Source organism: Mus caroli, chromosome 6 (assembly GCF_900094665.2).
Source record: "Mus caroli chromosome 6, CAROLI_EIJ_v1.1, whole genome shotgun sequence".
Classification (NCBI taxonomy): domain Eukaryota; kingdom Metazoa; phylum Chordata; class Mammalia; order Rodentia; family Muridae; genus Mus; species Mus caroli.
In genome coordinates, this window is record NC_034575.1 from 42,867,091 (window position 1) to 42,933,018 (window position 65,928).

At 53.1% G+C, this 65,928-nt stretch overlaps 3 protein-coding genes and 1 long non-coding RNA gene across 10 annotated transcripts in view; 3 read left to right on the forward strand and 1 right to left on the reverse strand.

The window, feature by feature from the left end:
• Nucleotides 1-2,276, forward strand: part of LOC115031323 — a 9,678-nt gene extending 7,402 nt beyond the window's left edge. For both annotated transcript variants that reach the window (XR_003836945.1, XR_003836944.1), the window contains exon 2: nt 880-2,276. This is a non-coding gene — a long non-coding RNA (uncharacterized LOC115031323). The remainder of the gene's footprint in view (nt 1-879) is intronic.
• Znf467 (zinc finger protein 467) overlaps nt 1-4,973 on the reverse strand; it is an 18,308-nt gene extending 13,335 nt beyond the window's left edge. For 2 of the 6 annotated variants that reach the window (XM_021164632.2, XM_021164633.2), the window contains exons 1-4: nt 4,479-4,973; nt 2,525-2,600; nt 1,702-1,815; nt 1,024-1,137 (exon numbers count right to left, since the gene is read on the reverse strand). In XM_021164632.2, the coding sequence (XP_021020291.1) occupies nt 1,024-1,137; nt 1,702-1,815; nt 2,525-2,558 (262 nt within the window). In that variant the 5' untranslated portion in view covers nt 2,559-2,600; nt 4,479-4,973. The other 4 variants (XM_021164629.2, XM_021164628.2, XM_029478684.1 and 1 more) reach the window with 4 other exon arrangements.
• A 2,316-nt stretch (nt 4,974-7,289) lies between these two features.
• On the forward strand, nt 7,290-60,514 carry Sspo (SCO-spondin). Its single transcript, XM_021164611.2, has 103 exons — nt 7,290-7,388; nt 7,615-7,797; nt 8,224-8,306; nt 8,483-8,662; nt 8,853-9,097; nt 9,189-9,288; nt 10,265-10,423; nt 10,543-10,622; nt 10,938-11,090; nt 11,366-11,537; nt 11,666-11,906; nt 12,139-12,283; nt 13,216-13,333; nt 13,923-14,098; nt 14,178-14,405; nt 14,556-14,721; nt 14,914-15,148; nt 16,208-16,397; nt 16,504-16,598; nt 16,809-17,065; nt 17,344-17,478; nt 18,211-18,407; nt 18,534-18,661; nt 18,757-18,866; nt 19,194-19,343; nt 19,437-19,530; nt 19,614-19,783; nt 20,007-20,240; nt 20,653-20,874; nt 21,294-21,530; nt 22,340-22,431; nt 22,509-22,740; nt 22,886-23,038; nt 23,311-23,451; nt 23,521-23,703; nt 23,804-23,954; nt 24,478-24,631; nt 24,755-24,809; nt 25,255-25,365; nt 25,641-25,835; nt 25,923-26,050; nt 26,579-26,729; nt 26,818-26,971; nt 27,438-27,510; nt 28,124-28,187; nt 29,418-29,582; nt 29,883-30,026; nt 31,369-31,539; nt 31,624-31,788; nt 32,345-32,524; nt 32,625-32,747; nt 32,828-32,957; nt 33,111-33,236; nt 33,390-33,481; nt 34,312-34,485; nt 34,742-34,906; nt 35,428-35,677; nt 36,687-36,733; nt 36,883-37,053; nt 37,383-37,514; nt 37,727-37,872; nt 38,579-38,673; nt 39,467-39,519; nt 39,693-39,899; nt 40,032-40,202; nt 40,309-40,388; nt 41,732-41,901; nt 42,378-42,424; nt 42,525-42,716; nt 42,835-43,005; nt 43,235-43,435; nt 43,722-43,818; nt 43,914-44,113; nt 44,409-44,569; nt 45,393-45,553; nt 45,694-45,917; nt 46,148-46,189; nt 46,334-46,489; nt 47,006-47,215; nt 47,382-47,549; nt 48,752-48,883; nt 48,979-49,225; nt 49,457-49,609; nt 49,684-49,730; nt 49,872-50,216; nt 50,509-50,676; nt 51,190-51,320; nt 51,574-51,698; nt 51,905-51,951; nt 52,184-52,462; nt 52,770-52,928; nt 53,097-53,213; nt 53,846-53,984; nt 54,130-54,332; nt 55,158-55,285; nt 55,402-55,544; nt 55,641-55,687; nt 56,418-56,626; nt 57,175-57,270; nt 57,397-57,466; nt 57,708-57,838; nt 59,631-59,781; nt 60,329-60,514. Exons 1-103 carry the CDS (start codon nt 7,339-7,341, stop codon nt 60,349-60,351), a joined length of 15,447 nt encoding a protein of 5,148 aa, XP_021020270.1. The 5' UTR covers nt 7,290-7,338; the 3' UTR covers nt 60,352-60,514.
• A 2,627-nt stretch (nt 60,515-63,141) lies between these two features.
• LOC115031285 (zinc finger protein 862-like) overlaps nt 63,142-65,928 on the forward strand; it is an 8,830-nt gene continuing 6,043 nt past the window's right edge. The window contains exons 1-2 of the mRNA XM_029478207.1: nt 63,142-63,204; nt 63,343-63,660. Of these exons, the coding sequence (XP_029334067.1) occupies nt 63,142-63,204; nt 63,343-63,660 (381 nt within the window). The remainder of the gene's footprint in view (nt 63,205-63,342; nt 63,661-65,928) is intronic.

Sequence of the window (65,928 nt, forward strand, 5' to 3'; positions counted from 1 at the left end):
CTGTCACAGATCACCTTTCCTGCTTCCTGCCTGGAAGTCCTTTCTCAGCCAAGAATGTCGTCCCCTCCTCCACCCCACTTACAGCAGCTGAAATCCATGTTCCTCTCACATTGCAGCACACCAAGCAACATTCTGACATGCCTAGCACATAAAGATCCTTTACCATAAACCCCTATAGCAATTACCGTTAATATTAGCTTCCATGAACCTGTGGCTATGTATTGTTGGTTTAATTATTTGCCCTGCCTCATAGTAACAGCAGCCCAGCTCTGGTTTAACTTCTGGATGGCAGACATCTTGAATTCTAAAATCAGCTCTCCGGCCATTTGTTTGAGGCCAACTAGGGATTAGGCAGTGTGCATGTAGCATCACAAAGCTTCACACTAGCCATGATGTTACTGTCACCCTGAAGACAGGTGAACAAAAGACCCCTGGAGGGAAGACAGCATCCCGCCCCAGAACATTCAGCAGGTTAGTGCAGAGCAAGGGCTGTGCAGCTAGGTGCCCTGTCTTTCCCTGCCGTACTCAACACCTTTGTGCAGTATGCACTCAGTAAACCTTTCTTGAGTCAGTGATGCTATTCAAGCAAGTGGTGATGAATGGAAGAAGTGTGTGTGTGTCTGTGTGTATGTTTGCACACACGTGTGTGCTACAGATTGGGGGCCCTTGGTATCATGAAGATCAGCAAGATTTGGGGAAAGGGGCATGCAGGGTAGCGGCAGTAAACATACTGATGAACACCCTGTATCTTTGTGGCAATTATAATCCAAGAGAACAACAGCATACATGAATGGGGGAGAGGGGATGATGAGGGGAGTTGGGACTTCCAGAAGGGAGATGCACTTCTGATACCTGCTTCTCCCATTCCACTGTCTACAGATGTGAAACTCCTTGTGAGCGCTGATGTACTACAGAGGAAAAGGGAGAGGGCCTGAGACACAGCTATCTCCTCAGAGAGAAGCCGCGGAGTTAGTTTGGACCCTGTTCCTTTCGCCTGATCCTCAGAGCATCAGGAAGACTCACCTGGGACAGAGCCTGCAGGTTCGGCCTTCTGCGGGGTACTGGCCTGGCTGCCTATACAAGGAGCTTCAGCTTGTTCTGTGTGGATGCCTTCTTTCTGGCTAGGAGTCTCATGCCCTAAAAGAGAAGAGGATGCCCCAAGGACTCCAAAAACATCACATATGAAAAGCAAACCCCATTGGTTCTAGGAGGCAAGCCTGAACTTCCCAAAGATCTCTGTCCTACATCATACCAGCAAAGGCAGATTCCCGGTAGCCAGAGCAGGCGCTAAGGGTGGACAGGAGCCATAATTGTAAGGAATTTCTGGACTACGTGTTTTATAAACTCCAAGGCAAAACATGTGAGGAAAGAGAATGGGAAGGAGCCAGGCTAGATCTCACCTTAGGCATTCCTGCCTCGGCCTACCTGCAGCCGCTTGGTCCCTCTCACTGTGCTGTTATCACCCCTATAGCACTTTCTGTCTTCTAAGGTGGCTTGCAATTTGTAGCATGCTTACATTTCTTGTTGGCCGACTGCTGCCCATTGTAAGATTAGGCTCCTCACAGGGAAGGGCCTAGGTCTATTTAGTGCCTAAGGTTTTCCAACCGTCCGGAGTAGCTTCCAGCAGAGTACGCGCTTAACAGATGGCTTGTGGAAGAAGGAATATTCTCTCCAGAGCCACGCTCCATGGTACCCACTTACCTGAGCAGGAGTGCAGTGTGCTCGCTCCTCTGGATGACATCTTCTCCTGGGCATTACTGAACCCATCCCTGGGCTCACTCTGGGGAGCCATCTCTGGCTGTCCCACTGAGAATCCTGTTATAGGCAGAGTGAAGCTTCAGAGTGAATCCTGTTATAGGCAGAAGTTCAAGTGAAGCTTCTAGTATTGAACTGGTACCAGACATGGAGCATTTTCCCAGCCGGTCTGGGAAGAAAGGTACCTCTTGTCTGTATGGATAAAGGACTGCCCAAGCTCCCCAGCAGTCTGGCCAGGTATTAAGCTCAGCCCTTTTAATCGAGGGGAGAAAAAAGAAAAGAAATTGGATAGTTTGAAATAGGAAAAAAAAAGAAGAGGAAGAAGAATTCCAGTGCTGGGGGGTGGGGTGGGAGGTGGCTCAGTGGGTAAAGGTACTTGCTCTGTGCCTAATGATCTGCATTTGGTTCAAAACCCACATGGTAGCAGATAACTCAAAAAAAAAAAAAAAAAAAAAACTGTTCTCTCACCTCCACACATGAGGCAGACATAATAAACACAATAAATAAATATGTAAGTGCAATGAGTTTTTTGTTTGTTTGCTTGCTTGCTTTTAGCTTCCAGTTCTCTGTGAATCCCATGCACACATACAATCTAGTATTATCATCCTGGTCTGGTCACTGAGATACATAATGGTGACCTAAAAAGATGTCTGCTTCTCCAGGCTGCCATGGTCTGGGGCTCAGGGTTGTATACCCCTGAGGGAAGACACTGCTACACTTCGGATGCCTAGGAACGCCCACCCTCCTGGTTCCTTTGTCCCCCACTCACCCAAGGAGTTCAGGGCCTCCAGGGTCTCTCTCATGGCCACCAGGAGTGGCTCTCCTAGGTGATCAGGCCACAGACCCTAAAAAGACAGCCCTGTTCAGATTCTTCCTGATGGCCTCCACCTAGGTCTCAGCTATCCCCAAGAACTCCAAAGTGAAGCCCTAGGCACAGGTGAGGGAACAGAGGCCTCTGAAGATGAATACCCAATCACATGGAGCCTCCTGCAAACTCTGCTTGGCAATGGATATCAGCCCTGGTCCCCACCTGTCAAGTCTTCAAAACCATCCCCAAACCATCAGCAGTCACTCACCACCCACTGTGTCTTTGCCAGGGTAAGTACAGGGACCACTTAATTCTCTGGACCAAGATGGGGAGAGGGAAGCTACACGTGGACCCTTCAGCCCCTAGGGCAGTAGCTAGTGAAATGAGAGCCAGCCCTGGAGGACCAGTAACACTTTAGGGATACAGGGGTGGGGGGAGGTGAACAAGGGCTATTGCAGAGGTAGTAAATGACTCTGCCTTCCTCTCCCTAAACCCCTACCTCAAAGACTCACAACCCCCATAGGACTAACCGTGCGAGGACAACCCCCACACCAGGCCAGGGCACTCCCCGAATTTTGCACTTCTCAGCTCCACTTCCAACCGGTTCTCTGCCCCTCCTTTAGCAGGCTCCCCTCCCCCTTCCCTGGCAGCCTTCCCTCTGCCCCTCCCCTCTCGCTGCCTTCCGCCCTCTCTCCCCACCAAATCTGGCAGCCTTTTGGGGCTCCTCCTCCTGCCCCGCCCCTTTGGCTCCTCCCTTACGCGCACCCGTCGGGTCAACCCCCAGGGGCCCCCTTCGAGTCGGCCCTCAGCAGCTACGGCCTCTCCCGACCCTCCTCTACCAGCAGTCTTGGGCAGCGCTCCCCTCCCCCTTCCTCCTGTGCCCGCCCGCCTAGTTCTCCGCACGCCACCCCCTCCCCGGGCTGCACACTCCCTCCCTTCCTTCCCCCTCCTCTTTTCCTTCCTCCCCCCCCCCAACTCCCGCCCTCCCCTTCTCAGCTGCTCTCCCCCATCCGCTTGCCCCTCCCCTCTCCTCCCCCACTCGGGTTTTTTTTCCTTCTTTCCTCTCCTCAGTTCCCTCCCCCTCCCCCACACCAGCCTCCCCTCTGCTTCCCTCCCTCCCGCTGCTCTCCTTCCCCCCTCAGCGGCCCCCGCCTCCCTTCCCCCTCTGCCTACCCTGCAAGCTTGGGCTCCGCTTCTCTCCCCTCCCGGTCCCCAGCCTTGTTCTTCCCCTCCCCCTCCTAGTTCGCTCCCTAGCTTCCAGGTCTCACGCCCCCCATCTCGGGGGGTGGGGGAGGTGGAATCCAAGCTAACCCCGCAGTCTCTGGACCTACTCCCTCGCTCTGCCCCTCCCCATACCCCTTTCTTCCCAACACACCTCCCTCTCAGCAGCCCCCTTGCCCATTTCTGCTCCCCACTGACTTCACGCCCTCTCCGGAGTTTTCCTTCTGACTAGACTCCCCCCAATCCCCGCCCCTGTTAGAGCTCCGGAGTCACTCCGGGTCCCGGCCCCCTGCCCTGCTCTAGGCTCACCTGTCAGCGTCCTTCGCTCCCGACCAGCCCCATCCCTGAGCCCGTTTCCTGCCCTTTCGCACTGGACCCTTCCTCTATCCCGAGGAACCCTACTCCGGCTCCTTGGGATCCTCCCCGCAGGCCCCTCCCGCCCTCTTCCCACCTGCTCCCACCGGGCCTCCCCGAGTCCTTGCCCTCCCCTCCAGTTTCCTAGTCTCCCCCTCTGCGCCAGGACCCTCCCTCCTGACTCCCTTCCCTCCTGGTCTGACCCCGCACCCCTCCCCCACACTCGCGTCTGCGCGCCCCTTCCCTCGGGGTTGTCACCTGCCGTGGGTCGGCAGGGCTTGTAAAGCTCCGTTTGGGTGGCGGGCGGAGACGCCTGCCCCGGAGTCTCGGGTGTCCTTACCTGGCGGGCTCCTGCGGCTACGAGCCGCGGCCCGCTTCGGGGACCCAGGCGCTCGGGCCTCCGGTCCCGGGCGGCCGTTTGCACAATGGCGCCGGCTGCCTGCAGCTTGGGTGCGGGCTGCCCGAAAGACTCCGGGACTGACAGCCCTGAAACTTCGCGGGGAGGGGAAGGAAAGACGCGGAGGGAGAGGGTGCGGGGCAGCGTTGCGGGTGATCGGGGGGAGGAACCCGGGAAGCGGGAACACTGCTCCGGGGCACAGGCTAAAGCGGAGGGTCTTCGAGAGACCCGCCGCGGGAGGGTGCACTAATGGGCTTGGGTGCAGGTGACGGTCTGAGGGCAAGATGCCCGGAGTGTGGAGATGGAAAGTGGGAGCTTAGGACCGAGGAAGGGCAGAGGGGAGAGGAAGGAGAAGAAGAGGCTAGGGAGGAAGGGCACTCGGGCTAGAAGGGAGGGTGCTCACAGCCTAGGAGGGAGGAGCTGGAGAAAGGTGGAGCGCGGAACGGGGTGGTGGTGGTAGTAGTGAAGAGTTGGGGGGAGCAGGGAGAGGAGGGGGCGTGTTTGGGGAGGAGAGCAATGTGTGTATGGCTGTCTTTAAAATCGCCAGTGGCAGCCGAGTATGTGGTAGCGCCGCGGTCCCGCGGGAGACTGTCTGGCCAGCAGAGATTGGGAGAATCGGTCAAAAAACTCTCCACCAGGATCCACCCAGACCGGAGGACGCGATCCAAGTCTCACTGCGGAGACTAAGGATTAAGAACCAATCTAAGAGGGCAGAGAGAGGGCTCTCAAAGTAGAAAATGGGGAGAAAAGGAACCAAGTCCCCGACTGAGACCGGTGGACAGGCATGGAAACTGCAGGGGGTGAGGTGGGCGGGGCTGGGCGGGGGCGGGGGAGTGTTGTCCGTGGGTAAGAAAACCTTCTGGCGTTAGGTGTGTATCTCTCCCCAGACTTCCACCATTTCTGCTCATGGGTGCAGGTACTCCTAAGCCATCCCCCTCTGCTCTTCAGACACCCCCACCCAGTCCCGGAACTAAAATCTAGGCTGGATATTCCATGCCCTGTGATTTTTCTTCAAACTCCCATGGGCTCCCATTTCCGCCTGCCTGCCCCTGTAGGGAAAAGGGCAGATCCAAGTTACATTTCTCCCTAGTCCAAGCTTCCCTTGTCAGCCAAGTTGCAGAACAGAGCTGCTGGGAGAGAGTCTGGAGAGAGGAGGCCAGTAAATGGCCCTCTTGGATAGGACAAGGGCCCTGACAAATGGCGCCCTGACACAAGGATAGTGACACCTGTGGAATCAGGGCAGTGACCCAAGGCTAGCCTTATAAGATGGAGCAGGGCTGTCCTCGACATTTACAGATAGTTAGAGTGAAGTCTGGAGCAATGGAGACCGACCTGAAGGATCAGGAGGTCCTGTGACTCGAGATGCAGAAGGCTCTTTTAATAACTGGCTGCTTCGCTGAGTGAAGATGGCTCGGAGCAGAGTTTGTGTCCCTCTCTGTGTGCAAGAATGGGCTTTGAGAACTGCAGTCCACGTGTGTAGGATAGATATGCAGGAACAGTGGCCAGGTGAGAATGTGAGAGAAGTTAGAAGGACACTGTGCCCACAATAGATGCTGACCCTTCCCCAGGACTGCTCAACTCCCAGGCACCAACCCTAGATACCTGGAAGCAACTGGGGAAGCTCATACTGGCCCTATTTTGGTCCCAGGCCTAATAGTAGGCCCAGAAGAAGGAACTCCCAGGCCAGGTGGGGTGACCATGCAGGATGCCCAGTGGGACCTCATTTCATTATGAAATAAAACGATTCAGAGTTTCAGGCCCAGCCGCATTCCAGCCCAGTGGCCTTGGAGGCCTACTGGTGACCAGGATGTAACCAGGATTTGCCTGTGGAGCCTGCAGCTGCCTCCTCTAAACCGGACGGATGCTGGGATTATTCTATCCGGCTTAACACTGCTCCATCCAGGGGCAGGGGGAACAAGCTCACTCCCACCCCACCCCCACCACCCCCTCTTATTCCACCCTTCTTCCCATCTTCCTGGATCCTTTCAGTGTTTGAATGCTTTGGGACCCTCAGAAAAACCCAAGGTGACCAAATGGCCCCAGCCACCTCATACAGATACCCTCAAAAGACTGACATCACTGAGCAAAGGATTTACCGTTCCATATTGCCTCCACATAACTTGGGTGCTTTCTCTTCTTGTGTACCCGGGCCGAGGGAACAGGGAGAGGAAAGACCATAGAGAGAACACCATAAGTCATGTGTTTTGCCTATATATATGGATGGTTATGAGCTAAAAGTTTGGTTGCTGAGAACCAAATCTGGGAGTATCAAGTGTTCTAAAACACTGAGCCACCTTCTCTCTAGCCCTGCAGTTTTTGGAAGGTGGAGAGACCCTCCCACACCTGAAGTTTCAAAAAGCTTATTGAGGCCCATCTGTGCAGCCTTGGAAAGTCCCTGAAGTTTTTACTGGTAAGGAAACAAAACGCTCAGAAAAGGAAGGTGTCTTGATCACACTCATATATTAGTTTGTGGTAGTGCTTGACAGTGTAGAAAAACCAGGGGCTCAAAGTGTCCAGCCGTGGTCCTCTCACACACCCACATTCCTAGATGGGCGAGATGGGGCCTGTGTCCAGGGAGAATTGGCCTCTGAAGGGATGCTGGAGGTAGGTCCAATCTGGTTTTGAACAGCTGGTACCCAGGGGCTGGGATAAAATCTACCCTTATGAAGAGCCTTGGACAGACTGACCTCCAGGTTAATTCAGACCTCATTGTGGGACAGTGCTATCCTCTCTGGTCTCCTCCAGCAGCATTGCCCAAGTCCAAGCAACAGGTCCTCCCAAAGGCGACCTGTGGTGGAGCACTATGCTGCCTCTTGCCCTTCTCTTTGGGATGCTATGGACTCTGGCTAATGGGTAAGCAGCTCCTGGGGATCTCCCAATAAGATCCTCCTGCCTGTCTATACCCAGGCTCCCTCTGGGATGCCAGGATTTTCTTTTAGCCCTTTTCTATCAACCCTTAATCTTTCCCTTCTTTCAAGTACTTCTCCCAGCAGCCCTTGGGGCCTCGGATTCATAGTACAAAACTTCTCGATGACAGAGGGGGCAATGCTGGTATCTGTGCTCTCCTGTCCCTGGACAGGCATTGGTGTGAGCAGATAGAGACTGTCCATGTGGAAGAGGAAGTAACACCTCGTCAGGAGGACCTGGTACCCTGCACCAGTTTGTACCATTATAGCCGCCTAGGCTGGCAGCTGGACCTGTCCTGGAGTGGCCGTGTGGGGCTCTCCAGGCCCCCAGCACTTGGGCTCTGTGCGATCTACAAGTGAGTGAGGGTCAGAACCTGGGCTGTCTGCCGGACAGGAAAGGAAAGAGTGACCACAGGATATCCTGAGAGTGGGGGAGGAACGAGTGCAGCAGGCATTTGGGAAACGGGTTCTGACTGGATTCAAGGAAGGGTGGAGAGAGATGATGTAGGTGGATGAGAGGGCACTGTGCTGGGCACAGTTTGGCAGGGGGAAAAAGGTGTGACGCTTCTCCCATCTGCCCCTGGTTACTTCCTAGCATTCATTCTTGCTTTACATTTGAAAGTAAGGCCAGGAGAGGAGAATTGCTTGACAGGACCCCTTAGAGTAGTTGACCAGAACTAACCCACCAAGTACTTGACCAGACCAAGACCCACCATACCTTATGGTAGGACTTGGCTGAATATTAACATCTCTCCCTGCTTCTCCCTGTGTGATGGGGGCAGACCCCCGGAAACCAGGCCTGCTACTTGGAACCGGACAGTGAGGGCTTGTTGTCCAGGATGGGGGGGAGCTCACTGTACCGATGGTGAGTACCCAAGAGGGATGGGTAGGTGGTACCTTTTGGGGTAGTAGCTGTGAAAGGGAGCCCATCTGTGATGTAGCAGAGGTGACAGACTGCCTGAGGACACAACAGGTCTGGTTGGCTCTCCAAGCCATCTAAACAATGACAAGCTGGGTGTGCCCCATTCTTTTCTACCACAGCCCTTGCTGAAACCAGCCCTAAAGGTCATTGCTTTGTCACATGGCATTGCCAGCCTCTAGCAGGCTCGGCTAACTCTTCGGCAGGAAGCCTAGAGGAATGCTGTGCCCAACCCTGGGGACACAGCTGGTGGAACAGCAGTTCCCAGATGTGCGTCAGCTGTTCTGGTCAGCACCACCCAGGTGGGTCTGTAGTCTCCAGTTCTGGAGACAGGCTTATCCAGACCCTCTTCCTCACCCTTGAGAGTTCTAGGCCTTTCCACCAGGTCCTGCCTACTCCTATGGTCCCTCTGAGGGACCATGCCCCGATCTCATACCTCCTGCTGTGCCAGGAACTGTGTCCTCACCTCTGTTCCTGCATTATCTTGCTCAGGCAATGCTTCCTCTGAAGGCCTCCTGCAGCCTCTGGCAGGAGCTGTAGGCCAGCTCTGGAGCCAGCGCCAGCGTCCCTCAGCCACCTGTGTCACCTGGTCTGGCTTCCACTACCAAACCTTTGACGGACATCACTACCACTTCCTGGGCCAGTGTACCTACTTGCTAGCTGGTGCTATGGATTCCACCTGGGCTGTCCACCTCAGGCCTAGTGTCCACTGTCCCCAGCATAGACACTGCTGGCTGGTAAGGGAGAGATAGATGACCCCAGGGAAGGTCTGGAAATAGCAGGGGTAGGGGAGGAGAACCACCCATCTGATCCACTGCTCTCTCTTAGGTTCAAGTGGTGATGGGCCCTGAGGAGGTATTGATCCAAGATGGAGAGGTCTCTGTGAAGGGCCAGCCAGTGCCTATTGGGGAGCCTCAGCTGCTCCATGGTGAGGGCTTCTTCACTCCTCTGAGGTTGTCCACCTACTCCTAAGGGCAGGGTGGCAGGCGAGGGCAGAGCCGCTGCACCCCCCTGAGTACTGTTGGGAAGAGTTTGAAAACTAGGGGTCAGGAAGACATAAGCCTGGCTTACCCACTCCCTATTGTCTTCAACTGTGACTTGGGCAGGCCACTCTGTTTCCCTGCCATGAACCCCATGAGAGTATCATCATGGCTGGGACAGGAGGCTGGGGCTAAGCGTGTATGTGTCTATATGGTATGGGTGGGTGGACAGAGTGTATGTAGTATGTATGTATTGCCTGTGTAGAAGTGTGGTATGTGTGTATGAATGCTATGAGGTATGTGGTTTATGTTGTGTGTTGTGGCACATGTAGTGTATATATAGTATGTGTGCTATATGTGTATATGTAGTGTGAGTGAAATGTGTATATAGTGTATTATGGTGTATGTATAGTGTATGTGTGGTGTGTGTATAGTGTATGTGATAGTATGTGTATAGTGTGTATGTGATGTGTGTGTATAGTATATGTGTGGCATGGATATAGTGTATGTGTGGATATAATATATGTGTGGTGAGTGTATAGTGTATGTGAGATGTGTGTATAGTGTGTATGTATGTGATGTGTGTATAGTGTATGTGTGATGTGGATATAGTGTATGTGTGGTGTGTGTAGAGTGCATGTGTGGCATGGATATAGTGTATGTGTGGATATAATATATGTGTGGTGAGTGTATAGTGTATGTGAGATGTGTGTATAGTGTGTATGTGATGTGTGTGTATAGTGTATGTGTGGTGTGGATATAGTGTATGTGTCATACTTTACTCTCTCAAGATAGCAGCCACAGCAGGAAAACCATAGTGCAGAGCTTGGAAATTTGTGTAAATTCTTTCCCTATGCAGTCTAGACCCTGCTGATGAGCTGGGAGTGTGGCCCTTGAGACTGAATGACCCTATCCTCTTTCCAGGGATGAGCCTGCAGTGGCAGGGAGATTGGCTGGTGCTCTCTGGGGGCCTGGGGGTGGTTGTGAGACTGGACAGGTCCAGTTCCATCTCCATCTCCGTGGACCATGAGTTCTGGGGACGGACACAGGGCCTCTGTGGGCTTTACAATGGCAGGCCAGAGGGTATGTGAAGTGTGTCTGGAGGAGGGCAGGAGGGAGGGAGGGCAGGAGGGAGGAAGGGGGAAGGAAGGGAGGGAAGAGACTTAGGACCCAGGTTTAGCTTTGGCTTCAACTTTTCTCAGATGACTTTGTGGAGCCTGGAGGGGGATTGGCTACACTAGCTGCTACCTTTGGGAATTCATGGAAGCTCCCTGGCTCTGAGGTGAGGCTGTCTCCTGCCTGCCTACTATTTTCCTGGGGTCTTCACGGAGAGCACACAGGTTCCAGGCCCCATAGGGAGTCTGGCAACTGCTGTGTAATGACAATCCTGGGTCCTCCCTGTTATGGCCACTGAGCAGCTCTGTATGGACTGACTGTGGCTCTGGCTCCTCTTCTCTGAGCTGGGCTTGTCACTTTGCTGCCATCTGCAGCCCTGGTCTAGTGGACATGACAGTGGGGTCTGGAGGCAACTGTGAGGTAATCACTTTCCTGTTTCCCTGGATAATGTCACTGCTTCCTGGCCTGTCTCTGTTCTCAGTCTGGGTGTCTGGATGCGGTGGAAGTGGCTTGGGGCTGTGAGAGCCTCCTAGGAGGTACATTAACTGACTTGGAAGCTGTCAAGCTTCAAGCTCAAGCTCAGGACATGTGCCACCAACTGCTGGAGGATCCATTCTGGCAATGTCATGGACAGGTATGGGTGGGGTAGAGGTGGTGACCAGCTCTAGAGGGGAGAGGTTTCGTGGTGACTAGTGGATGCTTAAGAGATGCCAGTTGGGTCATCTGATTCAGTCATTGGGTGCCCTTCCCCTGTCTTACCTTTGAGAACAAGATGGCTGTTCTTGTGACTCCTGAGGATCCTTCTAGCACTTACCATGTTTGGTTTCAAGTTGAGATGCAAAGGAGGAGGAGACAGGAGATCTTGGTGAGGAGAGGCATTTGCTGGCTGAGGATCTCCCTTCCCTACAGGTTCCGCCAGATGAGTACCATGAGACCTGTCTCTTTGCCTACTGTGTTGGAGCCATAGTAGGCAATGGCCTAGAGGGGCAACTGGAGGCTGTGTGTGCCACCTTTGCCAACTATGCCCAGGCCTGTGCCAGGCAGCACATCTATGTGCACTGGAGGAAGCCTGGCTTCTGTGGTACGCTGGGTCTGCCTATCCCAAATCAGTCAAGATCCTTGAGTGGCCTAAGGGCTTCTTGGCTGCCTCCCATGGCCTATTGGATTTGCAAAGCCAACTCCTCATAGGCCAATTTTTTGTTCCCACAGAACGTGCGTGTCCAGGGGGGCAGCTCTACTCTGATTGTGTCTCATCCTGTCCACCCAGCTGTTCAGCAGTAGCCCAGGGAGAGGAGGGGTCTTGTGGGAAAGAGTGTGTGAGTGGCTGTGAGTGCCCAACAGGCCTCTTCTGGGATGGTGCCCTCTGTGTGCCTGCTGCCCACTGCCCCTGCTACCACAGGCGCCAGCGCTACGCTCCTGGTGACACCGTGAAACAGCAGTGCAATCCTTGGTGGGTCTTTGGGCCATGTTCTGATATGTTTTCTCTGTGCTGTCTCTGAGATCTGCCCCTTCCAATAACCAGTCCATTCTGAGGTCTCCCACCCAGTGACCTGTGGCATTTTCTGGCATGCCTGATGACTATCCACTTCTATTGGTGGTGGGTGTGCCAGGGGAGAGAGAGAATCAACACCTTGGGATGGAGCTGATGCCACAGTGCACTGTCCTATCCCTTGTGCCTTTAGTGTGTGCCAGGATGGTCGCTGGCACTGTGCCCAGGCCCTGTGCCCTGCTGAGTGTGCAGTGGGTGGTGATGGACATTACTTCACCTTTGATGGGCGGAGCTTCTTCTTCAGGGGCACTCCCGGCTGCCACTACAGCCTGGTGCAGGTGAGCAGATAGCCTGTTTCAGGAGGGGGATTTTGTTAGAGTGGGGGCCTCACATGGGAGACCCAGGGAGATGACTGTAAACAAGTCATTAAAGTAGACCCCTGCACTCCCCACACCATCCTTTCTAGTCCCCACCTCTAGCTGGCCACAGAACTAAATCCATCTTCATAGTCCCTTATACAGACAGATGTAACACACTGGACTTGTCACAGGAGAAAGAAGGGACCCTCCTCAATAATGTTGAAGCTTCCCAATTCAACACACATCATTTTTTTTCCATCCTTCTGAGGACTGATCAGTGATTTCTCAATTTTAGTGTTGGACCACTGTAGTCTCTTTACTCTGCCCCCCCCCACTGGGTGACAGTGGGGTAAGAAAATCAGGGGAGAGCAGGGCCAACAAACTGGTGTGTTATCCAGGGCAGCTGTCTCCCCATCATCTGATCAAAGATGCATGAGGTATACACACACAGATGGAGGCTACATGGCAGCACACGCTCATGCACACACACACAAACACACAAACACACACACCACACTCCACACACAGTCATGCTGTGTATGTAGATTCAATAAAAGTATACGCATATATGGATATATATACATAAAGGAACACTCATGGGGTGGAAGAGAAGTATGGGTGTGTATGAGCACATACACTCTCTCTCTCTCTCTCTCTCTCTCTCTCTCTCTCTCTCTCTCTCTCACACACACACACACACACACACACACACACACACACACACCACACACAAACCTCTTCCCCATATACACTCATGTCCATTCGCCTATGTCAGTCCCTGGTGAGCTAAGCACATCTTGTCTCACAGAATCCGCCTGGCTAGCACCTGTGTAGGGTAGGAGCTGAAGTTACCCGAGGCCTCCTCATGGATCCTCCACACACTCTTACCATCCTCATCTTGTCTACCCTAGGACTCTGTGAAAGGCCAGCTGCTGGTTGTGTTGGAACATGGGGCCTGTGACACTGGGAGCTGCCTCCATGCCCTCTCTGTCTTCCTGGGGAACACCCACATTCAGCTCAGATACTCAGGTAGCTACAGCTCTGCCTCCTTGGCTAGCGTGGAACCTTTATTCTCTGGAGAGTAGAGAACTCTGCAGTCTACTTCTTTGGGGTAACCAACTGGGCCTGCTGTCCATTGTCCTTACTCTGCATACTCAGGCCTACCCAGTGCTTGCCCTCCACACACCCCTCTTGATTCCAAAACTGTCCCTTCTAGATTCCTGCACCTGCACTTACCACCCAGATCACCTCATGTCCCCACCCCAGAGGCAGACACAGTTATAGGAGTTGGAAAGGCCTTGGGCATGAGCAGATGGCTAACCCCTCTCAGCAACTATCCCTCCAACTCTGCCAAAACCAGGCCTGCTGCCAGCTCTCTTTACCCAACTTCCCTCACATACTGACCACACAAACAGAGGGATATACAAAAATGCATGGTGATGTGGTTCTTGAGCTATGGAAGGGTGGTCTCTGGTAGGACAGGTGTCCTCACAGGGATCACACTAGTTGCTCCCTCACCCCACACTAACACAGCCCCCTCTCCATTTTCTTGCCAAGTTCCTCTTGAAGCCCCTTCCTTCCACAGACTCCCCATTACATGGTCAGGCTTCTCTTCCAGGAGCTGTGCTGGTAGACGGGGAGGATGTAGACCTGCCCTGGATTGGTGCTGAGGGCTTCAATATTTCCTGGGCCTCTTCTACATTCTTGCTATTGCACTGGCCTGGGGCCTGGGTTCTCTGGGGAGTGGCTGAGCCTGCAGCATACATCACGCTGGACCCCCGTCATGCCTACCAGGTATGCTATGAGGCCAGTGAATGTCTGGGTTAGGCTAGGTAAGATTGTATTTCACTTTTCTGTGTCTTCCGTGGCTCAGGTGCAGGGTCTGTGTGGTACTTTTACCTGGAAGCAACAGGATGACTTTCTGACACCGGCTGGAGACATAGAGACTAGTGTCACTGCCTTTGCTAGCAAGTTCCAAGTGTCAGGTGATGAAAGGTGCCCCTTGGTGGACAAAAGCCCACTCTTCTCCTGCAGTTCTTACTCTCAGCGCCTCACCTTCGCAGAGGCAGCCTGTGCCATCCTGCATGGCCATGCCTTTCAGGTACTAGGGTGTCCCCTCTGCCCATAAGCTCAAGGATCCAAAAGTCTAGAGAGAGAGTTCAAGGGTACAGGGAGGCAGCTAGCAGTGGGATCCCAAGGGGATGAGATCCACAGAAAAAGAACTAACTGCCCCTTTTCTTTTTGCCCCAAGGAGTGTCATGGGTTAGTAGACAGGGAACCATTTCGATTACGGTGCTTGGAGGCCGTGTGTGGCTGTGCCCCTGGCAGGGACTGCCTGTGCCCTGTGCTCTCTGCTTATACACGCCACTGTGCCCAGGAGGGCGTCCTGGTGCAATGGAGGAATGAGACCCTGTGCCGTGAGTTTCTCTGCCCAGGCCCCTCACATCCCCCTTCCTAGTGCCTCACCACCATCATTAGGAGGAGCTGGAGGGGGCAGGAATTCCTTCCTTACCAGACCATTGCTAGGCTCTTTCTCCTGTAGAGGTACAGGGACTTGAGGCCCAGACAAGGTGGCTAGGCTTCTGATTTGCATACATTCCTGTGTCCAGCTGTTTCGTGTCCTGGTGGCCAGGTGTATCAGGAGTGTGCCCCAGTGTGTGGTCACCATTGTGGGGAGCCAGAGGACTGTAAAGAGCTGGGCATCTGTGTGGCTGGTTGTAATTGTCCCCCGGGACTACTGTGGGACCTTGAAGGCCAGTGTGTGCCTCCTAGCATGTGCCACTGTCAACTTGGAGGCCATCGTTACACCATTAACACCACCACTGTGAGAGACTGCAGCCACTGGTAAGACCTGTCACACTTGAGCAAAGAGCAAGGGGGAGGGGGAGGGAAAGAGGGAAAGAGAGGGAGGGAGAGAGGAGGAGAGAGAATGGCTGGGTGTGCTGTTGCATGGTCACAGTGGTTGTCAGGGTGGGATGGCAGGGTGCTGATACTGTCTCAGTGCTGCGGCACTGTCAGCTTCAGGAAGCTCTTGCTCACTACATATTGTGTTGATTTTACTTCCTAAGTATAGCCTAATAGAGTGTGGGAGGTGCAAAACCATTCCTACTTGGTAGATGAGGAAAGAGAGGCTCAGCTGGGCTGACCATTTGTTACTGAGAAGGCAAGATGAGGTCTGTACTTGAGGAGGCTGGGGCAGGCTCTAGGGCACTTCAGTGGGTCCCCTCTCCTGGTTTGGACAAGTGGTAAATGTCTTAGTCACTTTTCTTGTTTCTGTGACCAAATACCTCATAGGAAGCAGCTCAGGAGAGGAAGTAATTATTTTAGTTCATGGTACAGGGAAAGACAGCCCACCAGGGTGGGGAAGTCATGGTGTCAGGAGGCAGCTGGTCATACTGCATCCTTAGAAAGCAGGGAGAGATGGATGCTGGAATCTGGCTCACTTTCTTATCACCCCAGGACCTCAGCCCATGTAATGGTGCTGCTCACAGTCAGGGTGGATCTTCACACCTTAACTAACTCAATTATAAAAATCCTTCATGGACAGGCCCAGATTAGTCTCCTAGGTGACTCTAGATCCATCAAATTGACAGTCAAGATTAGTCATCACATTAGGAGAGTCGGTATCTCCACCCCACTGGGGCCAGAGAGAAGAGGGACTGTGGATCCCAGGCATATGGGCTTCCTGAACAGCTTGTCTGACTATGCTAGGGGCTGGGGTGTTGGAAGTAGAACTGTTCCAGTTTCTAGCACTGGGACCAGGTTCCTAGTATTAGTGGATCCAGATGCCTGCAGAGGTCCTCGGTATCTCGGTTCCTGAGATTCATTGTGTCTGACCAGGGGATAGGATAGCCAGACAAGCCCATGCTGAGCCTGACTCTTCCACCTTCCCTTCCTCTACAGCATCTGCCAGGAGAGGGGCCTCTGGAACTGCACAGCCCACCACTGCCCCCGACAGTGGGCTCTCTGCCCTCAGGAGCTCATCTATGTCCCTGGTGCCTGCCTTCTCACCTGTGACAGCCCCCGTGCCAACCATTCCTGTCAGGCTGGAAGCACTGATGGCTGTGTCTGCCCCCCTGGCACTGTATTGCTGGTGAGGCTGGAAAAGGGACCCATGGGGTAACAAAATGCCTCTCCCTACACAAGGAGCCTGCCCTGCTCCCTAGATGCCCAAAACAGTGCTTTTACCCTTCACGCAGGACAAGCACTGTGTGTCTCCTGATCTTTGTCCCTGTCGCCACAACGGGCAATGGTACCCACCCAATGCCACCATCCAGGAAGACTGCAACATTTGGTATGCTCAGTCCCATCATCTGTTACCATATGACCTTGTAACCCCTGACTCCCCAGGCCATCATGCCTCTTCACTACAAGGGGTTAAAATGGTGGCTGGGGCAGCACATGCAGAGTGGCCTGGACCCTGGGGACCCTCCAGAATTCTTCACACTCAGGCAGGGTATGTATGGACTATTGTTAATGGCTCTGTCCTGTTTCTTGCCCACAGTGTGTGCCAGGGCCAGCGCTGGCACTGCACAGGTCAGCGGTGCAGTGGATGGTGCCAGGCGTCTGGTGCACCCCACTATGTGACGTTCGATGGGCTGGTTTTTACCTTTCCTGGGGCCTGCGAGTACCTGCTGGTGAGAGAGGCTGGTGGCCGCTTCAGTGTCTCCATCCAGAACTTGCCTTGTGGGGCCAGTGGCCTCACATGTACCAAGGCGTTGGTTGTGCGTCTGGACAGCACTGTTGTGCACATGCTGAGAGGTGACTGTGACCTAGCGAGAATGGCTGGATACTGGCAGAGGGTGTTGGGTAAAGCAGCATAGCATCATAGCTCCTCCCAGCTCCTCCCCTGGGTTTCGTTTTCCTATGGTGGCGTGGGGTGGAGCCAGAACTCTGGAAGGCTGTGAGATGGAGGCCCAGAGAAGACTAATGACCCACCCAAGGTCACCTAGGAAATGATGCAAAAGAAAGTTTGGAAGAGTGGCTGGGTGGATCTCTCAGGGACCAAACTAAGTTTAACACCTTCCCTTCTTCTTCAGGCCAGGCCGTAACAGTGAATGGAGTGAGCATAAGGCTCCCCAAAGTCTATACAGGCCCCGGCCTGAGCCTGCACCATGCTGGCCTCTTCCTGCTGCTGACAACACGCCTGGGTCTCACTCTGCTCTGGGATGGAGGTCAGGCTCTGTCCTTCTGCCCTTAGCCCACACTAGGCCTTCACGCTGGCAGCTGGAGCCCCCAGACCCTTCTTCCTCAGTGCCTGCCAAACTCTGAGGTAGAGGTGGACTCCTGAGCCCACTCAGGACCCATCTCCAGTATGATAGCCAAGTCAAGATATCTGCTGCCTCCCACCTTCCCACCCTCTGCCCAGTGCCCCTCACCAGTGGCCACCCATGTCTTACAGCCCCTGGAAATGGTTGGAGCTTCCCTATTATATTTTTCATAATTGTGTTTCTCTTCATTTTACAAGCATGACCGCCCTGCCGAAGAAACATTTAGAAAATATCAAGTTTTAGGAAGAAATGAAAATAGACCAGCTGATATTGCACTACCCAAACATAAGCAGTTGGCGTTTTAGAAATATAACTGTTAGTGAGGAACTGAGGGAAACCAAAATAACCCTGTGTGGATCTGGTCCTCTCAGCTGGGCCAGCCTAGAGTTTCTTGCCACAGAAGAGTATCTCAGCCCATCCAGAAGCCAGGTCCCACCTGAATCTGGCCTGGTGGGGAGATTTTGCTGTCTTTCAACCTAGAGTTAGTTAGGAAACTAGCTTCCTAGTTAGCTCCTAGATGTTGCTCTTCAGTTGTCCCCTGTTGAGTAGGGCTCCTGTGCAGGAGGCTACTATACCTATGTGTCTTTTTGCCCCAGCCTGCTGAGGGCCTGGAAGTCACTTTTTTAATGCCACCAGGCACCCGGGTGCTGGTACAGCTGTCCCCCCACTTCCATGGTCGTGTGGCCGGGCTGTGCGGAAACTTTGATAGTGATGCCAGTAATGATCTGCGGAGTCGCCAAGGAGTCCTGGAGCCCACAGCAGAGCTGACTGCGCATTCCTGGCGCCTCAATCCCCTGTGCCCTGAGCCAGGAGACCTGCCACATCCTTGTACAGTGAGCAGGGCAGGGTAGCCAGAAGGGAGGGTAGATATACTAGGAGAGAGAGAGAGAGAGAGAGAGAGAGAGAGAGAGAGAGAGAGAGAGAGGAGAGAGAGAGATCCAAAGTACCCTGTTTTGCAGGTGAATGCCCATCGGGCAAACTGGGCCCGGGCACGCTGTGAGGTGATATTGCAGCCAATCTTTGCCCCATGCCACACAGAGGTGCACCCACAGCAGTACTATGAGTGGTGTGTGTACGATGCTTGTGGGTAAGAAGGCTGTGTGGTGGGTGCAATGGGCATGCTGAGGTGTAGGGGTGGGGTGGGGTGGGGATGTATGATGGGCTGACAGCTCCACCCCACAGCTGTGACACAGGGGGTGACTGTGAGTGCCTCTGCTCAGCCATTGCCACATACGCTGATGAGTGTGCCCGGCACAGACACTATGTGCGTTGGCGCAGCCAGGAGCTCTGCCGTGAGTGTGTCCTACTCAATCCTGCCTACCTTGAGCCCCTTGAAAGGTCCTTCTCCTGTCCCATCAGCTGGCTATTTAGTCACTCAAGTTCACATGTGACCTGGGTGCTCACACTGTTGCTGGACACTTTTCTTAATGGACCAGACATGGGAATGGCTAGTGCACAGGACTGGCATCTTTCATCTTCCTTTGGGGAGCATCTTGATAGAGCTCTCTAGCGTGCATCCTGTGTGTCCCTTGGGTGTCAACTGAAGCTGTATTACCTGTGACATTGTTTCCTGGTGCCCTTGGGCCTCAGTGAGCAGAGCCTCTCTTCTATCCATTCAGCCCTACAGTGTGAAGGAGGTCAGGTGTATGAACCCTGTGGCTCTACATGTCCACCCACTTGCCACGACCACCATTCTGAGCTCAGATGGCACTGCCAGGCCATCACGTGTGTGGAGGGCTGCTTCTGCCCTGAGGGGACACTGCTGCATGGTATGTCGCTGGGGACAGAACACTGAGACTGGGTAAAGGCTAAATGTTCGCTGGGCTCTCCTTGGTCCTGAATCCTGTGCTCTGTGCTCTCAGGAGGAGCCTGCGTGGAGCTGGCTGCCTGTCCCTGTGAGTGGCAGGGCAGTTTCTTCCCACCAGGGACTGTGCTGCAAAAGGACTGTGGAAACTGGTGAGTGGGAGACCCAGGAGAAGCCTGTGCTCTCGGGCCGAACAGGCTGATCTGTGGCTAATGCCAGGCCTCTGTGGGCTCAGCACGTGTCAGGGAAGCCAGTGGCATTGTGACCGTGGTGGTGCCCCATGTGAGGACATGGAACCTGGCTGTGCAGAAGGAGAGGCTCTGTGCAGAGAGAATGGGCACTGTGTGCCACTTGAATGGCTTTGTGACAATCAGGATGACTGTGGTGACGGCTCAGACGAGGAGGGTGAGTATAACCCGTGTGTGGTGGTTACAGGGACAGATAACTGAGTTTACTGAAGCTGCCGCATCTGGCCCCAGGGTGGCATCCTAAATCACTGCTTCCCCTGCCAGGAGCTGTGACTTGGGTGGTGGGCAGGAACTGAGGGACAGAGAGGGAATTCTGGTCCTTCTGGGCCAGGATCTTTGGCAGCACAGCATCCTGAATCTGCTTGCTTGTCCCATGCCAGGGTGTGCCACCTCAGTCTGTGGGGAGGGACAGATGTCTTGCCAGTCTGGCCACTGCCTGCCCCTGTCCCTGATCTGTGACGGGCAGGATGACTGTGGAGATGGCACAGATGAGCAAGGGTGCCTATGTCCCCATGGTTCTTTGCCCTGTGCTGATGGTCGCTGCCTGCCACCTGCCCTGCTGTGTAATGGTCATCCTGACTGTCTGGATGCTGCAGATGAAGAGTCCTGTCTGGGTGAGGACTCTCTGCCCTGCCTCCAGCCTTCTAGGAAGCCCCTCTCGGAGTCTAGATCCTGAAGTCCCCTGACTATCTACCCCATTCTATGTCTGGTCTCCACTCATGAAGGTGGTACCTGTGAATGATTAAATGGAGATCCCCCAAAGAGATAGAATAAGGGGCAATCCCAGGAGCTGGATTGGTCCGTGGTTAAGAATACATGTTGCTCTTCAAGAAAACCTGAAATTAGCTACCAGCATCCACGCTGAACCTCACAACCACCTATAACTCCAGATCTAGGGGTTCTGACATGCTCTTCTGGCCTCCACGGGCCCCTGCACACATGTAGCATACATGCACAGACACATACATTTTTTTATGTCTTAAAAGGGGTGAATCTCAGGATCACCCCCTCTCCTCTTGACTGCAGAACCGGTGAGCTGCATCTCTGGAGAGGTATCTTGTGTTGATGGCACTTGTGTTAGGACTATCCAGCTGTGTGATGGAGTTTGGGACTGCCCAGATGGAGCTGATGAGGGGCCTAGCCACTGCTCTCTGCCTTCTCTGCCTACTCCTCCTGCGGGCATTGGGCAGAACCCTTCCACCAGCTCCCTGGATACAGCACCGAGTCCTGTGGGTAGTACCAGCCCTGGTGAGTCTCTGGGAATAAACAGGGTGAGAAAGTTAGAAGCCAGATATGCTGCCCTGGAAGGGGACGAGTGAGTATCTCAGAAAGAAGCATTTGGGCCAAATTCTGGGGCTAGGAGCTCTGGAGTGAAGTAGTCAGTGTTTGAAAAAGATGGAAGGTCCAGAATTACTTCCTGGTGTTCAGGGCTTCCCTCTGAACAAGTGAAGGAGAACCTAACGGCGTCCGGGGTCCAGGGGAAAGCTTGTGGAAAGCAAAACAGCAGCCGTGTGCAAGAGAAGATGGGGTTAGGTTAGGACGGGGCATGCTCAGGTAAGAGTCAGGGGTGCTGAAGCTAGAGGGCAGCCCCAGAGAAGATGTGAGGGTGAGCTGGGCCTGCAGAGTGGAGTCCACTCTCGCTGGTCTAAGCAACACATTCTCTGCAGCGTCGCCCTGCAGCCTCTTGGAGTTCCAGTGCAATAGTGGAGAATGCACCCCTCGGGGCTGGCGCTGCGACCAGGAGGAAGACTGCACTGATGGCAGCGATGAGCTTGACTGTGGTGGGCCCTGCATGCTGTACCAGGTGCCCTGTGCCCACAGCCCACACTGTGTGTCCCCAGGACAGCTATGTGATGGAGTGACACAGTGCCCCAATGGTTCAGATGAGGACCCCGATGTTTGCGGTAAAAGTCACATACCTTACTCTGTCCCTTCTGCTGGTGGCCTAGCAGGCTGGGGCCTGACTCTTCCCAAGCACTTGCCACCATTGATTGGCCCATGCTGTGGCAGTTTGGTGCACAGTTAGACTGTGGCTGGGGATATCAGAGGCTGAGTGATTGGTTTGGTTTTGTTTCTCTGATCTTTACCATGAAATCTACCCTGGATTTATTTTTCTTTTTTCTGTAGGCTCATTGGAGAGTAGAAAGGAATCTCTTGTATGCTCACATTTGGGCTAGAGGAAACAAGAGAGTGGGTGGTGGCAGAGGCCATGAGGGTGGTCTGTGGGGAGACTCCCCCATCTACAGCTTCTCCCTACCTTACCTGAGCGGGATTCTTTGAGCCCTTACAAATCAACACCTCATGCCCTGGCTTTCTGTTTGTCCCTCTGAGAGGATAGGATGGGGATGGGGCAGGAGCAAGCTAGGATACTTCTGTTTGTTGGTTTGTTTTTTGAGACAGACTTTCTCTGTGTAGCCTTGACTGTCCTGGAACTCACCTTCTGCCTGTCTCTGCCTTCCAAGTGCTGGGATTAAAGGTGCAACCCACCACCGCTCATCTGACAAGACACTTCTTACCCATATGTTTCACCAAGATGCCCTCATGCCAAGGCCTCTTCTCCTGTGGTTTGGCTCCCTGGCTGTGCCAAACAGCTCTGCAATGGGATCCTTGACTGTCCCCAGGGCAAGGATGAGCTGAACTGTACTATGGATACTGTTTTCTTGCTTTCTAGGAAATGGCTGTAATTCCTAGCTAACTGTTCTTTCTTCCCCAGAGGAGCAATCAGCTTCAGGAGGCGCCAATAGGACAGGAGCTCCTTGTCCAGAATTCTCCTGCCCCAATGGCACTTGCATTGATTTCCTGCTGGTAAGAGTCTCAAGCCAGGTTGGGTAGGCTCGAATTTTATACACATAACCAGAAGCCTGAGACTGCTGCTTTCCCAGGTTTGTGATGGGAACCCAGACTGTGAATTGGCAGATGAAACAGAGCCCTCCCTGGACGAGCAGGGTTGTGGGGCCTGGGGCTCCTGGGGTCCATGGGCGCCATGCAGTCAGACCTGCGGGTCTGGCACACGGAGTCGGAACCGGAACTGCTCCACATCCAGTCTCCAGGTGCTACAGAACTGCCCAGGCCTGCAGCACCAGTCACAGGCCTGCTTCACAGAAGCCTGCCCAGGTGAGGGAAGGGACATCTGACAGGGGGAGTGGGGCAGTAGGTCCTAGGGACAGAGGTGACAATAGAGGCTCTTAAGCCTAGCCCTGCCTCAAAGCCCGCACCCCCCATGCCCCCCCCCCACACATTGTCCTGGCCCTCCTTGCAGTGGATGGAGAATGGAGCTCCTGGTCTCCCTGGTCTCCCTGTTCTGAACCCTGTGGGGGCACCACAACACGGCATCGCCAGTGCCGGCCACCCCAGAATGGGGGCCAGGACTGTGCCCTGTTGCCTGGAAGCACTCATAGCACCCGCCAGACCAGTGAGTAAAGGGGAGAGGGCACAGTAAGGGCACAAGGCACCTGATAATTGGATGCTGAGTGGGTAGGTGGACATTGGGGGAGGGGAACCTCAGGGTGGGGAGTGGGGGAATGGGAGAAGACAGCAGGAAAAGAGGGTACTGTGGGCATGGGAGTTACCACGTGAGACATTGAAGACATGGAGGGTTGTGGTGGGTGTAGAATGTGAGGGACACCGGATCTTCGCTGCAGATGCCTCTCTCTAAGCCCTGACTTTGTCCTTGCCCACTTTCAGGTCCCTGCCCTCCGGAGGGCTGCCTCAATGCCACTTGCTTTGGGGAGTTGGTATTCCAGACTTGTGCCCCCTGCCCTCTGACTTGTGATGACATTTCTGGTCAGGCTGTGTGCCCTCCTGACAGGCCCTGCAGCAGCCCAGGTGAGGGGGACTGGGCTGGGTCTGTTGAGGCCTTGCTTTGCATAATGCCTAATGCTGGGCTTTACCTAGGTTGCTGGTGCCCAGAAGGGAAGGTGCTGAACACTGAGGGGCAGTGTGTGAGACCCAGGCAGTGTCCCTGCTTGGTGGATGGTGCCCGTTACTGGCCTGGACAACGCATCAAGATGGACTGCCAGCTCTGCTTCTGCCAGGATGGGCAGCCACATCGCTGCAGGCCCAATCCGGAATGTGCTGGTAAGCCTCTGTCCTGGCCGTTCCCTGGGGAGGCAGTGGAGGGGGCGCGGAGGCTGCTTCCTGTCCAGACCACCAAGCCCTGACTTCTGTTGTCTCTCAGTGGATTGTGGCTGGTCTTCCTGGTCCCCTTGGGCAGAGTGCCTGGGGCCCTGCAGCAGCCAGAGCCTCCAGTGGTCTTTTCGGAGCCCTAACAACCCACGCCTCTCTGGGCACGGTCGCCAGTGCCGTGGCATCCACCGCAAAGCCCGCAGGTACAGGATAGGGACAAGATCTATCCTTTACCCCTGCTTAGGAGGTAGACTCCAATTCCCTCTTTGAATTCTAAGTATTTCACATCGGCCGGAGGCCCCAGACTAGCAACCTGTTCTCAGACCCCCAATTGACACTTCAGCTGTCTTTTCCTATGTCACCCTTCTACCCACTAGATCCAGGAGCCAGCAGACAGAGCCTACAAATAGAGCTTGAGCAATCTGGTGGCAAGAATGGGTCTGTGTCTCTAGTGGGTGGAGAGCACATCTGTTGTGGCTTATAGAGGCACAGTTATTTCAGCTCTTCTGGAGCAGGCTGTGTTTACCTGCAGTGTTGGCCCAAAGTGCTTCTCTCCCCTATGGAACCTCCAGGGATAGAGTGGGAATATAGCATGACCAAACATTTACCCAGGACTTTCTTAGTTTTATTACAAGCCTAGGAATGCCCTTTGTCCACCAAGTAGGGTGGAGGTAGCTTTGAGTGAACTCCCTTCTCCAGGAGCTGTAACCATGTCTCCCTTCCCAGGTGCCAGACAGAGCCCTGTGAAGGCTGTGAACAGTGGGGCCTCATGTACAATGTTGGAGAACGCTGGCGTGGGGGCCCCTGCATCGTGTGCGAGTGTCTACACAGGAGTATCACACATTGCTCCCCCTATTGCCCAATAGGCAGCTGTCCCCAGGTGAGGGGCCTGGGAATGTGGAGAGGGCGGGACCTGGAGAGGTGATATGGATCAGCCAGGCTTGGGGAAACTGATGGTGTGGATCGGTGATGGACAAGTGGCTTGGCTTCTGTCTTCCCACAGGGCTGGGTCCTGGTGGAAGGAATGGGAGAATCGTGTTGCCACTGTGCACTGCCTGGTGAGTGGGACTGGAGAACAGCAGAGCCTCAAGATGAGAAGAATCCACTGAAGGCTATGGCAGGGAGACATGGTGGGGTTTCCTTATCCTAAAGGCATTTTTACAAATTGAGGAAGCTAGCGCCCGCCTAGCATGTACCGTTACATAGGTTGTTCACAATGAGTCTCTCCCTAACGCGCCTACATAGGTTAGAAATGGCACCTGGTCCATACTCATCAGAAGGTTGTTTTGGCCTGGGTGTTTTATTCTGTTCTCTAAATAGTGAGTGGAGGCGGAAAGCCCTAATTCATCCACAGAAAGAAGGGACCCATCCCAGCTGGCATTTGTCCCTGAGAAGCCATGAGAGGGAACGTGTTCCAGGAAGTGTGGGGGGACCTGAGTGCTGAGTTGGTGGCTGGTGGCAGTCTCTCCCACTCTTTCTCCTGACCACTGGGTCTCTACACAGAAAAGAACCAGACAGTGATCCACATGACCACTCCTGCCCCTGCCCCTGCCTCTGCCCCCAGCCCTCAGATTGGCACTCATCTGGTCACCTATGTTCTGCCTCCCACGGCAGGTAAGTCACGCACGTGCTGTTTCAGATGCTGAGAGGGACAGCCCTAGCGGTTACCAGACCTCTAGAGAAACATAATCTCTGGCCCAGTCCCCTGCTTTACACACACTGCCGGTGGTGAAGTCACCCTTCCCAAGTTGCACTGCCCAGCTCTGCCCCACCCTTGTTCAATTTTTCTGTCCTCTGTACTGCATCTCCCCTGTGGCTCCCTGATTGTCCCTGCCACCCTCTCTTTTGCCTTACTCCAGCCTACGTCTCTCTTTCTCTCCTGTACTCAGATGCCTGCTATTCGCCCCTGGGCCTGGCTGGATTGCCCATCTGGGCACCATTCCAGCACTGGGAACACACCACCAGGGCTGACCCCGTGGAAGCTCCCACGGCAGGGCCTGGCCCCAGAGAGGGGGCTTCTGCTGAGTGGCACACCCAGCCACTCTATCTGCAGCTGGACCTGCGTCGGCCTCGGAACCTCACTGGTCAGTGAGGAGGAGGGGACAGGATAGGGGGTGGGGGAGGGGTGGCTGGCTCAATGCTGACCTTTGCCCTTCCCTGTTCCCTCTCAGGCATCATCGTGCAGAGGGCTGGCTCCTCTGCTGCTTATGTCTCCACTTTGTCACTCCAGTTCAGCAGCGACAATCTACAGTGGCACAACTATGTCAACTCTCTGTCTAGTACCCTGTCTCCACCCAAGGTACTGAGACCTCCAGGGCCCTGGACCAGGTGGCCCAACAAATCCTTTTGTGGATGCCACAGCCATTGTCCCCCAGGCACTTTCATTCCCCTGGGTGACAGTCCTTGCTTTAGATGTCTGTGGAACACCTACTAACTAGCAGAGACTATACTCAGTAGAGTTGAGAGTCCAGGGATATCGGAAAACCCCAAAGTCACTTAGCATCTGCACACATGACCCTCTGCCAGTTTGTGAAGGGCAGGGTGGGACCACAGTCAGTTCACAAAGGCCCTTGGAAGCACAGGTCTCTGCAGCAGCCTCTGCACAGTACTATTCCTTTAGGGGTGAGCATTCTCTCCAGGAACACAGGCCCCTGCAGCCATAGGACTCAGTCCACTCGTGTCCATTCTCCTTAAAGAGCACCTGCTTTATGTGGAAGTAACATCCATGCCATGAGGGTTGGGGGACTCAGGAGGGACATCAAAGCAGAGTTACAATGGCGGCTTGAGCAAGAGGTGGTACTCGGGCAGCAAGTAATGTCTTCCACAGCCTTCCCCGGAGAGCTCGAACCATATGGCCCCTGAGGTATGGACATTCGACCAGATGGTACAGGCAAGGTACATCAGGGTGTGGCCACACAGTGGCCACCTCAGAGACAACAACCAGCACGATATCTTCCTGTGGGTGGAGCTACTGGGCTGTAAGCCAGGAACAGGTCAGCTTGGGAGCTGGAGGGACAAGGGTGGGCCGTATGATGTCAGGAGTCCTTAGTCATATATTTTCCACAGTGTCCCCATTGGCACCCCTATGTCCGGGGAGCAGGCACCGCTGTGCCAGTGGTGAATGTGCCCCAAAGGGTGGTCCATGTGATGGTGCTGTGGACTGTGAGGATGGCTCTGATGAGGAGGGATGTGGGCCCCTTCATGCAAGCACTACCAGCAGGTATGGCCTGGCCTAGGGCTGGACATAGGTGGAAAGGTGAAGGGAGGGACCCTGTCTTGCCTTCTCAAACTGGGACTGTTAAGGAGTCATAGCTGGGTGCCCCTCAGCCCTTACCTCCATCAGAGTCTTGGGTTCTCTACATTCTCCTGATACCTGGAGTTTAGCAATTCTCAAAGGATGGCCCCTGAGCTAAGACCACCACCACCACCCAGCATGATAGATAGCTGGGAGTCACTCAGTTTCTACCTGGCCCTGAGGGTTGCAGTAGGAGTGCTTTACCCATTCTCTGGTGATCATGACGTGATCAAGCTAAGACTACTGTTGGAGCTCACCTTTGTCTAGCCTTGGTGGGCAGTGCCCCTCCTGAATGCCCTACCCTGGTCCAAAAATCCCTGATCTCTTTGGGATGGTTGGGCTCTAGGGCTAGGAGATTCCCTGGAACTCTCTTGGTGGTTTTTCTTCCTAGAGTCCATCCCACAACCAGGACCCCAGCCCTCTCCCCAACTCAGCCTGGAAAGTTTCCGTTCCATCCCAGGGAGGTGAGTGAGGATTTGAGTCCCACTCCCTCAGCAGTGCACTTCCTGCATCTGCATCATCCTCCCTCTGCATGCATTCAGTGGCTTTTCCTCCAGCTTGTGTTTCCTGATGCTATTCTGTCAGGCCTTCAATCCTGAACTGTCTGGAAGCCAGCTGAGTGCTGGAAGGACAGAGTGGTGTGGAGATGGACAGGGCAGGCCATCAAGGTAGTGCAGTCTGGGTGGCAAGGACTCTGTCACAGATGAGGAGACACTAGGGCATTTGCTTTTGGTCTCTATGCCTGGGGTCCCCAGAGGCATCTGGGACAAAGCTTGAAGGATGGGGATATTTGTGACACAAAGAGGGACAGGGCACTTTCCATTGACAAACAACGTGCTCAGAGCACTGGGGGTGGGGCAGAGATTTGGGGGTGGGCCAGTGTCTGAGGATGCCCAGGCTCAGATGATCTACCTGCCAAGGGAGGTTAGCTCAATCATGAGATCTGTAGGCCAGTACAGATATTCAGCCTCCTTACCTTGCAGGAGAATCACCTCTGTCCTCAGCTCTGGGCTTCTAGAAACAGATAGAGGTGGGAAGGAGGAAGCTGTGGCCTGGCTAAGCTCTCTCCCTCTGCAGGGTCTGCCAGACACAGAGCCCCAGCAGCCCAAGCAGGAATCATCCTTGCCTGGTGCAGGTGTGTGCACAGACTCCAAACCCCTCCCCATGTCTCCGCCCTTGTCATCCCTTCCCCTTGTAGAGCAAAGGCAGTGGTGTTCTAGAGGCTGAAACCCCATCCCCCTAATTCTCCCAAGACCAGAGAGCTATAGGGTCAAGAGACACCACTCACCAGGCACATGGCCAGGTTCTGACTTGCTCAGCCTACTAGACCTAGGATGTCAGATCTGAGAGGACCAAGGCAGTTTGAAGGGCCATGAAATTGTCTCCATGGCTGCAGCCCCCAGCCCCTATTCTGGACCAGCCTCCATTGAGATACCACCTGGCCCCATCTTTGTCTTTCTGCTCACCTAACCATGATGTTAGGTGTTATTCTAAAGTGTTTGGTGTCAATAAATGCCCTAAGTAGGCAGGAGAGTAGGGAGGGTGCCTATCTTAGGATACTTCTAAACAGTAAAAGGGATTCCCTACCCAGCATGTTACCAGTTTCCCCATGGCCACTGATCAGCCACCTGTAACATGGTCCCAATGTGGGGTGGGATGGTTGTGGATCACCAAAGGAGCAAGCTATACTGACTTCCCTGGGAGATATTGGACAAACCATCCCAACCCTGTGCCTCAGTTTCCTCACCTATGAGACTAGGAGGCCCTTCCCTATGCATTCTAGAAGTTGTTCAACAGTCTGGCTGCACCATGTCTTTGTGTCTTTTGTAGAAAAAAAATCACATCTACAACATGTGGGCTCATGGGATAAATCCTAGTCTCATTCTAAATCTGGTTCCAAAAAAAGGCTGTCTTTGAAAATGAATATTTTGGCAGAAAATGCACGTCTGGCTCTCCTTTTCACTACAGTTGTCAGGAAGCTCAAATCAAGTTTCTGTCTTCACATCAGTAGCAGTGCCCCCATTCCGAGTCTCAGTCATGTTTGCTCCTTCTGCTGTTATGTTTAAATGGCTCCAGGTCTTTTTCACTTCTTAATACCTTATTTTACAGTGAACTCATACTGGGAAGTTGCTGTGTCTTCATGCAGCTAGAGTACAGTATTAAATGACGACTGTTTTTTTCTAACCGTCTTCTCATGCTCCTTGGGTGATATAAACCCTTTCTTTTTATCTGAGGAGTCCTGTGATAGCTGTAATTATCCTGCACCATGTGGGAGCCAGGGGTGCCTTCTTCAGAGTCTGTCCACCACCTCTCATAGGCCAGGGAGCTGAGGCAGTGACATCTCACTCCCCTCCATCTTCAGGGGAGAGAGCAGGTCTCATCCCTGCTTCTGAGGGTACTCTGCCTGTTTCAGGGCAGCCCATGCAGACACTGACTGCCACCTCCACCTTCCCTCCTGGTGCCAAGAGCCTACACCCAGGAATGGCAGCTGTGACGGTGCATCCTCCACACTCAGTCACACCAGGAACTCCTGTTGGTAAGACTCTTCAGCATGAAAAACCTGTGTGAACCCAGCTTCTCTGTGAGGAGCAGAAGCCACAAGAGGTTCATCACTTAGATCAAGGTCATATGGCTCCAAGTCATTTTTTTTTTTTTTGCTAGAATGGGCCTTTCTGACTCATTCACTCACTTCATTTTCATTATCCCAAGTAAAGTAATGTATCCTAGACACTAATAGGAGAGAAATTGGAGGCTGCTAAGGACTGACCAAGAGAGAAGGGTAAGGGTGGCTGGTTCCCAAGTCAGCAGGCATCCTGTGATGGTGTGCTGTCTGCAGGCCAAAGTGTCAACCCCAGGCCCTTCCCACCCATGCCGTGTGGCCCTGGGCAGGTGCCCTGTGATGTGTTGGGCTGTGTGGAGCAGGAGCAGCTGTGTGACGGGAGGGAGGACTGTCTTGATGGCTCCGATGAGCAGCATTGTGGTGAGCTGGAGGGACTACACCACACATTGGGGATGCCAAGAGGGTTTCAGGTCTGGGAAGCTCAGATGGGAAGGATATAGGAGGGACTGGAGCAGCAGGGAATGGGGAGAAATTGTTAAAAATGACTAGGAGCACCAGAGTCTTTGAAGATGATGAAGAGAACGGGATAGGCATCGGGTCCCAGCCTGTTTTGTTAAACCTATTTGACTGCTAAGGATACTCAACTGTCCATCAGTTTACCTTCCCAATTATCTGTTGATACATCCACCCATCCATCCCCCCCACACACACTCACCCATCTTCCCACCCACTTATCCATTGCTCCATCCACCTCTTTATGTGTCTGTCATCCACCTTCTCTTTTTAAAAAATATTTTTGTTTTTATGTGTGTGTGTGTGTGTGTGTGGTGTGCTCATGCATGCATGAGCATATACCACATGCGTGTACTCATGGAGGCCAGATAAGGATATTGAATCCCTTGAAATTAGAATTAAAATGGTTGTGAACCACCATGTGGGTGCTGGGAATCAAATGTGGGTCCTCTGGAAGAGCAAGCAGTGCTCTTAACTACTGAGGTATCGCTAACCCCACCGATATACTCTCAAATCTACCCATCCATACACACATCCATCTTTTCATCCACACACCCATACATCTGATCATTTATTCTATATGTCCATCCCTTTCTCCAAACGTATATCCATTAATCTATTGACCCATCTATCTACCCATCTTCCCACGTATCCATTTGCTACCTATCATATTATCTATTGTCTGTCTGTCTGTCTATACATTCATTTATTTACTCTTGCACCTGCCTACCCACCTAATTACTTACCATCTACTTAGCTATCCCATTCACACACTCATCTCTCTGTCCATCCATCTATCCATGTACCCACATATTTATCCATCTATCCACATAGTCTACTCATCTGTCCATCCACTCATCCACCCATTCACCTACCACCCATCCATCCATCCAAGGTAGATCATTTTCATCAAAGTTTGGTTTTACAACCCAAAGAAAAGGTGTTAACCAATTATAGTAACTGGCACCCTGGGGAGAACCCATTCGGAGAGAGGATAACCAAGAGGAAGGGCTGTTCTGCATGCATTGACTTCTCTCTGGAAAGTGGAGAAACTGTGAGAACTGTGTAGAGCAAAGACCTTGTGTGGGCTCATCCTGCGTAGAAGATGCCAGAAGCACTGGGAGGAGTGGAAAGGCCAGAGACCCTGCTCAGCAAACTGTCCTGATCAAGTTCAAGGGACTCAGTTTCTTACCCAGCCAGAAATCATTTATGGGGCTCCCTTCTCTCTCCTCAAATGACCAATTGGCAGCAAGTGTTGAGCCCTTCACTGTGCCTACTACTGCCCTCCCTGGGTTACCAGCCTCAAAGGCCCTCTGCTCCCCAAGTCAGCTGAGATGCGGCAGTGGGGAGTGTCTACCTTTTGAGCATCGCTGTGACCTTCAGGTGAACTGCCAGGATGGCTCTGATGAAGACAACTGTGGTACGTGCTGGCCTAAGGCACCATCCTGAGGGTCCTGTTCCTGCTTGAGCCTCCTTCTAAGCCCTGGTGTGCTGTCCCCTGCAGTAGACTGTGTGTTGGCACCTTGGTCTGGCTGGAGTGACTGCAGCCGCAGTTGTGGCCTGGGCCTCATCTTCCAGCACCGAGAGCTGCTAAGACTTCCCCTGCCTGGAGGCAGCTGTCTGTTGGACCAGTTCCGTAGCCAGTCCTGCTTTGTGCAAGCCTGCCCAGGTAGCCTAGCACCCCCGAAGGAAGGAGAGGTTGGCCGCTTGCCATGGGAGACCTTGTTGGATCGTATCAGAGACCCTCAACAAGTGCCCTGCTCTCCTTGTGTCCAGGCTTTTGGGACTCTAGCACAAAGATAACCATGTGATCCTAGCTTTCATAGAGTTGTCAGGATACTCATTCCTCTGGCCCCACTCGCCCTTCCTTGCCTGTCTAGGTAGCCTGAGGGAATCTCTTCACTCAGGGTTCTCATGCTCTAAACTGGTATTCCCCTGGTTTTGGTAGCTTCCCTGTACCACGGCTGCCAGACGTGTGCCACTTCAGGGTTTTGCCACTGTAACCTTGCCAGGGGCTGGAACTCTAGCCTTGTAGTTACTGGGTGACTTTCACTGGTTTTCTCACCCACGGGCAGTTTCCCACAATACAAGGACTTTAGAACTGCTAGGGTGCTGCCCTTGGATGCCAGGCCACCGGCCCCCAAAGGGCTGGGAGAGGCTCCCTGGCTTGGCCCTCCCCTTTCTACACAGCCTGTTTCCTTGGAGTCTCTCTTCCTCCTCTACAGTGGCCGGGGCATGGGCAGAATGGGGGCCCTGGACACCCTGCAGTGTCTCCTGTGGAGGTGGCCACCAGAGTCGCCAGAGGAGCTGTGTGGACCCTCCTCCCAAGAATGGTGGTGCCCCATGCCCTGGGCCTTCCCATGAGAAGGCACCCTGCAACTTGCAGCTCTGCCCAGGTGACACAGGTAAAGGGAAGTTGGCTGGGAGAGACCTCTGACAGTAGAGCCCCAGGGTTTGTCTCAGGATCTTCTGGTGCCCACCCTACTTGAGCTCTTCTCTGCTCAGACTGTGAGCCAGGCCTTGTGCATGTGAATGCTGAGCTGTGCCAGAAGGGGCTAGTGCCCCCATGTCCACCCTCCTGCCTGGACCCTGAAGCCAACAGAAGCTGCAGTGGGCACTGTATGGAAGGTGAGGCAGAGTGAAAGAGGAAGTAAGAGGTGCCCTCCCAAGCTCAGCACTGTCCCTAAGTGACCTTTCCTTGCACCCAGGATGCCGCTGCCCTCCTGGGCTCCTCCTCCAGGACTCTCACTGTCTGCCCCTCTCTGAATGTCCCTGCCTGGTGGGCCAAAAGCTGATGCAGCCCAGACTGGCCTTCTTGCTGGACAACTGCAGCCAATGGTGAGCATGCTACACTAAGGGGTGGTCGTAGTCCAGGGTTGAGTACTGGGGTGGGAGAGGGTGCTGGGCCAAGGGAGGGCTCTGGATTAAGAGATGGTGCTGAATGGAGAGAGGCTCCTGGTGCTGATGGATCACTCCTCCTGTTCTCTGCAGCATATGTGAGAAGGGGACACTGCTGTGCAAGCCAGGGGCCTGCTCCCAGTCCTGTGGCTGGTCTGCCTGGTCCCCCTGGACTGCTTGTGATCGCTCCTGTGGCTCTGGAGTGAGGGCCAGGTTCAGGTGAGCTGCGGCAAGAGTGGAAGAGATGGGGAGAGAGGATCAGAACAGGCTGCCCTAGGAGGAAGGGCAGTAATGGATGGGAAAAGGATAAGGAGGGCAGGGGTGCTGGCTGGTGAAAGAAGAAGACAGATGCCCAGGCAAGTCTCTTTTCAGGTCCCCTACCAACCCTCCTGTGGCATTTGGAGGTTCCCCGTGTGAAGGTGACAGGCAGGAACTGCAGGCCTGCTACACAGACTGTGGGACAGGTACTGTAAAACAGGTGACTGCCTTCCTCTTCCCAAGTCCTTGACTTGGCTAGTACCTTGGATGGCTAGTGGGTGAAGCTGTGCTGGAGGAGGCTGCCTGAACTCCAGTGCCAACAGAAACTGCAGTGGGTTCTGTGGAAGGTGAGGCGTAGCCAGAGAGTGGAAGCAAGAGTAGTTGTACCCACCCATCCAAGCTGCGGTCCTGGAACCAGGCTAGGTTAGTGGGCTTTGGGGTGGGGCAGGCTCTTGTGTAAACTTCCTGGATGCCTGGGCAGGCTGGTTTGCGGGGACAGATGTCTGTAGAGGCTGGAAGAATAGGGTTGCTGTGTGCTTCAGGTGCCCAGGGCAGATAGGACACTTAGAGGCAGGATAAAGGTGCCAGTTTGTCCCCTTTGCTTCAGGCTATGTGGGGACCAAGGGAGGTCATTGAAGTTCAGGCTATTTGCTGTTCGTCTCTGAGGCAGAATGAGTGGTGGGTGACAGGAGGCTGAGTAGTGGGGTCCTGGAATCAGAGGAGCTGATGGTGAGCTCCGACAAGTGGTCACATGCAATCTAGAGGAGTTGGGCTGAGCGACTGAGGATGGGGAATGCATTGTGGGCTGTTGGCTGAACCATGGGTAAGCATAGGCATGACTTCAGGCAGGATCCATAGAAGGCTGTGCTCTCGGGAAGGGTGAGACCTGGAGCTGCAGAATAAGGTCCTAATCACAGAGCCACAGGAGTAATCCCAACCCTTCATAGCCTCTTGGTTTTTCGGACCCGACTCAGACCCCCAACCCTTTGGCCAGCCTGTCTCTGTACAACAGACCTATAACTGTCTTTCCTTTCAGAGATACCAGGTTGGACACCCTGGACATCCTGGTCCTCCTGCTCCCAGAGCTGCCTTGTCCCTGGGGGGGACCCTGGCTGGCGGCAGCGTTCTCGGCTGTGCCCCAGCTCTAGGGACACATTCTGTCCTGGAGAGGCCACCCAGGAGGAGCCCTGCAGCCCCCCTGTGTGCCCAGGTACAGTCCTGCCTTCCTGGTGTGGCTGGGAACCTTAGTGGAAAGAGGAACAAAAAAATGACCCCTTGACCTAGTCCAACCCCCAGGAAGGAGGGGAAACAGCCAACCTGGTGGATGTCCTTAAGCCACCCCATCTCACCCCCACCCAAAGTCACCTTAAAGATGGGAAACTTTGATTGATATTATTTGGGAGTATTCTAAATCCCTTCCTCCCCTGCCCACGTTTTGTCACCATGGCCTCTGTTCTTCCTGACAGTGCCAAGTGCCTGGGGTTTATGGGCTTCCTGGTCTACCTGCTCAGCCTCCTGCAATGGTGGCATCCAGACTCGTGGGCGCAGCTGCTCTGGTTCTGCTCCTGGGAACCCTGTGTGCCTAGGACCCCACACTCAGACCAGAGACTGCAACATGCATCCATGCACAGGTGCCACATTGCTTCCACACTCTCCAGGTGGCCACGTCCACCCTGGGTTTTGACCTTTCCAGCCTTCTCTTTTTGCTTCTCTGACCTCTGACTTCAGAACATGCCACAGAGAGCTAGGGAGCCTTTGGGGATTCCAGTGTCTCTCCAAGTCCCCTCCTCCTCCCATTTCCTGGGAACCAGATACTGGGCCAGACACTCTACTTGTCCCTGATAAGGGTATGTGACCTTGGAGGCAGAGCCCACTCACAGGCAAAACTCAGCGGGGAGCAGCATCAGTCCCTGAAGTCTGTCTTCTTTGCTCCCTGATCCTTTGGGCATTCCTCCTGGCCCAGACACTGGTGTCCTCCTGTTCTCAAAAGCATTTATATCCAGTGGAGCTAAGCTCTGGGACAAGGGGGAGGGAATGGGAGAGGACTGGTGGGGAGGGACTTCCTCACCTCTTCCCTGTCAATCACTATATCCGGACTTTCTTCCTTGTCAGCATCTCTATTGACTCAGACCCTCTCTGTCTTCTCATCTAGCCCAGTGCCCTGGAAACATGGTATTCCGCTCAGCAGAGCAGTGTCTTGAGGAAGGGGGTCCATGCCCTCAGCTGTGCCTGGCACAGGACCCTGGTGTGGAGTGCACTGGCTCCTGTGCTCCTAGCTGCAACTGTCCCCCTGGCCTCTTCCTGCATAATGCTAGCTGCCTGCCCCGCAGCCAGTGCCCCTGCCAGCTGCATGGGCAGCTCTATGCACCAGGAGCAGTGGCTCACCTAGACTGCAACAACTGGTAGGTTACCAGCGGAGAATGGGATAGGGACAGGGCAGGGGAGAGGTGGTACGAAGGGAGGGGCTATGCTCCACAGTCAGGCAGAAATGGACTCATTCACATACTCTCTCATTGGTGTGCGTTGGAGGCGGAGGGCAGTGGGCTGAATATGCTGACCACACACCAGACATGGTTCCTGTGAACACTGCAGTGAATGAGACACTGCCTGGCTACAATGCAGGTGTCTACAAGAAGTGTTCATCCAGTCTGACTGTGGGAAGACTGGGTTTCAGATAGGCGATAGATAGGCTGGAGTGCTGTGTAGAATGGAACTACAAACTAAAGAGGGGCTTCCTTTTTAAAATGTAATTTGATTCCTTGACAAATTCACATGTGCATAAAATAATTTTGATCCTGTTCATCCTCATTCCTCCCATTAACTGCTTCCGGGTCCACCCCAATCCTCTAACTTAAGCTTGTTGTCTAGATACTTATGAGTAGGGAACCATCCACTGGAGAATGGTCCACCCACCAGGGCCATGTTCTTAAAGAAAATGGACTCTCCTCCACCAGCACCCATCAGCTGTCATAGCTACCTAACTGGAGGGCTGGGGGCTCATGAGCCCTTCTGAAAGGGGTTTTCTCTTTCTTGAATTTCTACACAGGATCCCTTGGATTCTGTTCTTTGAAGTACTCAAAACTGACACCATGTTTTGCCAGCAGAGGGCACTCTAACATGCACCCCCCCACACACACACACAGACAGACAGAAAGACAGACAGACAGGCAGACAGACACACACACACACACACACGCACTCACGCACACGCACAGCACGCACTCCGTCCCCAGCATCACAGAACCCACTGGATTTGGGGAGGGAGGTCTGAGAGTCCAAGCCACAGCTTTTACTTAATGTTATATAGTTTGTGGCCCAGCTCCCTGGTCCTTGAGGCAGGTATCCAGTGCTTCAAGGGCAAGGGCTGGGTGGGTGGACTGGTTTAGAGCTCATAGAACCATCTCTTGGCAGCACCTGCATCTCTGGAGAAATGGTGTGCACCTCAGAGCGCTGTCCAGGTACTCCCTTCATGTGGTGGTCAGTGCTGACACTATGCAACTTTAGACCCTTCAGAGATAGCCTCCTAGGGTGTTGGTAATGTCCCAGGAAAGTCAGGGTCCAGGACAGCTTGCCCTGGTCTCAGATATCTGCCCCTTCACCCTGGCAGTGGCCTGTGGCTGGAGCCCCTGGACTCCATGGAGCCCTTGCAGCCAAAGCTGTAATGTGGGCATTCGACGGCGCTTTAGAGCAGGCACTGCACCGCCTGCTGCCTTTGGAGGTGCTGAGTGCCAAGGTCCCAATCTAGATACTGAATTCTGCAGTTTGAGGCCATGCCGAGGTAAGAGTGGGAACCTAGAGTCTGAGACTTCCTTGAAGAACCTATCTAGGGTTCCTTCCAGAGAGAAACCAACAATAGCCCTCAGGACCCCATTAGTTATGTAAGGGTCCTAAGAGGTGGGTTCCCAGAGACCTTGCGAGTCCATTCCCTTAGAAAGACCCTCCCTCCCTAGAGGCCAGTCCACTTTCTCTCTGAAGGCACCAGATCTCCTAGGGTAGAGGTGACCCTGCAGGTGAAATTACATAAGATGAGAAGGAAGGGGTGTGTTTGGATATCTGGGTTTGGGAAGGAGATGTGCCGGGTATGGAAGATCTGAATGTTACCCATAGGTCCTGGTGCAGCATGGGGTTCCTGGACCCCATGCTCAGTGCCCTGTGGTGGTGGCTACCGAAACCGCACTCAAGGCAGTGGCCCGCACAGCCCTATCGAGTTCTCTACCTGCAGCCTGCAGCCCTGTGCAGGTGAGGGATGCCTTGGGGAGACTCTAGTTCTCATTCCCACCAAGCTAGGACACTTCAAACACCCTGCCCACTGCAGCCCTGTCGGTTAGAACAGTATGACCTCTACGACAACCTCAGCAATACCCAGAACTGGTGCCTCTCCCATGCTAGGATCCTAGAAGAAAGCTGAGTGAGCAGGCTCTGTGCTGCCCGTTTGTCACATGTGTCTACAGGACCAGTGCCAGGTGTGTGTCCCGAGGACCAACAATGGTTGGACTGTGCCCAGGGTCCAGCCTCCTGTGCCCATCTCAGCATCTCTGGAGAGGCTAACCAGACCTGCCACCCTGGCTGCTACTGCCTCTCTGGAATGCTCCTGCTAGTAAGTATCCCACTGCCTGACCACACTGGGACTGCCTCACAGCTTGGGACCCTGGTTTAGCAGGGAAGAGATAGCCAGTGGGCCTGGTCAACGGTGCCAAAGGTTTGGGACTGGACACAAAGAGCCTGCTGAGTTAAAGACACCCTAGATAACTGGCCTCTTGTTTATGAAAGTGGTCATGGATCAGATAAGTGTTTTATAAATTTTACTCCTTCAAATGTGTGTCTTCTTACACACCACCATGTGCTAAGGGCCTACCCAGCGCTCAGTTTTAGACTGTGCAATCGGGTGAGTGGATAAGTCAGGCATACTCAGGGTTGCCTCCTGGTGCTGGCTAGAGACACAGCTATATTCCTTAAAGAAAATGGTTGTGTGTGTGTGGGCGTGGGGCTTGTTGGCGTGGGTTCTTCTGTCATTTATGTCACATAGTTCATATGGAAAATACGTATCTCACACAGTTGATTTCAGTTAATGGTTCAGTCTCATACCTTGCATTGGAAGAGGGTCAGTTTCTTCCTGAAGGAGAGGCCCATGTGCCCATGTGATCCTCAGCTGAGGGTCTGCTCTTGCCCATTGACAGAGGGACCTGGGTAGAGAGAGCTCTGTGGAAGGTGTCTGGGTGGCACTTGAGGTAGACTGGGAAACTGAGTTCTGGCTTTGACTGGAGCAGGCTGGAGCCAGGATGACAAAGGGCTTTCTATTCCAGAACAATGTATGTGTGCCTGTCCAGGACTGCCCTTGTGCCCATGGGGGCCGTCTTTATTCCCCAGGCAGTGCTGTGATTCTTCCATGTGAGAATTGGTAAGACCCTCCCACCCCCAGTTATGCAGTAGTCTTGTGATTCCCGAGGACCCAAGTGTACCCATCTGCCTCTCCTCAGTAGCAGGGGATATTGGCTTCAGTTGGCCAAATAAATGCCCATTCTTCCCCTAGCCACAACCAACCAGCCCTGCCATCTGAACCTGTCTGTAACTCTCCAGGCACCCATCCTTGTCTGTCTTCTCTCAGGGACTGGAAACACACTCTCCAGTAATGAAAGAAAAAGTACCTGTCCTCTTTCTCCCTACTTGTGTTAATTTCTAGGATTGTTGTAACAAAATATACCATACCTATATACGTGCACATACATACACACACATGCACATAAATGCATGCACACCAATCACATGCACATACATACATGCACACAAACATGCACATATTCTGGAGGTAGAGGCCTGGAAAAACAGCCATTGATGGCCACACATGTCCTAGATCAAGGTGTTGGCAGACCTAGTGCTTCTTGAGGGCTGAGGGAGCATTTGTTCTAACTCCTTTTTGGCACCAATCTGGTATTTTCTGGCTTGCAGATGGCTGTCTTCTCCCTCTTTCCATCATCTTCCCCCTATGTATGTCAGCACATGGATACCCTTTTCTTACATGGGATTGGCCACACATCCCCTCCAACAACCTTACTAATTAAGTTACCTCTGGAAGGATCTTATCTCCAAAAAAACGTCACATTTGCAAGTTGCAGGGGCCAGAGTTTGAGCATAGTCTCTGTGGGTACCAAGTAGCCCTGAGGGGCACCCAAAGCCTCTGCCTTTCCTTCTAGCTCCTGCATCTCTGGGCTCATCACCAACTGCAGCTCCTGGCCTTGTGAGGAAGGTGAGAGCGGGTTCTCACTCCTCCTGTGCCCTTGCTTCCCATCCCTGGCAGGCATGGGTCTGGGTTGGGGTAGGAGACAAGCTTCAGGAGAGCCAAGGCAGAAGGTATCATGGTACCTCCCCACATTGCATCATTCTCTTCTCTCGTTCTCTCTGTCCCCTCTATACCCCAAGGCCAGCCTGCATGGTCATCCTGGACTCCATGGAGTGTGTGTTCAGCCTCCTGCAACCCTGCCCGACGCCACCGGCACCGCTTCTGTGCCAGGCCCCCCCATAGGGCACCCTTCAGTTTGGTTCTGCTGACCACAGTGGCTGCCCCTACAACCCTCTGCCCAGGCCCTGAGGCTGAGGAAGAGCCATGCCTCCTGCCAGGATGTAATCGTAAGTGGCCCTTTAAGCTGATGCTTGCCCTGAAGTCCTGGGTGGGATCATCTCTGGGGTACCTCATCCTTGTACCAGCAGCCTCCAGCAACCTCAAACCTTTTCACATTTCCTCCTCTGCTGCTCCCTCAGAAGCAGGGGGCTGGAGTCCTTGGAGCCCCTGGTCTGGCTGTAGTCGGAGCTGTGGAGGAGGCCTGCGAAGCCGGACCCGAGCCTGTGACCAGCCATCACCCCAGGGCCTGGGGGATTTTTGTGAGGGACCTCAGGCCCAGGGGGAGGCCTGCCAGGCTCAGCCATGCCCAGGTACCTGCTGAGGATGGGGTGGTCCCAGGAACAAAAAAGCTGGGAAGTAGTCCTGGGAGGCAGGCCAAGGTCTCCAACCTACTCTCAGACCATTCTGCCCTCCCAGTGACCAACTGCAGTGCCATTGAAGGGGCAGAGTACAGCCCCTGTGGCCCTCCTTGTCCCCGCTCCTGTGATGACCTTGTGGTGAGTCTGGTCCCCCTTGATACCCCCACCTGACCTTTGGCTGTCCAGAGAAACATCTTGTGGGAACCAAGAGTATGGCCTTGGGCTCATGGCCTCTTGCAGAGAGAAATGGGGCAGACATCCTGGTGGGGATGGTTGAGGCCCTGGATTTTAATTTACAACATTGTAGGCTCGCTCCATCTTACTGATGAGAGAGCCAGCCTCATCCAGCAGCCCTTGGCTTTGGTACAGCCAATGTTTCTAAATTAAAATGCCATTGCAAACACAGCATAAACATGTGGGAGGGGGAAATCATCTCACTGTATCATCTTAAGTGCCATAAACATTTTGGTGTACAAAGTGTGTGTGTGTGTGTGTGTGTGTGTGTGTGTGTGTGTGTGTTTGTGTGGTGTTTAGGAACACCTACGCAGACACTGTAGACACAGATGGAGGGAAACACAGACAAGGTCTCTGAATCTGTGATCCCACATTCTGGGGGGAGGAAGACAGACATGGATTAAATATTGAACATAATAAGAGCTCAGAAGATGAAAATGGCCTGAGCCATATATATGTACTGGGGGCCAGGGATAGCTTCAGAGAGGTGATGGGGGAGGAAGAGTGCAAGAGAGTTCACCTAGAATGGCACAGTCAGTCGTTGCAGGTCATCGTGAACAAGGCCTGTTCCCAGCTCTTTCCCACACAGCCTCCCTTGCCATCCTGCTCTCTGAGTGCTGGGGAGATCTGGGCATGCCACAGTTCCCAGGCAATCGGTGCAGACTCCACACTGAGTCTGCAACCCCTAGGAACTGGGGTTTCATATCTCCTGGCCCCAGCTTTCAGATACATTCCGTGGGAGCTGAGGGGTTAACCTGTAGGCCTGCTCCCCACTCTCCCCTTCTCAGAGGCAGGGGACTCTGGTGAGCTGGCTCCCTTCCTGCCCTTCATCAAGTCTTAAAAGAGAAGGAAGTTAGTTGCAAAGTCTTGCTTTTCTCCCTCTCTGGGCACCCTTCATCTCACAGTGCTCCCTACTCGTGGCAGGGACAAGATGCCGACAAAAGTAAGTTCGGAAAGGAAGGGCTTTTTCAGGTGCATTGTTAGCAGGGGGAAGCCCATAGCTTTGCAGGAGGCATAGAGGCACTGAGGGCAGTCCAGGACCCCCTCACATGTAGCGCTACCACTCACATTTAGGGTGTGGCTTGGTTTCCATGGTGATTCTAAATCAAGTTAGCAATCAGGATTAACCATCACACCCACCCACCACCCATCCAACTTGGTCTGGGATTCTTCCTAACTCCCCACCGCAGGCCGCAGGCCGTTTCCTGCTGACTAAACTCCTGCTTGCTCTCTGTCCATCCCTCCAGCACTGTGTGTGGCGCTGCCAACCAGGCTGCTACTGTCCCCTGGGCAAGGTACTGAGTGCTGATGGGGCCATCTGCGTGCAGCCCAGTTACTGCAGCTGCCTGGACCTGCTGACTGGAAAGCGCCACCATGCAGGCACTCAGCTGATGAGGCCGGATGGCTGTAACCACTGGTGAGAGAGAGACCATGCTCTATTCCCGGGCAGGAGGCGGCATGCTGACAAAAATAGTTTGCCTGGTGTCTGTGCATCTAAGTCCTGGGGGCTCAGACAGTGGTACCCTAGGTACCCCCTTCCCTGGAGAAGATGTAGAGCAGGCCCTGTGACACACATCTAATAGGAGGGGAAACTGAGGCAAGAGGAGGCGAGAACAAACAAGCAACAGACAGGCCATTTATTCCTGCTGCCTGCCTTCATTTATCTGCAAGTCACCTACAGTCATTACCAAACACAGAACACCTGTTGTTGCTATCCCAGAAGGCTAGCTGACAGGACAGGTAGACTTGTGAAGCATAAGAGACTAGGAAGAAGGGAGTAGACTACACCACGAAGGTACAAAGACGGAGAGGAAGGAAGCAGAAGCCAGATGAGCTCGTGGTGTCCGAGACCATTCTGAGCTGTCATCTTTTCCTCTGCCTCCGCTCTTCCAGCACCTGCATGGAGGGGAGGCTTAACTGCACAGACCTGCCCTGCCAAGGTATGCACTAGCTTGCAGGGTGGGGAGGGAAGTAGGTGCGTAGGGAGAGTAATTTCACGAGTATATCAATTATGTCCAATGCCTACCCTTCTGTTCACAGTGTCTGGAGGCTGGTGTCCGTGGTCGGAGTGGACAACATGCTCCCAACCCTGCAGGGGCCAAACAAGGACCCGCTCCAGGGCCTGTGTCTGCCCTGCTCCCCAGCATGGGGGTTCTCCATGCCCTGAGGAGTCAGGGGGAAAAGGAGTACAGCATCAAATGGAGGCCTGCCCTAACCCCACTGCATGCCCAGGTGTGATGTTCACAAGGCCTGTGACCCTGTCCCAGAAGCTCCAAATGCATGTTCTGACCCTGATGACCTAAGGCCTCCTGGGTTTTCCAAGATAGATGATTCTGTCTTCTTGGTGCAGTGGATGGAGCCTGGAACCCTTGGGGACCATGGTCTTCCTGTGACGCATGCCTGGGGCAGTCCTATCGAAGCCGGGTGTGCAGCCATCCTCCCATCTCTGACGGAGGCAAACCTTGTCTTGGGGGCCATCAGCAGAGTCGCCCTTGTCGGAACAGCTCCACCCTGTGTACAGGTGAAGGCTTTGGTGGTGGGGTAAGGAAGAGACGAGTCCTTTATAGATCTAGAGACACGCTGCCTCTCACTCTGACTACCACTATACATAGAATTGTTCAAAGGGCAGCCTCGAGGTACTTGCCCATGGTTCTGGGTGAGGTGTCAGGGCAAGGCCAGTGTAGGCATAGTAAGAGGCTCTTACCTCTAGGGATAGCTCCTTAACACTAACTCTTTGACGTTCTTCCTAGATTGTGGAGGGGGCCAGGATCTCTTACCCTGTGGGCAGCCATGTCCTCATTCCTGCCAGGATCTGTCCCTTGGCAGTACATGCCAGACAGGCTCAGCAGGCTGTCAGTCTGGCTGTGGGTGTCCCCCAGGCCAGCTTTCCCAGGATGGACTCTGTGTGTTTCCAGTTGACTGTCACTGCCACTTCCAGCCTAGAGCCATGGGTGAGTCCCTTCCCCTCATCCCAGCCACCCACCCACTTCTGCCAGCAGCCCATTGAGTTCAGTATCACTCTGCCTGGTTCTGCATCTCTACCCATGGGGCCCAGGCCCAGGCTATAGGCTGGGAACTGGAAGCCCTACATTTCCCATACCCTGAGCTAGTCCAGGTTAGAGAGTTTGCCTCTCCCTCCTTCAGGACATGGGCAATGTTGGAATGGGTTCTAGCATGTAGGAGTGTCGGATGAGGGGCAAGGCAAGGCAAGGCTGTTGTGCTGTCTTCACCCTTCAGGGATCCCTGAGAACCGAAGCCGGTCAGTAGGGTCCACACTCAGCTCCTGGGAGAGTCTAGAACCTGGAGAGGTAGTGACTGGGCCCTGTGACAACTGGTAAGTGGGTTGGGAGTGAGCCATGGAGCCGGACAATGATGCTTTCAGGGACATGGACCAGGCTGTGTTGCTGAAACCCCTTTTCTTGTCCCCAGCACCTGTGTGGCAGGTATCCTGCAATGCCATGAGGTGCCCAGCTGCCCTGGTCCTGGGATATGGAGTTCCTGGGGGCCCTGGGAGAAATGCAGTGTTTCCTGTGGGGGAGGGGAGCAGCTACGGTCCAGGCAATGTGCCCGACCCCCCTGCCCTGGACTGGCTCAGCAGAGCCGAATTTGTCACATCCATGTCTGCAGAGGTGAGCCCAACCTTCCTCTACCCAGTGATCCTTTAGCCTTGAGTCCTGTCAGGTCCCTTGAGCCTGACTCTGAGTGCCTGTAGAATCCTCTTTCTGTCCCCCATCATTCTCTTCCCTTGTTAGTTATGAGCAAGTAAAGGAGGAGACAGGCAGATCGTGGGGGAGCATCTGGGGAAGGGATACTGCCAAGAGGGTGGACACTATGACTTTCAGGCTATAGAGATGGTGGGCACAGAGGTAGGTAGTGAGGCTGGGATCAGACAGGGCTCTGACTCCAGTGTTGTCTCAGAGACAGGCTGCCCAGCAGGTCGACTATACCGGGAATGCCAGCCCAGTGATGGGTGCCCCTTCTCCTGTGCTCATGTCACCGGACAGGTGGCCTGCTTCTCTGAGCGCTGTGAGGAGGGGTGTCACTGTCCAGAGGGTACCTTTCAGCATCACGTGGCCTGTGTCCAGGTGAGAACTTGGCTGGCCAGGAGCCTGAGGCTGTGTCCACTGTCCCTGGCATCTGGCAGCTCCCTACCCCCAAGGTATCTCTGGCCTCTTAGACAGTCCCCTTTGTCATGGGACCTTAAGTAACACTCAAACCTGAGAGGCCATTCCTCCTGGGCTCCCATAATTGTGCATGGCACATGGACCAGCATCCCTGCCCTCTGTGTCGGAGGCTGTGGATCTTCACTGCCTCTCTCTTCCCTGCCAGGTCATTGTGGGGGAAAGACCCCCCCACACCTTCATCCTACCTGGTCCCAGATCCCTGCCTCCAGCTGTGGGGACAGAAGGCAGGCAGGTGTTCCCTCTGTTCTGTTGAGTCCAACATATAGGCTCTGGGAGTCCACACCTAATTCTGGTGGCCTCTTCCAGCCATATCTTGATGTTTTCTGGCCCCATTTCCTTGAGATTATGACACTATACCTGATGGAGAAAGGGCTGCTCCAAGGTCAGGAGGACGTTGAACACCAGCGTTGTTGATCTCACACTGAGACAGCCAGAGTCCTCTGATGACTGGCAGGATTCTTTGTCTCACTGAGTCTTGGAGCCTCTGCCAGTGTCTGCCTGTGTCACTCTAGCTGTCTGTAGAGAAAGATGGCTGACTCTTAGGCTGGCTCACAGCCTACAGACCTTCAGTCCTATGTATACTGGGAAATGTCTCCTGAGGCAGAGGTCCTCCCTCCTGCTACCATTCCCTCTCTTTCCCTGAGTCTCATCAGAAGCTGTACACAGATGCCCAGTAGGAAGCCTTCTGGGAGATGTCACTGTCTCCTTCTGTTCTCCCACCCAGGAGTGCCCCTGTGTGTTGACAGTCCTGCTGCTGCAGGAGCTGGGGTTGACTAGCGCTGCCCTCAGTTCCTATCCAACCCTTCTGGGAGATGAGGGCAAGCCCCTCGGACCTGGAGATGAGCTGCTCCCAGGCCAGATGCTTCAAACAGCCTGTGGAAACTGGTAGGGGAACCAGCAAGGTGGGGATTGGGCTAAAACATGGGGGAGGGGCTAAACGAGGGATTAGAGGGCGAGGACAGGGAACCCTGAGCTCTGTCCTTTAGCCTGGCTGGGCCTCATTGGCCACTTTGTTCTGTCCCCAGCTCCTGTGTTCATGGGAAGCTGTCTTGCTCTATGGCGGAATGCTCCAGAGTGCATGGCAGCTTCAGTCCCTGGGGCATGTGGAGCCTTTGTTCCCGCTCCTGTGGTGGGCTGGGTACCCGGACCCGAACCCGCCAATGTGTGCTTCCCACACTTGTGCCTGGTGGACTGAGCTGCCGTGGACCCCTTCAGGACCTGGAATACTGCTTCAGCCCAGAATGCCCTGGTAAGGGAAATATGTAGGAGCTAGGCAGACACCTGTCTGGCCAGGTATGGCTCAGCTTGTCTTTATCCTGCTGGTATCTCTGGCGTTTCCTTCCTTTTGTCCAATAGCTCTAAACTTTTGTTTGGGTCTCCAACCAGCACTTCTGGAGATCTTAGCATGTGTTTTGTGTGCTGCTGGGAGGGTGCATTGGAGTCCCAGAAACCGTTCTGAGCAAGGTTTCCTTTACACAGGAACTGTAGGGTCCACAGTGGAGCCGGTGACAGGCCTTGCAGGTAGCCCGGGTCTCCTTGCACCTCAACAGTATGGCCTGTCTTTGGGCCTCCACCCTCCCCATCCTACTTCCTGGAAGGGTTAGAGAGCCTTGGCTGACTACTTGGAAAAATACTTTCTCTTTCTTCTATCCCTCCTTCCCACAGGTGGCTGGGGCCCGTGGTCTCCATGGTCTCCCTGTTCCCACAGTTGCACAGACCCTGCTCACCCGGCGTGGCGCAGCCGCACACGCCTCTGTTTGGCTAACTGTACAGTAGGGGACTCCTCACAGGAACGTCCGTGCAACCTACCCTCATGTGCAGGTATGGCTCTGGGGCCCTAATCACAGCCTTCAAACAGCTGATCTAAACCCACACTAGAGCTCAATATCCAACCCCTAGAACAACCTAACGATCTGATCTAATCTAATCTCAGATCAGAAATCAGTGTCTGACTCTAGACCTCTTCTTCACTCTGTTAGCCCTAGCAGCTGCTCTGAGCTCTGCCAAGTCTAGCAGGCTCCTTGGTCCGTCTGTCCGTCCATCTGTCCGTGTGTGTGTGTGTGTGTGTGTGTGTGTGTGTGTGTGTGTGTACTGTCTGTGGGGTTGTTCCCCATCCCTCAGCAGCCCCTGAGTCAGGGATTTCTGTCCTCTATGAGGATAAGACACACAGGATATGCAGGCCCAGTTGCCAAAACCACACACCCGCCAGAATCAGATACAGAACAGGAGCCCTGGGTGTGGATGAGATCACAGCTGGCCCAGGGGAAGAAACCTGAGCTGGGGGAGGGGAGAGCCTGGGATAGGTTCTGATAGTTCCAGACCTTTCTCATCATGCAGTGCTGCCCCCGTGCCCTGGCCCTGGCTGTGGGTCAGGGAACTGTTTCTGGACGTCCTGGGCCCCATGGGAGCCTTGCTCCCGAAGCTGTGGTGTGGGCCAGCAGCGTCGCCTACGAGCATATCACCCCCCTGGGCCTGGTGGACACTGGTGCCCTGATATCCTGACTGCGTACCAAGAACGCCGCTTCTGCAACCTTCGTGCTTGTCCAGGTGAGGGGAGCTAAGGACAAAGCCTGCTTCAGGCTCCTCCCTGCCCCTGCCCCTGCGAAGCTATGATGCCTTTCATTAGCCTTCGTGATCATGCCAGTCATCTCCTGGCTCATGTGGGGCCCTCTGCCTGTGCTAAGCCCTGATAGAACCATTCTCTTTTCACCAGTGCCTGGGGGCTGGTCCCACTGGAGTCCCTGGTCCTGGTGTGATCGCAGCTGTGGAGGAGGTCGATCCTTGAGGAGTAGAAGCTGCTCAAGCCCACCACCCAAGAATGGGGGAACATCCTGTGTTGGGGAGAGGCACCATGTCCGGCCCTGCAATCCCATGCCCTGTGGTACTGCAGTGGTGACAGCTACTTCCTGCCTACTGAGCTAAATTCTGCAAAGCTCTCTCCACCCCCACCTCTAACTTCATTTCCACTATACCCATGGGATGGAGAAGGAAGCAGGCTGTTATTTTGTGGGCTACTAAGGAAAACAGAGATGTTCAGGGGAGGGATGGCTGGATCTTGGTACCGGGTTGGAATAGCCTATGTGTATCTGGGTCCTTTGTGGCTGAGGGTGGAATGCAAAGATCTATCACCTACCTGGCTCATCCCTATGACATCGTCCCAGCCTTGTCTGCCCTATTAACTACTGGAGAACCACTTAGCCCAGGCAAAGTTTCTGAGAACTTGCAGTGTGATATCAAGGGCATATGTGGTAAACTGAACCAGAGACTATACTTGAGCCCTCCCCTCCCTCTCCTCCTTCCCCACTCCTCTTTTAGCTTCAACCCTTCCTTCCAATGCTCCCAGCCCTGAGGGGCTTAGTCATTCCCAGACCCATTTGTCAGGAGATCCCCATTCATACTGCACCCTGCCTCATATTTCAGACTGGGGCCATGAACCATTAGGTGAGAATGTTGGCTTCTGAGAGGTACAGATGTAGTCTAGCTTCATGAACACGAACTGGATGACCAGCTAGAACAGTAGGTTCTGAGAACTTACTGTGCACTTAAAAAAACAACTCTAGGGCTCTGCCAAGCCCCTCATGTTTCAGTTCATACCAATATGGGGGAACGGGGAGGGGGGTGGATCCTGGAGCCTCTAGGAGTCCTGATAGGAAAGAGAGAGAGGTTATCTTAGTTTGGGTTTTATTGTTGTGAAGAGACCCCATGACTACAGCAACTCTTATACAGGAAAACATTTAATTGGGGCTGGCTTACAATTTTAGAGGTTTAATCCATTATCATCATGGTGGGAAACATGGCAGCTACAGGTAGACTTGGTGCCGGAGGAGCTGAGAATTCTACATCTTGATTCACAGGCAGCAGAAGGGGACTGGATTCAACACTGGGTGGAGATGAGCATAGGAGATCTCAAAGCCCACCCCCACAGTGATGCATGTCCTCCAACAAGGCCACACCTACTTCACCAAGGCCACACTTCCTAATACTGCCACTCTCCATGGGCCAAGCTTTCAAACCCATGAGTCTAGGAGGCTATTCCTATTCAAACCACCGCAGGGAGCTTAACACTGGGTTTGTCCCCTACAGAGGAAGGCTGCCCAGCGGGCATGGAGATGGTGAGCTGTGCCAACCACTGCCCCTACAGCTGCTCAGACCTGCAGGAGGGAGGCATGTGTCAGGAGGACCAGGCCTGCCAGTTGGGCTGTCGCTGCTCTGAAGGTAACATGCTAGAGGTCTTTCTGGCACCTCAGGGTAGCTCAGTGGGAAGACAGGTATGGTCTAGGTACCAACATCCATCTGTTGCCTCCCCACAGGGTTTCTGGAGCAGGATGGAGGCTGTGTGCCAGTTGGGCACTGTGAATGCACAGATGCCCAGGGCCACAGCTGGGCCCCAGGGAGTCAGCATCAGGATGCCTGCAACAACTGTTCCTGTCAGGCTGGGCAACTCTCCTGCACTACTCAGCCCTGCCCACCTCCTGCCCACTGTGCCTGGAGTCACTGGTCTGCCTGGAGTCCCTGCAGTCACTCCTGTGGACCTCAAGGGCAACAGAGTCGCTTTAGGTATGAGCCTGGGTGACAAGGGTCTCCTGCCTGGCATGTCCTCTCTGGCAGAATTCTGGGTGTTTCCTGGTTTCTCAATGAATTTGCTCCATCCTGTGTCCTGGTTCAGTTTGTGCTGGTCACCTAGGCCTTTTCTTAGCCACCCTCATGCTCACCCTGAAGCCAGAAGGATTATGTAGGGCATGCATTGTCTGCCACCCCATCCCCGCCTTTGCCCCTGGCCCTGCCCAGGTCCTCCACATCAGGCTCGTGGGCCCTGGAGTGTCAGAAGGAGCAGTCACAGAGTCAGCCTTGCCCTGAGGTCCCCTGCCCACCCCTGTGCCTACATGAAGCCCACCTCCATGATCTGGGGGACAACTGGCTGCATGAAGAATGCCAGCAGTGGTAAGCACGGTCCAGGAGAGGGTGACCCACTGTCCTGCTGGACAGCAAGACCCTGAATCCAGGCTCTTTTCTAGCTCCTGCACCCCGGAGGGAGTGATCTGCAAAGACACTGATTGTGCAGGTTTGGGTTTCATCCTGTCCCCTTATGTCTTGTCGCTCATCTCTTCTACGTCCTCCCCCACCCCCTTCCCCAGTGCTACCATCTGAGTCCTCACTACCCCCCCCCACCTCACTACTCTCACCTTTCCTTGCCCTCTTACAGTGCCTGAAGGCTGGACATTGTGGTCCTCCTGGTCCTCCTGTTCTGTCTCTTGCGGAGGGGGAAGCCAGGTCCGCACTCGATCCTGCACGGTGTCAGTCCCTCCGCATGGGAGCCTATCTTGCGAGGGCCCAGACACCCAGACCCGGCACTGTGGGCAGCAGCTGTGCCTGCAGATGCTAGAAAGGTGCTCCTGGGGACCATGGGGACCCTGTTCCCGCAGCTGTGGCACAGGTCTGGCCTCCCGCTCTGGATCCTGTCCCTGTCTACTGACCAAAGAGGACTCCAAGTGTAATGACACATTCTTAGACCTGGACACCCAGGCCTGCTACCCAGGACCCTGCCAGGGTGAGTTGTACCCCTGCTTTTCTTCCTTGGAAAATTCAGGGAATAAAGGTTTGCCCAGGCCAGATTCTCTCTCTGAAATGTCCCTATTTCTACTTCACAACTTACATCATTCCCTTCAGAGCCCTTTGTCGAGCGAGCGAGCGAGCACTCTTAGCCTGCTTTGAGAGAATCCGCCCAGCAGGGGCCTTTCAGACCGCTTGACTTCCTCTTTCCCTTTCCCAGCTAAGGGAGGGAGGGTGTGGGCACAGGGGAGGATGTGGGACCCCCAGCCTCCATCCCTGCCCATCTCTAGATGACTGCACGTGGGGCGACTGGAGCAGCTGGACACGCTGCTCCTGTAAGGTCCTGGTGCAGCAGCGTTACCGACATCAGGTGCCAGCACCTGGCCAGGCTGGAGAGGGCACCCCTTGCACCCGTCTGGATGGCCACTTCAGGCCTTGTGCCATTGGCAACTGCTCAGGTAAGGTCGGAAATGAGAGGTCAAGGAGCCGAGTGGGAAGAGGCTCAGTACAAATGCCCAGGGTTTGCACTGCCCCTTGCCCTGAGAACAGAGTCATGTTCGCTCTGTTCCACCTGCCAGCTGCCTTCCTCACTGTGATTCCCCACTTGACAGCTGTGCTTTTATCACCTTGTTTTAACCCCTTAGAGACAGGTTATCTCATCTGGCTTCTGTTGAAGCTGTCCCTCATCTTGTCCCTTTGTGTCCCACCCTGGAGTAGCCACCATAATTCTGACTCCCACAGTCCCTCCTCTTTGTAGCTTCCTGGATCTTGGGGCCCAATCATCCTAATTCTTCCTGGGGCACATGAGCTATGCAGGGGAAAGTCAGGGACAATAGCCTTGACAGGCAGCAGCCTTGTAGTGTCTATCACCTCTCAAAGGTGTCACTGGGATCATGTTGATCTGCTCTGTTTTGTGGGAAATGGTGCCTGGTGGGCTGTCTCTCCACCACCATTCCTCCCTGTCCTTCCAGAGGACAGCTGCCCACCTCCATTTGAGTTCCAGTCTTGTGGCTCCCCCTGTGCTGGGCTCTGTGCCACACATCTGAACCATCGGCTTTGCCAGGACCTACCACCTTGCCAGCCTGGCTGCTACTGCCCCAAGGTGAGTTCTAGAAGATGGCGAGACACTCAAGAAGGGAGTGTTCTGCCCAACACCCCCCTCCCCGCAACCTCCCCTCCCTGCTCCCCTCTCTAGGGTGTTTTCTAGAAGGGAGCACATTGCTTCCATGCTGGGAACATCTCCCCACCTTGTCACCACACATATGTGCACTGCAAGAAGCCAGCATGGTACAGGGCACATAGGTGACAGTGGTCCCTTCGCAGCCCCAAGCTGTCCTGATTTTCCTTCTGCACAGGGCCTGCTGGAGCAGGCTGGAAGCTGTATTCTCCCAGAGCAGTGTAACTGCTGGCATACCTCAGGCGAGGGAGCTAGGGTGACCCTGGCCCCTGGGGACCGCTTGCAGCTGGGCTGTAAGGAATGGTGAGTAACAGGGGAAAGAGGGGCAGAAGTTGGGGGCAAGGACACCCTAACCCACAGAAGCCAACCTGAGAGCAAGTGACCCAAGATGCCCGACTTTAAGGCTCTTTCATCTTACACCAGAGCACCCAGCTTTCAGGCTGATGAGCCATACATAGTTCAGCAGATCCCTATTTCCAAAAGCCCATTCTGATGTGTTCCTCCTACAGCGTCTGCCGGAGGGGAGAGCTGCAGTGTTCCAGCCAAGGGTGCAAAGGTAATCCTGGCCTTAGGAGACCTGTCCCTGTTAGCCCAGGGCTGGGGGACTTCAGGACATGGAGCTTGCATTGCTAAGGCCAGGACAATCCTAGACAAATAGTGCCCTGTCCTGCCCTGAGACCTTTCTTAGTCTTTCCTATTGGTTGTGACCCTGAGCTCTTCCTGCCTGCCCACTGGGCTTTCTGGGTTGAAGATTTCCTGAGGTCAGCACAAATCCTTTGCCCTTCTAGGTCTTCTGCCTCTGACTGGATGGTCAGAGTGGTCACCTTGTGGGCCCTGCCTGCCCCAAAGTGCCCTAGCCCCTGCCTCCAGGACTGCCCTGGAGGGGCATTGGCCTCTGAACACATCAGACCTCCCTCCACCCTCAGTCACTCTGCTGGCTTCAGAGCAGTACCGGCACCGCCTCTGCTTGGACCCTGAGACGGGGAGGCCCTGGGCAGGAGATCCTGCTCTTTGTACTGTGCCTCTCAGCCAGCAACGCCTCTGCCCTGACCCGGGAGCCTGCAATGGTAAATGAGGGATGCAGGCCAGTAGGCAGGATGGGTTGGCCTGCTAGCAGCAGGGGGTCGTCCTGATGGGGCTAGTCACAGGTTCATTTCATTGTTAGGAGTAAGACAACCTGCTAAGCCTCCCGCTTGCTTGCCTCCAGGGCAGACTGGATGTGAGACTTGGTGGAGTAACAGTAGCAGTTGGGGGGGAAAAAAGGATTGTGAAGGGTGTTGGGGCATTTTTCTAAGGGGAGGAGACAACACCTGGCACTGCCTGAGGCAGGTGAGGCCTGAGCCACTGATTTCCATTGTAATTTTCCCTTCCCAGACACGTGCCAATGGGGACCTTGGGGACCTTGGAGCTCCTGCCAAATGCCCTGCAGTGGAGGATTCAAGCTGCGCTGGAGAGTGGCAAGAGACATCTCTGCGGGAGAATGCCCTGGACCATGGGCTCAAACAGAAAGCTGCAATATGGGATCTTGCCCAGGTAACCAGTATCCCAGCATCCCAAGGGTATGGAGACTGGAACATTGGAAATGGCCCCTGAAGGGGATTGGTGCCTCTGCCCTGGTGGTTTAGAGTGGAAGAGAGGGTCTGCTGGGGGGTGGGTGGGTGGGCAAGAGTGTCCCCAGTTCACACTTTTACTTCTGGACAGGAGAGAGTTGTGAGACCAGGGACATGGTGTTTACCCTTGACTGTGCCAACCAGTGTCCTCGCAGCTGTGCTGACCTCTGGGATGGTGTTCAGTGTCTACAGGGACCCTGCAGCCCAGGTATCTGGCCTGGGGAATCTGCATTGCCCAGAACCTGTTCACCATAGGAGCACAGGTAGGGTAAGGAAAAGGTCAGGCTATTGATCATGACAGGGCAAGAAAGTAAGTCCTTCCAGCAACCACTCTGAGTCCTTCCTAGTGGCTCCATCAAAGCCTGCTGGGTTGCTGGCTGTGGTGACACACATCTGTAATTGTGTGTCATTTGAGAGCCTGGGACATGAAGATTGCTATGAGTTTGAGCCTGGGATACATTTTGAATTTAAGGCCAGCCTAGGTTACATAGCAAGATCCTGTCTTAAAACAATGTGCTGTATAGGGGAGCACAGAGGTGTTTCCCACGCATGGCCAGAGGGTGAGAGCAGCTTTGGATCCAGTCTAGCTGCTGAAGGGACCCATTATGTAAACCTTGTCCAAATGCAGGATTTTATAACCTTTTTATTAGCATGTATTAATTTTTTACAAGATAATGGGTCACATCTTTGTAACGTACACACTGTACTTCCCCCTTTCCTCGCCATTCCTTTTCTTCATTCTTCCATCTTTCCTCCTGACCCCTTTCCTCCTTAACAGTAAATCGCCCTTCCACACTTTCACATCTTTTTAAAGCAGTGGATCTTGCTTGCCTCTCACAGGCTGCCGATGTCCCCCTGGTCAGCTAGTGCAGGATGGACACTGTGTGCCCATCTCCTCTTGCCGCTGTGGCCTGCCCAGTGCCAATGCCTCGTGGGAGCTGGCCCCCACACAGGTGGTCCAGCTGGACTGCCATAATTGGTATGCTGCCATGCTGCCAAGCCAGACTATAAGGGCTTTGGATGGGTGACATGGGGGCAGGTCAAGGCCATGGGCAATGCTGGGGAATGAAAGCTGTTTGTCACAACTTGGGTCCTGAGCCCTTGGGTGTGCACATTGTCCACAGCACATGCATCAATGGGACCCTGATGTGTCCACACCTTGAGTGTCCAGTCCTGGGACCTTGGTCAGCTTGGAGTGAGTGCTCAGCTGTCTGTGGTAAGGGCACCATGGTGCGCCACAGGAGTTGTGAGGAACATCCTGATCGTGAACCATGCCAGGCTCTGGATCTGCAGCAATGGCAAGAGTGTAACCTGCAAGCCTGTCCTGGTGAGTGCCTGGGTCTGGGGTTGTACAGCAGAGTACAGCCCTGTAGGCAGAATGGTTTGTACCCTGGGTAAAGTTTACCCTTGGGCTACTCGCATGCTGATTTCTCTGCCTTCATATCTTGTTTCATTCGACATGGCATTGTAATGCTTATACCAAGAATCTCCTCTCTCAGATTTGTGTAAACAGTTCTTGTTGCGTATTCTCTGCCTTTTCAATAAATGCTGATCACCCAATGGCTGGGCAGAATAGTGAATAGGGTGGGATGTCCGCCAGCAGAGGAAAGAGAGAGGGAGATGGGGCGGAGCAAGAGGATGGAGAGAACTGGAACCATGAAGAAGGGGTTCGAAGGGTCAGGTCAATAATAATATGCAAGTGTCATGGGATGGGCCTGGGAGGGAGCCAGATTAGCGCAGGAGATCAAGGTAGATAATTGCTTGGCTACTGAGGTGCAGTTTTGAATAAATCTTATTTCTTTTGTGTGACTATTGGGGAATAGCATAAGGTAAAGAAAAATAGCTTCCTTATCAATTCATCCTTTATATTTATATTAAGGATAATTCTTTTCTGGTCCAGTCTNTTTGGAGTTCTGTAGGCTTCTTGTATGTTCATGGGCATCTCTTTCTTTAGNTTTGGGAAGTTTTCTTCTATAATTTTGTTGAAGATATTTGCTGGTCCTTTAAGTTGAAAGTCTTCATTCTCATCTGCTCCTATTATTAAGGATAATCCATTTACACAGCCTTCCATCTTTGCTGGCCCTTGCAGTGGGTAGAATAGACCCTCTGTAACCTGCAAGTACCTTTCTCACTGCGTATGTGTGTTTCTCAGAGTGCCCACCTGGGCAGGTGCTCAGTACCTGTGCCACTATGTGCCCGAGCTTTTGCTCCCACTTGTGGCCTGGCACCATCTGTGTGCGGGAACCCTGCCAGCTTGGCTGTGGCTGCCCTGGGGGACAGGTGAGTCTGGCCTCTGAGTTCTGGTTTCTGTAGGGGTGTGGGATCAGGGGTGGAGGGAGATGCAGTTGGGGAGACATGGGGCCAGATCCAAGTGTAACTGAAGCTATCTGCCTCAGCTGCTATACAACGGCACGTGCATTCCCCCTGAGGCCTGTCCCTGCACCCAGCTTTCCCTACCCTGGGGCCTCACCCTGCCCTTGGAAGAGCAGGCCCGGGAGCTGCCCTCAGGGACTGTGCTCACTCAGAACTGCACACACTGGTGAGGTCCTGGAGCCTGGGTGGAGGGCAGGGTTGTTGAGAATGGGGTGGGGAGGAGGGACAAGGGGCCTCTGAGCAGTTGCTTCTGTCTCCTTAGCACCTGTCAAGGTGGAGCCTTCATCTGCTCCCTTACGGACTGTCAGGGTGAGATGTGGCTGTCCTTACCCCTCCCAAGCCAAGACTCTGCTCAGGGAAAGAGGGTCCTATCTACAACCCAGGCTAAGCTACTTGCTTTGGGAAATGGACCGCTTCCCTACCCTGAGCCCTAGCACGCCCCACTCCATAATCCCAGAGCACCCTGTGTATCTTTTCTACTGATGGTAGTATTTGCCAATACGGTACATGCGCACTGAGCCAGGCTACATGAGTGAAGCTAGGAATTAAATGGTGCTTCCTGTTGAAGTCCAGGGGGGTGAGTGGAAAGGAGCTGTCTGGCTTGGAAAACCCCAGACCCTCAGCATTCAACTTCTGCTGCTGCCCACCATTGCCACTTGGGGATCTGTAGATTCAGATATAGGTTTTGCAAATTCTGAAGCACCAATCCTGGCTGCTGAGTGAAGGTGGGCAAGCTACCAGAACAAATATAGACAGGAGACTGTCTCTGAGTTTCTAGCCAGCAGGCAGCACCCTTCCGATGTGGCAGGGTCCTGGAAGCGCAGAGGTGAGGTGGGCAAAAGTGGTGATAGAGTGAGGACTGTCTGGGCCTAGTGTTTGATGAATGGGTCAGAGGGGGAGGCATAGCTGATAGAGGGCAGCTGGAGCCAGAAGGGCAAAGGAAGAGGTCAGGTCAAGTACCCAAGGCCTGTCTAGTGGGGCGGGGGAGATCTAGGTTGGATCCAGAGCTGACAGACAGAAGTGGCTGGTCTTCCTGCAGAGTGCGCTCCTGGGGAAATATGGCAGCATGGGATGCTGGGGCCTTGCGAGAAGACATGCCCGGAAATGAACATGACACAGGCTTGGAGCAACTGCACTGAGGCACAGGCTCCAGGCTGTGTGTGTCAGCTGGGGCACTTCCGCAGCCAGACAGGTCTCTGTGTTCCCGAAGACCACTGTGAATGTTGGCACCATGGGAGTCCCCATTTGGTGAGACAGCAGCTGCTTTTCTTGTCTAAGGAATCCCTATCTACCGATCGTACCTCTTTTGACTCCTTATTCCCGGTCATGCAGGGGCAAGCAGGCTCTACCTTCTCAGGACTCAGCTGGTCCAAGGTTGAAATTCCCCCTGGCTCCTAGCCAGATTCCAGTCCTGGGCCACTGCTCTGGCTGAAACTCCCAGAGTGGATTTAGAACTGAGATGTTTCCTTGGAAATCTCAGGAGGGTGGGAGTGGGCTGGAGAGACAGCACAAGGATTAAGGATTAAGGATCCTTGCAGAGGATCTTAGTTTAGTTCCTAGCACCTACACCTGATGGCCCACAACCATTTATAACTTCAGCTCTAGGGGACCTGAGCCCTCTTCTGGTCTTCACAAGCGCGTGTGCGCATGCACACACACACACACACACACACACACACACACACACACACACACACACAAAACAAACACATACGAGTTTAAAAATAAGAATAAAATCTTTAAAAAGAGAAAAGAAAATCCGAGAGCGACCCACCAGAGTGTCTCCCCTCCTGCAGCCTGGATCTGAATGGCAGGAGGCCTGCGAGAGCTGCCGCTGTCTGCATGGGAAGAGTGTGTGTATTCGCCACTGCCCAGAGCTCAGCTGTGCTCAGGTACCCGTAGCCCTGTAGCCCTTTTGGCTGCCCCCTAGTACCTCCCATATGTGGTTGATCCTGGGGTCTTTGGGCAGGCACTGTGGGGTGATGGCATGTCCTCCTGTGTGGTGTGGCTCTCTGTAGGGTGAAGTGATCATGCAGGAGCCAGGGAGCTGTTGCCCCATTTGTCAGAAAGACACTCTGAGTATGGAGGGTAGGGGATCCTGTATAACGCCTTTCCCTGGTCTGCCTCTTTCTGCCTCACAATCTCATGCCTAGCCTGTTTTATTCCCACCTTACCCAGGCTTGCCTGCATGGGGATCAGAGTGGCTCCCTCATCCCAGGCTCTGCCCTAAAGTTGGCTACCCCCATCCCCTTCAACCCCCCACCCCCTCCCTGTCCCCACCTCGGTCATAGCCTCTTCCTCTGTCTTGGTGCTATTCTCTCACCTCCAGGAGAGGAGCCAGTCTCCTGCAGGTACCTCACAGAACTCAGAAACCTCACCAAGGGTCCCTGCCACCTGGATCAGATAGAAGTGAGCTACTGCAGTGGACACTGCAGGTCCAGCACCAATGTCATGACTGAGGTGAGCTGGGGACTGTTGTAACATTCCATGGGGTAGGTTGGCCAGTGACTCTGGGGCGCTTGACACTATCTGAGGACCTAGGAAAAACCCAGAGACCATGAGGAACATCATCCATCCTCATAGAGCTGACAGAACTGGGCCTATGGAGTGTCAGAGCCCTTCTCCGAGGTAGTAGTATACACACATCCCCTGAGTATGTCTTTCAACCATATTGTGTCCATCTAAGCTGATAAGCCGAGATGCCCACAAAGAAAGGAGGGCCAGACCCATCATGCTTACTGCAGGAGGGTATCCAGAGTCAGCCCCCCTGGGCTTTCCTTGTAATGTCTACACCTGAGCAGGCCCAGCATCAAGTTCTCTCTGCTTGCTCCCCTTGGATGCAGCTTCACCCCCTGACTTCCTCAGCTTCCAACCTGGAAAGCTGTAACTGGGACCACTGGCATCCCTTTGAATGGAGGCCAGATCCTGACTCCCAGGACCTCACATCCATCCTTAAGTCCATCCCCTTCTGCTTCCACCACGCTGGCTTAGTAAGTGCCAGAGAACAATGGTGGTTCCCAGATGTTGCCCCTCAGCCTGTGCTGTGCTGCTGCTGGCCTGAGTGCCCCTGGCCTCCTGGGGATGCTTTCTCCAAACACATCTGGAACTTTTAAAAGACAAAGTAAAGAAAGGAAAAAGGAACAGTTAGGGGATGATAACCTTTGCCATTTTGATACTGTACGAATATCTGAGTTATTAGCTATGCAAAGTGTTGTAGCTTGTCAAAAGACCCTCACCCACAAAGAGCACAGAAATTGTCATCGTTGCAAAACACATGAGGATTTTACTTATCCAACATGTTGGGGAACCCCCTCTCAGCACGCAGGCTGGAGGAGAGACCCAGAACAAAGAAAGAACACACTTTTTATAACTTTGTAAGGGCCGGATATAGGCACCAGGGTAGTTTGGCTTATTTTAATTGGTGTAGTCAATAACCTTTTTAGACATTGGTTGGTTTGTGGAGGGTGACTCTGATTTTGTCTGTCCTTGAGGTTTTTAGTGTGAGGCGGGGCAGGGGAATTGTTAATCTTGTTTTGGAAGTTGAGTAATTTTGACCATTAAAACTATGTTTCTATATTTGTATGGTCAGCCAGCTTTTTTTTTTTTTAAAGATTTATTTATTTATTATATGTAAGTACACTGTAGTTGTCTTCAGACACTCCAGAAGAGGGCGCCAGATCTCGTTGTGGATGGTTGTGAGCCACCATGTGGTTGCTGGGATTTGAACTCTGGACCTTCAGAAGAGCAGTCGGGTGCTCTTACCCACTGAACCATCTCACCAGCCCTGGTCAGCCAGCTTTTTATCTGACTCTGTACTTGGCCTGCTAGTTACAGTTTGGAAAGTCCTTTTGAAGGAAGAAGGTACTGGGTAGTCTTGAGTTTATTTTGGATATTACAAAAGATTACAGGTAAACTTAAGTCACTATTGAGTTGCTCTGGAAGGGCAGCCCACTGTGCTTAGGATCCCAACTGTGCACTTAGTAGTTTCACGCATGATTAACCTGTTTCCATCTAGACACCCCTAGGGTGGAAGTCACATCCTTACCCGGATGCATCCATTCACTGGGGGTTCACATGTGCTGGGCTGGAGTGAAGAAAATGGACCTCTTGAGGAAGGGAGCTTGGGAGGCCAAACTACCTTGGGAGTCCAGGACCGTTGGAATTCGGTCCTTTCTCTGGAAGGCAAAGACCAGGGAAAAGGAGGAAAACTCCATTTGGTTCCCTATACACTAAACCAGCCTCTCTTGCCCAGGAACCCTACCTGCAGAGCCAGTGTGACTGCTGTAGCTACAGACTGGATCCGGACAGCCCCGTGCGGATCTTGAACCTCCTTTGCCCAGATGGCCACACAGAGCCAGTGGTTCTGCCAGTGATTCACAGCTGCCAGTGCAGTGCCTGTCAGGGTTGGTCTGGCCTGGGAGGAGAGGGCAGGGCTCCTGGTGGGCAGGGCTCCACAGGGCTAGCCGAGGCTGGGTCAGAGTTCTCCTTAAGGAGGCCTTAGGGACATGCACAGCACACGGACCCTCCCTTACTTGGGTTTTGCTAGTCCACTGTGATCCTTTCCCCTCCTTGATATCCTGCTTATCTCCTCTCCAATTACACATAAACTTGGTTCAAATCTCAGTCTTCCACTGAGGTCAGTACCCATAATGCCATCCCTCAAATGGGCCTGTCAGCTACACAGGAGCACTCTGGAAGGGCCTGCATATGAAATACCTGGCAGGTTAAGTTACAGATTTGATGTGCACTAACTGAAGTCACACCATATTACCCAAGTGTGGGGAAGATGCAGTGGAAGGACAATGACACACCCTAGGTGGGGGCTAGAGCTGGTTGTACTTGCTTCCTTCTGGAAGCTCTATCTCATCCTCCACTGCCACTCCCCTGCCCCATCTTGTCTCACTTGGCTGTGCTGCCTCTCACTGCCCCATTTCAAAATTCTGTCTGCAGGTGGCGATTTCTCAAAGCACTGACAGGCTCTGTCAGATGCAGCCACTGTTGTCTGCCTTGTGACCACAGGCCTCCGTGGCGCTCCCCACTTCCTTCAGTGTCCAGTTCCCCGCCTCTGGCCTGTGAACCATGCTCTGGCATTAGCACATTCCAAATAAAGTAACGCTGGCAACTAGTGCTGACAAACGATTGTGTGGTCTCTATCGGGGACTGGAGGGAGAGTTCAGCCTGGACCTGAGCAGCAGCTCGGAGGGGCCCACCATACATTCATCACGGTGCTCAAGTCACTCTCCATTTCTGTCCCAGTTTCTTCAGCTGTAGTAGGACAGGGTTGACTCTAAAGTCTGAAGAGCTCCTGTGTTAGACATGAGTGTCCCTGGTCATATCCTTCAAACCAGTGGTATTGCACCAACACAGAATTCTGGACCATTCAAGCTATGCTCCTCTTGACAGCAGTTTTACTGAACCATAATTTATATGGAAACTCCTCCTATGCCCCTGTGTGTGTGTGTGTGTGTGTGTGTGTGTGTGTATGTGTGTATGTGTACACAAGTGTGTAATTTTTTTTTCTTTTTTTTTTTTTAAGTGTGTAATTTTTAAGACATGGTCTCTCTGTGTAACCCTGGCTGGCCTGGAACTCACTACATAGACCAGGCTGGCCTTAAACTCAACAGAAACCTACCTCCTCTGCATCTGAGCACTTGGATCACTGGTGTGAGGCTCCACACCCAGTCTGAAATTCTTGCAATTTAACTTTAAACTTTAAAGACTCTAGAAGGAAGTAATTAGAGTTATATAAACATCACCTCCATCCAGGTTTAGAACATTTCCATTGTTTCCTGCCCACCGACAATCAACCTCTCCTGCTTCTACCCCCAGGGCAAGCACTAATCTCAACAGAGTTGTCCCTTCAGTTTTTGTAAAGGCCTGGCCTCTTTCAGCTAACCTGACAATTCCTAGGTTCACGGACATTATAACATGTAACAGTGGTTCACGGACATTATAACATGTAACAGTGGTTCATTCATTCCCTTTTACTGCTAATTAGTAATCATTGCATGGATCATCCACAGAATACCTGTGATCTGCTCGATGATCGATATTCCTTATGGCTTGCCTATCCCTATCTATTTGCCAGTTGGTAGACATTCCTGTTGTTGCTGCTTTTCCTCTTATGCATAAAGTTATTATGAACATCTTTGCACAAGTCTTTGTGAGGGCGTTTGTATCTTTTATATCCCCAGAACCTATATAGAAGGTGGGCTGGACAGTCCTCACTTATAACCCCAGCACTGGAGGTACAGAGATAGTATATCTATTGTTGGTCAGTCAGTCTTGCAGAAAAATCAGCTCCAGGTTTAGTGAGAAACCCTGTTTAGTTGGGGTTTTATTGCTGTGAACACACACCATGACCAAGGCAACTCTTCTAAAGGACAGCATTTAATTGGGGCCGGCTTACAGATTCAGAGGTTCAGACCATTATCATCAAGTCAGGAACATGGCAGCATCCAGGCAGGCATGGTGCAGGAGGAGCTGAGAGTTCTACATCTTCATCTGAAGGCCACTAGAAGAAGACTGGCTCTCATGTGGTTAGGAGGAGGGTCTCATTGCCCACTTCCATGGTGACACACTTCCTCCAACGAGGCTACACCTACTCCAACAAGGCCGCACCTCCTAATAGTGCTACTCCTGGGCTAAGCATATTCAAACCATCACAGACTCTGTCTCAAAATCTAAGATATAGGCTGACTAAAGACAGCCTATAGGGCTGGAGAGATGGCTCAGCCATGGTTAAGAGCACTGACTGCTTTTCCAGAGGTCCTGAGTTCAATTCCCAGCAACTACATGGTAGCTCACAACTATCTGTAATGGGATCTGATGCCCTTTACTGGTGTGTCTGAAGTCAGCTACGGTGTACTCATATATATAAAATAAATAAATATTTTTTTTAAAAAAAGACAGCCTATAAAGAGATATACCTACATGTATGTGTAACACACACACACACACACACACACACACACACACACACACACACAGAGTAAACCCAGCATGATGGCCAAGTTTATAATCAACAGCACTTAGGCTCACTGAGCCTGTCTCAAAATTCAAAGTATGGGGTGTGTAGAATGATTTATCATTTATCCTTTAGGGAGCCCTATAAGGACAAATTTGGAATTTTAGATTTTTTGTTTGTTTGTTTGTTTTTGTTTTTTTTTGAGACAGGGTTTCTCTGTGTAGCCCTGGCTGTCCTGGAACTCACTTTGTAGACCAGGCTGGCCTCGAACTCAGAAATCCGCCTGCCTCTGCCTCCCGAGTGCTGGGATTAAAGGCGTGCGCCACCACGCCCGGCCTTAGATTTTTAAAAGAACACAGAAATGTTGTGTTTTCGTTTTAATCCCAGATGTGGGGATAAGAGGCTGCCTCAGACTGTCCACAGAGGCTATGGTTTGCCTCGTGCTCTCCCAGAGGCATGGTTTTGCCAGCTGCAGATAGTTTCTGCAATTGTGTGACTTTTAGAATTCTGGGAACTTTTCAGAGGGCGTAGAAATATTAGAGGCCTGATAGGTTGGTTGGTGGTCCTTGCGGGGGTCGGGGGTGGGGGGCCGGAGGTGTTGGTTGTGGTTTGTTCGTAGTCGTGCTCAAAGAAGAAACCAGAAGAAAGAAATAAGATTCAAGGATCTGTATCTCCCCTCTATTCTTTCTCACCTATCTAATGTTAGGGGGTGAAACTGAGGGGATAAAATGGTGGGAAAAAGAAGAACCCACAAAGTAGCAGGATGTGTACCTCCACTCCCTGCCCCTCAACCAGCATGGTGGCCCAGCCTGTAATCAGCAGCCCTGAAGAGACTAGGCAGGAGAATAAGGAGTTCCAGGTCAGCCTGGGCTAACAGATGACATGTTATGTTTTTGTTTTTCTGTTTTATTTTGTTTTTAAGAAACAAAGAAAGATCTGTATGGAAAAAATATTGTTCTTCTTGATTAACCTTGTTGACCCGCGGACCTGTGTGCAGGCTGGAGTTGACCACAAGTCCAGGACCTCCAGACTGAACTACATTTCCCGTGAGCCTCTCTGTCTCCGCGAAGCGGCAGCTGTAAAAGGCTGCACTAGTACGACACTATTCCACCTCACCACTACCAGAGCCAACTACTGTGCTACTGCCTCCCGCTGTAGGAGAGATTACTTTGCTGCCTCGTGTCTCCTTACCCAGGCGTCTCGGCCCGGGGAGCCCAAGTCCGGAGTGGGCCGCGGTACACTTGGAACAGGCTCGGAGGGAGGGGGTCTGCACCGCCACCAGAACCAAGCCATGGAGTTCGGGGAGTCGGGGAAGGTAGGACGGGAAAGCATCGGGCTACTCTCCCTTCTGTCATGCATCCTGGTCTGGGCTAGCAGATGAGTTAGCCTTGCAGGGAAATGTTCACTCACCTGCCTTGTTTGGGAGGCATTACTCCTCCACGTCTGAGCATCCCATCCCACTCCCCTCCCTTGGGTCATCCACCCCTGCTTGTGGCCGCTCTGCCGGTGGTCCAGGGGTGGAGGCTAGCCAAGCTTCGTGATGACCAAGTGCTTCTGTTTTTGCTTCCTCTTCTTTTTTTGCGTTTCGAAGAAGCCTTGCTCTAAGACATTAAGAGGCTGGAGGTAGGACGCCAGTGGGTGCCAGAGGGTGGCTAACGGGGAAATGAAGTAATCGCCTGGTGTTTCTTAGTTCCCCCTTCCCGGGTTAGGACTGAGAAGGTAAAAAGGCTTCTGGCATTTTCTTGCATACTTCTATTTCTAGTTAATCTGCTTCGTGAAGAATGTGGACATAGTTTAGAAACACACTCCACAAACTTGTTTCAAGGCTTTGGCAAGAAGAGCCTTTGAGATGAGAGATGAGGTACGGTAGAAAGTGGTCCAGAGCAGAAGAGCGAGCCTTGCTTGACGGGGTTGCTAGCTTGTGGGCACACTGACAGAGAGACAGTCAGCCTTTTAGGATTAAGGTCTTTGGCAGTGTTATTTTGTAGCTAGTAGTGCAGAGCTAGGAGTGCTGAGGTTCAGACTCTGGGTCTTAGATGAAATAGACAAGAGCTCTACCCACTGAGCTACATCCTCAGCTTTGCAGCCTTTCTTGAGTTTCTTTTTTTTGTGTGTGGGGGGATGCGGGGGGGGGGGTACGGAAGGAATTTTCTCAACAAACTTTTTCAATTACTTGAGACTTTTTCTCTCCCCCTTTGTCCTTCTCCACGCTCCTGTGTTCATTTAATAACCATTTGTACTATGAGCTTTGCATTGAATAAGATGTTGGAAGTACAAGATCACACAGGAAGGAACCTTATTCCCCAGAGAACCCTCCTGTAGTTCCCACTCGATTAACGTGGTGAGCCTGGGAAGGTTGGCCTAGGAAAGAGGAAAGGTGAGGAGGAGTGTGTCTGCTGCTCTGGTTTTATCTGGAAAGGTTTCTGCATTAGGAAAGCAGTTGGTTTTGTTTGTATGCTTTGTTTAAGCATCTCTCCCACCCTCCCTTTCCTCCAGTCCACTAGCTACAGATATTTTTCAGATCAGGCAGTCTAGAGAATATCTGGGTGAAGGCAAGCTCGACTGGACCGGTAAGGAATGAAAACTGTTTGGCCAGCCTGTATGAACAGGCACACACTAAAAGGAATGTCCGTGTCTCTTGGGTAATCTCTTCAGATTGGCTTAGATTGAACCTGAATTCAGATGAAATGGAACAGGGAATATTTAAATTAGTTATTTAAGGCTAATTTCCAAGCTCTTCTGCTCAGTAGGAAAGCTTTAACCTTTAACGAGAAAAGAGAGGAATATAGATATCTTGGAGTAATCAAAGGAATTTGATTTTTTTTTTCAGGTCCAACCACTAATTAAAAAATTTCAAATCTCAGAAATTTCTCCCTTAGTTATAGTTTGGGCCTGACTTGAGCATCTCAAATCTCAAAGCCCACCCCCAGTGACACACTTCCTCTAACAAGGCCATACCTTCTAAGAGTGCTACTTTCTTTGAGCCTATGCAGGCCAAACCCTGAGAGGAAGGAACATTGTGAAAACAACTGGCAGTAAAGATACATTGCAAACCAGTAAAGAGACAAAGGCCTGGCTAGAATAAAAACCTCAGGCTGCTGTGTAGGTAGAGGGATGGGAGGGGGAATGGCTCCTGTGTTAAGGTAGAGAGAAGAGGGCTGAGCTTCATGTTGACAGAAGAGGTGCTAAAGAGAGGAAAGTGCTAAAATAGAATATTCAGACACACTTTGCATCCTACATAGGTAAGGGCTTTCTCTTCTTCATGCAGATTTGAGGTTTTATACTATAGAAGCAGAAGTTGTTTGCCATAATGTAGCTTAAAAGAGGGTGCTAGGTATTTGTGGATCACTCTGGCCGAAAAGACACTTTGTTACATGTTCAGATTCTGTCTGGTTGTGCTGCTAAAGGGATCAGACCTTAGCCTTCATCATGGCATCTCTACCTGGGGAGGCAACAAGCAAGGAAGCCTTGTGGCCCTTGTCACAAGAGTTGAGTTTTTCTTTTTCTCTTCCTTCCTTCCTTCCTTCCTTCCTTCCTTCCTTCCTTCCTTCCTTCCTTCCTTCCTTCCTTCCTTCCTTCCTCC

Excerpts from the sequence above, each read along its gene's own strand:
- Sspo (XM_021164611.2), top strand. The coding sequence starts at position 7,339 with ATGCTGCCTCTTGCCCTTCTCTTTGGGATGCTATGGACTCTGGCTAAT. Across the intron at positions 32,748-32,827 it reads CAGTGGGCACTGTATGGAAG|GATGCCGCTGCCCTCCTGGG; the intron begins GTGAGGCAGAGT and ends CCTTGCACCCAG. Across the intron at positions 57,839-59,630 it reads GCACCAATGTCATGACTGAG|GAACCCTACCTGCAGAGCCA; the intron begins GTGAGCTGGGGA and ends TCTCTTGCCCAG.